The 72,089-nt window shown below is 39.0% G+C and overlaps 1 long non-coding RNA gene and 1 other non-coding gene across 5 annotated transcripts; both read right to left on the bottom strand.

Moving 5' to 3' along the window:
* Positions 1-45,445: 45,445 nt before the first annotated feature.
* LOC112779800 (uncharacterized) lies at positions 45,446-48,217 on the bottom strand. 4 transcript variants are annotated; one of them, XR_011877579.1, is made up of 5 exons: positions 47,769-48,217; positions 46,993-47,092; positions 46,421-46,503; positions 46,107-46,215; positions 45,446-45,829 (listed from the first exon to the last, which is right to left on the bottom strand). It is a non-coding gene; the product is annotated as an uncharacterized lncRNA (long non-coding RNA). The 4 variants fall into 4 exon arrangements; XR_011877581.1 differs by having other exon boundaries at positions 46,107-46,237; positions 47,769-48,199; XR_003190869.3 differs by lacking the exons at positions 46,993-47,092; positions 47,769-48,217 and adding an exon at positions 46,705-46,800.
* A 7,499-nt stretch (positions 48,218-55,716) lies between these two features.
* LOC112781367 (small nucleolar RNA R71) lies at positions 55,717-55,824 on the bottom strand. The gene has a single exon (XR_003192148.1). It is a non-coding gene; the product is annotated as a small nucleolar RNA R71 (small nucleolar RNA).
* Between the last annotated feature and the right edge of the window lie 16,265 nt (positions 55,825-72,089).

The raw sequence follows: 72,089 nt of genomic DNA, 5'->3' as shown, positions 1-72,089 counted from the left end.
TGTAAGGCTCCAAGACGCCGAAGGCAATCCTAGAACTTCACATCACAGACTAATATTAAAGCTTAGAACAAAATAAATAAATATATAAGAACTTAAACCATAAACCAGGGTTGTCTAAACCTAGAGAATTCTAACTAATACTGTTCACACCGCTGTATCCCACAGTCGTCGCCAATCTAACCTCTGTGCGATCTCATCGCCACCGCCTTCCTAACCTCCTCAGCACCAGACAATCACAATTTAAGTGCAAGCAAGAAAAACACAAGTAGAAGTATATAAAGCAAGTAGTTCAAGTAAGCAAATAGGCATGTTATTCATTTAGGCATAGAAATACAAGTCGGCAAAGCATACAAACAGATAGAAAATGCACATGATGAATGTCTATCCTATTAGCTCGTGATATCACTTGTCGGTCCATAAATACCAACCCGACACATCCTTTCGGATGTCGCTTTTCTACCACGCCCACGGATATAGTGCCCGGAAACACTCTAATGACCCACGGATATAGTGTCAGGCACACTCTATTCACCCACGGATATAGTGTCGGGCACACTTGCATGCATAACCCAAGGATATAGTGCCTGGTACACTCTTGCAGCAGGAAATATTATCAATCATAATTCATTCCCAGGAATATAGTGCCCTGCACACCATCATGCTTAACCCAAGGATATAGTGCCTGGCACACTCTCAACATTCATCAGGATCATTCATCCCTTTTTGAGTCTTGAACTCATCATAACCATCATTAATTCATCACTTCCATTCCAAGCACTTTAGTTTATCAATTTCCCTATTCATTGTCAACAATCACCATATGCACCACTCTTCTTTCTCTCTCAACTAACTCATCCGCAATACACCAGAAACCTAAACTTCCGTTTGCTAACTTTTCAAAAGAAAATCCAACTTAAACCCCTAGGACCTTTCCCATATTTCAATGCTCTAAAATAAACCCCAGATTTTTGAAATGGTGTTATAGAAGCTTACAACCTTGTCGAGAAGGGGAAATAGTTGAAAACAAAGTTTAAATTTATGAAACAGGGCGTGTGAATCTGTGCAGGTGCGCACGCCCAGGAAGATTTTAAAAGTGTGCGTATGCACAGGTACTAAAATTTATAAAGTTACCAAGGCACCTTGTTCGCCATCATCCTACCGTGTTGATGTTCCCTTTCGCCTTCCGCTGCGTCACTCTGATTATCGTCATTACGCATCCGAAGTTCTTCTTAAAACAATTACCAAATTTGGTAGCACTTTTTAAAACCTTTAAATCAAGTTTATTCTAAACCAGCTCATTCTTAAAACTTTCTCAAAAGAGTAAAAAATTCAGTTATTCGGAAGTCAAATACTTAAAATCACGTTTTCTTTAAATAAAAACTTTTCAATTTTAGATCCCTTTTTGACAATATAAATTTGAAACCAAGTTCACAAATTGATAAAATCCTAGAACTCTCTTTTCTTTTTAAACAATATCCTTCAAACCAAGAATTTTCCGACGTAGTTTCAAAACCGAATCCTTTAAATCAAAAGTTTCAAACCAAATTTGGAAATCATTATTAAACATAAAACTTTTTCAACATGGTTCAATGCCATACTAGTTAGAAATCAAAAACCATAATTGAAAAACTGCAAAAGCAGCCGTGTGTACCTCCCCTTCCATAACCACAAACTACATTCTAAAGAACTAAAGCTTCGCATTACTGTGCCCAAAGATCGCACGCGACATTACAACTATTCTCGAGTTTATTGAAAAGGATAAAAGACTTTGAAACAAGAAGGACAAGCAATAAGGATAATCTCCGCAAGAGTTTTTGAAAGAACTGCTAAATTTACAAGTACCTGAGGATGTACAATCGATGAAGAGTATTAGAAGAAATTCAGTTTTAGAAACTCAAGGATAACTCCCGAATCAGAGATAACTGATAGGAACACAAAAGGGATAAGCAATGCAGTAGTTTGGAACTAATCAAGCTGAGTTAACAAGTATAAAATTATAGAAGAAGGTCATTTGAAGCCAGTGATAACACTCTCAAGGTTTAAAATTTTATGATTAAGTACACCTAATACATTTGAATATAAAGAATGAAAAACAGAAAGAGGATCACCTCATGTGCTAAAAGAAAGGTATGTAACTCGCATTTCAGAAAAGGGTGACAGAAACATACACCAAAACTGCAATGTGGTTAAAAGAAAACTAAATTGCATTTTGTCTAAATAGTTTCCAAGTAAAAGACAGAAGAGGTGAGGTTTAGAAAATGAGAATTAATTTAGTTAAGGCCACACAATATTAAAAATCCTGAAAGACATTTAGTTGCTCAATCAAATAAGGTATACACTGAAATCAAGGCAAGGTTGTAAGAAATCAAAGGTTTGTCCAAGAATTCCCAAAGCTTATATTCAAACAAGCGTGTATAAGTTTTATAACAAATATGGAACTAGTTAAACTCTATTTAGAAAAGGAAACTCCAAGGTAAAAATTTGCTTATCAGTCGGTTTCAAAACTTTATTTAAAACAGTGCATGCCAACTTCAAAACAACATTGTCAATTTAAAGAATAACTATGGATGCAATTTAAGCGAGAAGAATCGATTTAGATTTCTTAAGAGAATCCAAAACTTGTTTCAAAATTTCACAGCAAAACTCTAAGAATACACTTGAAATTGCCATCACATAAGAACATTCAAGAATATTAAGATGTGATTAAAAGAAATCAGACCAAACAAGAAAGGATCTTAAATCAAAGTAGTTCAAACAAGATCCACGAAGCATGGGACATCAAACAAGCTTTCCATTGGTCCAAAAGAATGCAAAACTCGTAAGGAAGAACAAATCAATCAACAGTGAATTTACAAGAAGGAACCATTGACCAAGGAAGGACAATTAAGAGGACAAACAACACACTAGATAGAAATAACTTCAAGTTGACTCGGACGAGTATGAGATTTACAAGAGAAGAAAAACTAAGATTAGTGGTGACGGTCATAACAGTAAAAGAAAAATAAAAACAGAACCGAATATATCATTCAAAGAAGGGAAAAGCTTAAAAAAGGATTGGTCTGTTCCTAAGAGGAAGGATATGAACTCAATACTTTCAAAAGAACAACAATTGCATAGACAGTGTGTTGTACTAAACCAAATTCAATTTAAAAAAATAAATTAAGTGAAGTTTGTCAAATGAAAATTAATGGGAGAGAGGAAAAAATCTTTCTTTTGAAGAATTCCTAAGTACATAATCAAATAAAGATATTTGTAAAAACTATAATAAAGTTGTTAGAAAATCAAGTTGTATTTAAAGTAAATATATTTCCATAAACCAGTGAAGAGACAGGCGAGGTATGGGAAACAATTGGTTTTAAACTGTAAAAGAAACTTTCAAAGTTTATATAGAGAAGTGTATATCAAATCAAAAGCGATTTTGTTAAGATTTGAGGAATGGCTGTAATTATCATCAAATAAGAGGAAACTAAAGTACAATTTGTTTACAAAGGACTCGGAATAAGAGCTTAAAAAGATATAATGTATCAAAACATGTTCAAATATATATCAAAGAGTACATGACTCAAGAGGAAGTGCCTAAACAGAGAAGACAAATACACCAAGCATTTTTAAGCAAACATATGCAGTTAGGATCAAACAAGAATGCATATGAACAGAGAAATAAGGTTGGGGAAATCGAACTACTATCCAAAAGAAAAGACCCCAAGAACTTCAGGATAGGGTAGGAAAGAACAAGTCACATGATTCTAATAGAATCCAAAGCACGTAACTGAGTAACCTCAAGAAATAGTTCCTAACGTTCCCAAAACCCACGAATCACGTTACCTATTACTCGTATCTTGTCTATGACAACCCATTACCAATAAAACAAACCAATAGTTTTTCAAACTCTTTTCAACAGTTTCAAACAAATTCTCAAAATCGTTTTAAGCTTTAAAACCTTATTAACAAGAATCCAAGCCATACCGCGTAGAAATTGAAAATCTTAAGTAAAAACCGCAAAAGCGTCAACCGTTACTTCTGTTGCCACAAGTGTTAAGCCGCACCCATCAGCCGATATGCCGCAAAATCTACGAACAGGCTTTTTCGGAACATACTGAGCTCGTCGCGCATAGGCTAGGATATCCATCCTCGCTACCTCTCCGTTAACGTGATCGACCTCGTCCGTGATTTGCCATTAGGGTTCCTTTCTTCACCAAACATTCAATATCAAGGTGATCAGTCTCAATACCAAGGGTCTAGTGCTTTAATTTTCCCAAAAAGGCACTCACAAACAAGCATGCTATGAATTATCAAGTAGATAACCGAAATAGCATGAAAGAAAAATGATCCAGAGTGTGCAACGAAGCACAATCGGTCTATTCCTCAGGCTCACGAGGACGAACCGCTCTGATACCACTAAATATAACACCCCAATTACCCTAAGCCTTACCTCTAGCCATAAGGCAAAGGTTAATCAGAGATTACGACAATCCTAAGGCTTATACATATCTATATATAGAAGGAAATAATATAATCTAGATGCCTGATGAAGGAGTAAGCTTAAAAATTAGAATTTCAGAACCGCGAAACGTTCACATGAAGTTAACGCACAAGATACAAGATATAGGTGCAAGAGAATAGAACAAATGTATAGATAAAGTAATATAAACATAGGGAATTAGCCGCAGCTTGCGGAGTTTAAGCCAGCTAATTACCAATATAAAAATATGGAGTTTTCGAATTAAAACTGCTTATACAACCTAACTCTCTTCATAGTCTCTAAGGCCATAAGATAAAATACAAAAAGATGTGAGAGTAACTATAATAAGATAAATTAGAAATAAACCAAGGAGGAACCATACCCCGCTTTGTCACCATATGCACAATCTCAGCGAAGTAGATTACAACCTGCATCTGAAAAACAACAATAAAGTATGAAATGAGAACCGGGGGTTCTCAGTTTGGTAACATTGCCCAATGATGTAAGATGTAAGGCTCCAGGACGCCGAAGGCAATCCTAGAACTTCACATCACATACTAATATTAAAGCTTAGAACAAAATAAATAAATATATAAGAACTTAAACCATAAACCAGGGTTGTCTAAACCTAGGGGAATTCTAACTAATACTGTTCACACCGCTGTATCCCACAGTCATCGCCAACCTAACCTCTGTGCGAACCCATCACCACCGCCTTCCTAACCTCCTCAGCACCAGACAACCACAATTTAAATGCAAGCAAGTAAAACACAAGTAGAAGTATATAAAGCAAGTAGTTCAAGTAAGCAAATAGGCATGTTATTCATTTAGGCATAGAAATACAAGTCGGCAAAGTATACAAACAGATAGAAAATGCACATGATGAATGTCTATCCTATTAGCTCGTGATATCACTTGTTGGTCCATAAATGCCAACCCGACACATCCTTTTGGATGTCACTTTTCTACCACGCCCATGGATATAGTGCCCGGAAACACTCTAATGACCCACGGATATAGTGCCGGGCACACTTGCATGCATAACCCAAGCATAGAGGGCCTGGTACACTCTTGCAGCAGAAAAGATTATCAATCATAATTCATTCCCAGGGATATAGTGCCCTGCACACCATCACGCTTAACCCAAGGATATAGTGCCTGGCACACTCTCAACATTCATCAGGATCATTCATCCCTTTTTGAGTCTTCAACACATCATAACCATCATCAATTCATCACTTCCATTCCGAGCACTTTAGTTTATCAATTTCCCTATTCATTGTCAACAATCACCATATGCACCACTATTCTTTCTCTCTCAACTAACTCATCCGCAATACACCAGAAACCTAAACTTCCGTTTGCTAACTTTTCAAAAGAAAACCCAACTTAAACCCCTAGGACCTTTCCCATATATCAATGCTCTAAAATAAGCCCCAGACTTTTGAAATGGTGTTATAGAAGCTTACAACCTTGTCGGAAAGGGGAAATAGTTGAAAACAAAGCTTAAATTTATGAAACAGGGCGTGTGAATCTGTGCAGGTGCGCACGCCCAGGAAGATTTTGAAAGTATGCGTACGCACAGGTACTAAAATTTATAAATTCTGTTCACTCGCACAAGCTATGCGAGCACCCCTAACAAACGTCCCTTCTCGACTTGTGCGTGCGCACAGGGCTGTGCGTCTGCACAGGTCGTAATTCTTCATTGATGTGCGCGCGCACAACCTATGCTAGCGCTGCCACCAGAGCTCTTTCCCCTCCCTGGGCGTACGCACAGAATAACATTTTTACAGGGTTGTCCATGCGCACAAGGATGTGCGTGTGCACATATCAGAAAATCCTGAAATTCTGCAACTTTGCAGAATTTTAGATTTTTAACACCAACTTTGAATGATCATAGCTTCCTCTACAAAATTCCAAATTTTGTAAACTATATATCAAATCAAAGGGTTCAACAATCTTCAAATATAAACCAAATTCAATAAATTTTGAAAATCAGGGCAAAAGTGATGATCAGACCAAGGTCACAAAAAATTCATTTTTACCAAAGGCCTCAAAACTCCAATTTTTACAAAACTCACAATTCAAAACCAAACCAACCACAACCCAAACATTACGAAAACAACATAAAAGCTCATATCCTTCCATTTCCAACTCAACCATCCATAATCCCAATTAGACTACTCAATACCATCAAATTCCTTACTCATCAACATCCAAAACCATCATAAATATTCTGTAACCAACATCAAACATCAACAACTATTTCAAAATCCTCATCACTTAACCTCAACATTATCAATCATTATCCATACTCATATTACCACACTCAACATACACACTCACCAACATCAACCAACATCACAATTTGTAATTAGCACCAATAACATCAATATTCCCCATCAACCTTTATAATCATTAAATACCAACAACATCATTATTCATAATCAATCCTTAAATACCAACAACCTCATCAATAACAATAGTCATCAATACTCATTAACACCACAATTCCCAATAATCATCCTCAACCACAATAATCCAATACAACCGACAATTATCATCAATTCACATATAAATATTCATACACTAAACACATTCAATCCTATCTTAGGGTCAACTAGCCTAAGTGTCCATAAACATTACATATTACATAAAGGAAACCGAAACCATACCTTGGTCGATTTCCAAAATGTTCCAAACATAAAAATGAAGCCACCAAGCTTGCTCCAATGCCTCAATCAACTCCAACAAACCCCAAAACTCAATCTAATATCACATATATATACCAACATCAAAATCTAATATACACAAAATAACTAAACACAAGGGTTTAGAGAAACCTTACCTTACCCAACGTGATTAGGGGTAAAATCCAACATTTACCCGCTACTAGAGATCACCTAAACAAGCAAAATCACAAAATCTACATAAAAACCAAACATAAAAATGAGCAGAACCTAGGGCACGAAACTGGGAAGTGAAGAGAGAGATCTTACCAGATTTCTTTGGATAGAAAGGAAGAGCTTGACGAGAGCTTCACGTGGCCGCAAATGGCTCGTCAATCGGGGTTTCGTAGCTCAAGTTATGGCTTCCGGAAGGTGGTGATGAATAGTGTCACCCCTTTCTTCTCCCATCTCTCTCAAATCCGCGCCTCCCTCTCTTTTGGAGGTGAAAAATGAGCTAAAAGCTCATTAAACTCACTTATATATGTTGGGCCTTGGGCCCGGTTTGGGTCCGGTCCAACCTGTTAGCATTTTTAGCCCATTTGGCCCACTTTGGCTCAAAACCTTTAAGATTAGTGTCCGGTTTTCGATTCTAAAATATTTTTCTCATTTCAAAATAATAAATCAATTTTCAAAATATTATTTTCCAAAATACGCGGTACTGGACAGTCTAGAGCCGGTACTTACAGCTTAAGCACCAGTACGCATTTTTACAAAAATCTTTTCGAAAGGAATATATTTTCCAACTCAGAAAAATTCATTGAAACCAAATTTCACATTTGTACTTTCAAATTAAAATTTCTAAATTTTGAATCTATTCTGGGCACTAAAATTATTTTATTAAAATGGTTTTCCGTGAAAACACGGGTTCTTACACACATGACAATTGATAAAGCACTCTGTGACTTGGGAGCAAGCATTAATCTAATGCTTCTTGCCATGATGAAGAAGTTGATGATAGAGGAGGTTAAACCTACAAGAATGTTATTACAACTTGTTGACAGATCTCTCAATATACCCAATGGAGTAGTAGAAAATTTGTTAGTAAAAGTTGGAAAGTTCATTTTCCTGGCTAACTTTGTGATCCTAGACATGGATGAAGAAGGAAACAAATCAATCATTCTAGGAAGACCTTTCTTGGCCACTGCTAGAGCAATTATTGATGTTGAAAAGGGTGAAATGGTTCTCAAGATGCATGAGGAGCAAATGGTTATCAATGTTTTCAAGGCAATGCAATACCCTGCTGAGAAAGAAAATTGTATGAGGATTGATATGGTGGATACTTTGGTTGAAGAAGCACTTGAAGCGAATCAATATAAAGACCATGAAAGGGAAGCTCAAGACATTCAAGAGAAAGATTCAAGGGAGACACAAGCATTTAAAAATTCAAGTGTAGTCAAGGAAGAAGGAGCACCAAAGCAAGAATTGAAGCCTTTGCCTCCAGATCTGAAATATGCCTTCCATGGTGATAAAGAGACTTTTCCAGTGATCATTAACTCTACTTTGAGCGTACAAGAAGAAAGAGAGCTATTTGGTGTATTAAGAAACCACTAGGGTGCACTGGGATGGACAATTAATGATTTGAAAGGCATAAGCCCCACCATATGTATGCACAAAATACTTTTGGAGGAAGACTCTAAGCCAGTTATGCAACCTCAAAAGAGACTCAACCTCACAATGAAAGAAGTGGTTCAAAAAGAAGTGATAAAGCTATGGGATGCTGGGATTATGTATCCTATTTCTGACAGCCCTTGGGTTAGTCCAGTCCAAGTTATACCAAAGAAGGGAGGCATGACTGTCATCTCCAATGAAAAGAATGAGCTTATTCCAACAAGGATAGTGACTGGAGGGGAATGTGTATTGATTATAGAAGATTGAATGAGGCCACAAGGAAGGACAATTTTCCTCTTCCCTTCATTGATCAGATGTTAGAAAGACTTGTTGGCCATGCTTACTATTGCTTTCTGGATAGATATTCGGGCTATAATCAAATAGTGGTTGACCCTAAGGATCAAGAGAAGACCTCATTCACTTGCCCCTTTGGGATTTTTGCATACAGAAGAATGGCATTCGGGTTGTGTAATGCTCCAGCAACCTTTCAAAGATGCATGCTATCCTTTTTTTCTGACATGGTAGAAAAGTTCATTGAAGTTTTTATGGATAATTTCTCTGTTTTTAGTGATTCTTTTAATACTTGCTTGCATCATCTAACCCTAGTCTTGAAAAGATGCCAAGAAACTAATTTGGTTTTAAATTTGGAAAAATTCCATTTCATGGTACATGAGGGGATTGTTCTTGGGCATAAAATTTCAAGTAAGGGTATATAAGTTGACAAGGCAAAAGTAGAAGTCATTGAAAAACTCCCTGTACCAACAAGTGTGAAAGCTGTTAGAAGCTTCTTGGGGCATGCTGCATTTTACATGAGATTCATCAAAGATTTTTCTAAAATAGCTAAACTACTAAGAAATTTGCTAGTGGTTAGCAATCCTTTTATCTTTGATGATGAATATAAACATGCTTTTGAGATTCTGAAAACTAAACTCACTACAGCACCAATCATCACACCCCAACTTAGGGATTGCCTTTTGAACTCATGTGTGATGCAAGTGACTTTGCAATTGGTGCTGTGTTGGGACAAAGGAAGGACAAATTGCATCATGTCATTTACTATGCAAACAAAGTATTAAATGAAGCATAGAAAAATTACACCACAACAGAGAAAGAACTATTAGCTGTTGTATATGCTTTTGATAAGTTCAGGCCATATTTAATTGTATCAAAGATTGTGGTTTACACTGATCATGATGCCCTTAAGTATTTTATGTCAAAACAGGATGCTAAGCCAATACTCATTAGATGGGTACTGCTCTTACAAGAGTTTGACATTGAGATAAGGGACAGGAAAGGAAGTAAAAATTAGGTTGATGACCACTTTGTGGTACCCAAAGGGCTTATAAGTGATGGTGGGAGTCTGATGACCGGATAATTTATACGCTTTTTGGCATTGTTTTTACTTAGTTTTTAGTATAATTTAGTTGGTTTTTAGTATATTTTTGTTAGTTTTTAATTAAAAATCACATTTCTGGACTTTACTATGAGTTTGTATGTTTTTCTGTGATTTCAGGTATTTTCTGGCTGAAATTGAGGGAGCTGAGCAAAAATCTGATTCAGGCTGAAAAAGGACTGCTGATGCTGTTGGATTCTTACCTCCCTGCACTCAAAGTGGATTTTCTGGAGCTACAGAACTCCAAATGGCGCGCTCTCAATTGCGTTGGAAGGTAGACATCTAGGGCTTTTCAGCAATATATAATAGTCCACACTTTGCTCAAGGATAGAGGATGTAAACTGGCGTTCAACACCAGTTCCATGTTGCAGTCTGGCGTCCAGCGCCAGAAACAAGTTACAAGTTGGAGTTCAACGCCAGAAACAGGTTACAACCTGGCGTTGAACGTCCAAAACAGCCCAGGCATATGCGAAGCTTAAGTCTCAGCCCCAGCACATACCAAGTGGGCCCCAGAAGTGGATTTCTGCACTATCTATCATAGTTTACTCATTTTCTGTAAACCTAGGTTACTAGTTTAGTATTTAAACAACTTTTAGAGATTTATTTGGTACCTCATGACATTTTTAGATCTAAACTTTGTACTCTTTGACGGCACGAGTCTCTAAACTCCATTGTTGGGGGTGAGGAGCTCTGCAGCGTCTTGATGAATTAATGCAATTATCTCTGTTTTCCATTGAAACACGCTTGTTCCTATCTAAGATGTTCATTCACGTTTCACTATGAAGAAGGTGATGATCCGTGATACTCATCACCTTCCTCAATCCATGAACGTGTGCCTGACAACCACCTCCGTTCTACATCAGATTGAATGAGTATCTCTTAGATTTCTTAATCAGAATCTTCGTGGTATAAGCTAGAATTGATGGCGGCATTCATGAGAATCCGGAAAGTCTAAACCTTGTCTGTGGTATTCTGAGTAGGATTCAATGATTGAATGTTTGTGACGAGCTTCAAACTCGCGATTGTTGGGCGTAGTGACAGACGCAAAAGAATCAAGGGATTCTATTCCGACATGATCGAGAACCAACAGATGATTAGCTGTGCTGTGACAGAGCATTTGGACCATTTTCACTGAGAGGACGGGAAGTAGCCATTGACAACGGTGACACCTTACATACAGCTTGCCATGGAAGGAGCCTTGCGTGTGTGAAGAGGAGTACAAGAGAAAAACTGAAATAAAGAAGACAAAGCATCTCCAAAACCCCAACATATTCTCCATTATTGAGTAACAAGTATTTGTTTCATGCCCTTTTATTCCTTGCAATCAAATTTGATAAGTGATTTGTTTTATTGTTTTCCTGACTAAGAGTTACAAGGTAACCATAGATTGCTTCAAGCCAATAATCTCCGTGGGATCGACCCTTACTCACGTAAGGTATTACTTGGACGACCCAGTGCACTTGCTGGTTAGTGGTACGAGTTGTAAAAAGTGTGATTTACAATTCGTGCACCAAGTTTTTGGCGCCGTTGCTGGGGATTGTTTGAGTTTGAACAACTGACGGTGAATCTTGTTGCTTAAATTAGGAAAAATTTTTCTTTTTGGTTTAGAGTCTTCTAATATTGTTTTTGGTTAAAATTTTAGAATCCTTATTTTTTTTTCTTTCAAAAAAAATTTTCAAAAATTATATTTTTATAATTGAATTTTTTTCTTGTTTGATCTTTAGTTTTTCTTGTTTTGTGATTTTTCTTGTTTTTCTTGTGCCTTTTCAAAACATTAGTTTTCAAAAAAAAAAATTTCATTCTTAGTTATTTAAAAATACTTCTTCAAAACAAGTGTTACATTTACAACTCAGTTGGCTAGAGTGTTAGTCTGTGTTCTTGGCAATTGGGTCAGAATCTTTTATATTCTTTTCTAAATCTTCTTTTTCAAAAATAATTTTTCGATCAAATCTTGTGCCAAACTTTAAGTTTGGTGTTTTCTTGTTGATTTTTCTTTGTTCTTCGAAAATTTTATTTTGGTTTACTAAAAATTTTAAGTTTGGTGTTCTTTCTTCATGTTCTTGTGTTCTTGTGAGTCTTCAAAGTGTTCTTGAGTTTTCCTTGTGTCTTGATCTTAAAATTTTTAAGTTTGGTGTTCCTTGGTGTTTTCCCTCCAAAATTTTCGAAAACAAGGAGCATTAGATCTAAAAATTTTAAATCTTGTGCTATCTTATTGTTTTTCTCTTTCCTCTTTAAATTCAAAAATATCTTTTCTCTCTATTTTAAAATAAATTTTCGAAATTTATTTTTAAAATTCAGATTTTTATTTCAAAATTTAAAATCTTTTTCAAATCATATCTTTTTCAAAACTCCCTAACCATTTTTTTTTCTTTTTTTTCTTTTCACTCTCTCCATTTTTTGAAAATCTTCACCCATTTTTATTTATTTTATTTTAAATTATTTTATTTTTGAAATAAATAATAATTAAATAAATAAAAATAATTTTTTTTATTTTACATCATCTCCCTTTCTCCATCATGGATCTAAGTGGAAATAAACAGTCCAGAAGGACTCTGGGGTCATATGCTAACCCCTCTACTGCTTCATATGGGAGTAGTATCAGTATACCCTCCATTGGAGTCAGTAACTTTGAGTTGAATCTTCAGCTCATTATCATGGTGCAGCAAAGTTGCCAGTATTCCGGTCTTCCACAGGAAGAACCTACAGAGTTTCTGGCACATTTTTTACAAATTGCTGACACAGTACATGATAAGGAAGTAGATCAGGATGTCTACAGATTATTACTATTTTCATTTGCTGTAAAAGACCAAGCCAAGAGGTGGTTAAATAACCAACCTAAGGCTAGCCTAAAGACATGGAAACAGCTGACAGAGAAATTTCTGAATCAATACTTTCCTCCAAAACGGATGACATAGCTATGGCTGGACATCCAAGGATTTAAACAAGAAGATAATGAACCTCTTTATGATGCCTGGGAGAGATACAGAGAGATGCTAAGAAAATGCCCCTCTGAGATGTTTTCAGAGTGGGTTCAGCTAGACATCTTCTATTTTGGGCTTACAGAAAGAGCTCAGATGTCTCTAGACTACTCAACTGGTGGATCTATCCACATGAGGAAGACAATTGAAGAAGCTCAAGAGCTCATTGATACAGTTGCCAGAAATCAGCATCTGTACTTAAGCAGCGAACCTTCCATGAAAGAAGAGGCTAAAACAGTGACTACTGAACTCAGTCCTGCTGAACAAGCTACTGAATTCAGTCAGCAATTGGATTTTCTAACAAAACAGTTAGCCGAATTCAAGGAGAGACTACAAGAGACAAGGATGGCTAATATAAATATGGAAGAACAATTAAAGCAAACAAAGCAGCAGTTGTCAAAACAAATAACAGAAGAATGCCAAGCAGTTCAATTAAGAAGTGGGAAAACATTAAATACCCTACCTTAAGGCAGCAGGAAGCCAAGAAATGAGCAAACTGCCCAAATTCCATCTGAGGACAGTAAGAGCCCAGGGAAAAATAATTCTGGCGCTAAAACGCCAGAAATTGGGTGGAAGGCTGGCGTTGAACGCCCAAACCATGCTCAGGACTGGCGTTCAACGCCAGAAACAAGCAAGGAACTGGCGTTGAACGCCCAAAGGAAGCACAGTTTTGGCGTTCAGATGCCAGGAACAGATGAGGAGTTTGCGTCTAACGCCACTCCAGCTTCCAACCTTGGCTTTCAAATGCCAGTGAGGGATCAGACACCTGCAAGTGCTGATAATAAATCCCTCAAGAAGGCTTCTCAACCTACCTCTGTAGGAAATAAACCTGCAGCAACTAAGGTTGAGGAATACAAAGCCAAGATGCCTTATCCTCAAAAACTCCGCAAAGAGGAGCAGGATAAGCAATTTGCCCGCTTTGCAGACTATCTCAGGACTCTTGAAATAAAGATTCTGTTTGCAGAGGCACTTGAGCAAGTACCCTCTTATGCCACGTTCATGAAAGATATCTTGAGTCATAAGAAGGATTGGAGAGAAACTGAAAGGGTTCTCCTCACTGAAGAATGCAGTGCAGTCATCCTGAAAAGCTTCCCAGAAAAGCTTAAAGATCTCGGAAGCTTTGTGATACCATGCATATTAGAGGGTAACTGCACCAAGACAGCTCTATGTGATCTTGGGGCAAGCATCAACCTAATCCCTGCATCCACTATCAAAAAGCTTGGCTTGACTGAAGAGGTCAAACCAACCCGGATCTGTCTTCAACTTGCTGATGGCTCCATTAAATACCCATCAGGCATAATTGAGGACATGATTGTCAAGGTTGGGCCATTTGCCTTCCCTACTGACTTTGTAGTGCTGGAAATGGAGGAGCACAAGAGTGCAACTCTCATTCTAGGAAGACCATTCCTAGCAACTGGATGAACCCTCATTGATGTCCAAAAAGGGGAGATAACCCTGAGAGTCAATGAGGATGAGTTTAAGTTGAATGTTGTCAAAGCTATGCAACATCCAAACACATCAGATGACTGCTTGGGCGTTGATATTATTGACACCCTGGTGGAAGAGGTCCATATGACTGAAAGTATCGAATCAGAGCTAGAGGACATTTTAAAAGATGTTCAGCTGGATCTGGAGGAACCAGAGGAAATAAAAGAACCTCTGAAAACTCCTCAGGAAGAGGAGAAACCTCCTAAACCCGAGCTCAAACCACTACCACCATCCCTGAAATATGCATTTCTGGGAGAAGGTGACACTTTTCCTGTAATCATAAGCTCTGCTTTAGGGCCACAGGAAGAGAAAGCACTAATTCAAGTGCTAAGGACACACAAGACAGCTCTTGGGTGGTCCATAAGTGATCTTAAGGGCATTAGCCCAGCCAGATGCATGCACAAGATCCTATTGGAGGATGATGCTAAGCCAATGGTTCAACGACAGAGGCGGCTAAATCCCGCCATGAAGGAGGTGGTGCAGAAAGAGGTCACTAAGTTACTAGAGGCTGGGATTATCTATCCTATTTCTGATAGCCCCTGGGTGAGCCCTGTCCATGTTGTCCCTAAGAAGGGAGGAATGACAGTGGTTCATAATGAAAAGAATGAACTGGTTCCTACAAGAACAGTTACAGGGTGGCATATGTGTATTGACTACAGAAGGCTCAATACAGCCACCAGGAAGGATCATTTTCCTTTACCATTCATGGACCAGATGCTAGAGAGACTAGCAGGTCATGAATATTACTGCTTTTTGGATGGCTATTCCGGTTACAACCAAATTGTAGTAGATCCTCAGGACCAAGAGAAAGCAGCATTCACATGTCCTTCTAGAGTGTTTGCCTACAGAAGGATGCCTTTTGGTCTGTGTAATGCACCTGCAACCTTTCAGAGGTGCATGCTCTCTATCTTCTCTGATATGGTAGAGAAGTTTCTGGAAGTCTTCATGGATGACTTTTCAGTATTTGGAGACTCATTCAGCTCCTGCCTTAACCATTTAGCACTTGTTCTGAAAAGATGCCAAGAGACCAACCTAGTTTTAAACTGGGAAAAATGTCACTTTATGGTGACTGAAGGGATTGTCCTTGGGCATAAAATTTCAAACAAGGGAATAGAGGTGGATCAAGCTAAAGTTGACGTAATTGAAAAATTACCACCACCTGCCAATGTTAAGGCAATTAGAAGCTTTCTGGGGCATGCAGGATTCTATAGGAGGTTTATAAAGGATTTTTCAAAAATTGCAAAACCTCTGAGCAATCTGCTAGCTGCTGATACGCCATTTGTGTTTGACACAAAGTGTCTGCAGGCGTTTGAGACCCTGAAAGCTAAGCTGGTCACATCACAAGTTATTTCTGCACCAGACTGGACATTACCATTCGAACTAATGTGTGATGCCAGTGACCATACCATTGGTGCAGTATTGGGACAGAGGCATAACAAGCTTCTGTATGTCATTTATTATGCTAGCAGTGTTTTAAATGATGGCCAGAAAAATTACACAACCACAGAAAAAGAATTACTTGCAGTGGTTTATGCCATTGACAAGTTTAGATCCTACTTAGTAGGATCAAAAGTGATTGTGTACACTGACCATGCTGCTCTTAAATATCTACTCACAAAGCAGGATTCAAAGCCCAGGCTCATAAGACGGGTGTTGCTTCTGCAAGAGTTTGATATAGAAATAAGAGACAGAAAAGGGACAGAGAATCAAGTAGCTGATCACCTGTCCCGGATAGAACCAGTAGCAGGAGCATCCCTCCCTCCTACTGAGATCTCTGAAACCTTTTCGGATGAGCAATTGTTTGCTATTCAGGAAGCTCTGTGGTTTGAAGACATTGCAAACTATAAGACACAAGGTTCTTCTTCTGTAACCATGGAGAGGAAGCATGAAAAGCTTCTCTCACTGCAGAGTCAACCAAAGCCCCCACAGTCAAACTCTAAGTTTGGTGTTGGGAGGCCACAACCAAACTCTAAGTTTGGTGTTGGAAGGTCCCAACCTTGCTCTGATTATCTGTGAGGCTCCATGAGAGCTCACTGTCAAGCTATTGACATTAAAGAAGCGCTTGTTGGGAGGCAACCCAATGTTATTTAATTATATCTATTTATTTTCCATTGCTATTTTATGTTTTCTTTAGGTTGATGATCATGTGAAGTCACAAAAACAAATGGAAAATCAAAAACAGAATGAAAAACAGCATGAAAAATAGCACACCCCGGAGGAAGATCATTCTGGCGTTTAAACGCCAGAAACAAGCATCTGTCTGGTGTTTAACGCCAGAAACAAGCACCAAGCTGGCGTTTAACGCCAGAAACAAGCATCAGTCTGGCATTAAACGCCAGAAACAGGCTACATTTGGGCGTTTAACACCAGAAACAGGCAGCAGTCTGGCGTTAAACGCCAGGATTGCACAGTAAGGGCATTTTGTATGCCTAATTGGATCAGGGATGCTAAATCCTTGACCCCACTGGATCTGTGGACCCCACAGGATCCCCACCTACCTCACCATTCAAATTCAAACCATTTCCCTCCCAAACCCACCCTTTCACACACTTCCATCTCCTCCATCTTCTCCACTTCTTTGTTCTTTTGCTCGAGAACGAGCAAACCTTTTAAGTTTGGTGTGGTAGAGCAATTGACTGCAGATCAAAGAGCTATGAGGAAAGAGCAACAAAGGCAAGGAACAGACATAGAGGAGCTCAAGAGCACCATTGGTTCTTCAAGAAGAGGAAGACGCCACTCTCATTAAGGTGGACCCATTCCTTAATCTCCTTATTCTTATTTTCCTGTTTTTTGTTTTCTATGCTTCATGTTTAATTATGTTTGTGTCTTTACTATATGATCACTAGTATCTAAGTGTCTATGTCTTAAAGATATGAATGTCCTATGAATCCATCACCTTTCTTAAATGAAAATTGTTTTCTGAAAAAGAAAAAGAAGTACATGAATTTCGAATTTTAAAATAGTTTAATTATTTTGATGTGGTGGCAATACTTTTCGTTTTCTGAATGAATGCTTGAACAGTGCATATGTCTTTTGAATTTGTTGCTTATGAATGTTAAAATTGTTGGCTCTTGAAAGAATGATGAAAAAGGAGAAATGTTATTTGATAATCTGAAAAATCATAAAAATGATTCTTGAAGCAAGAAAAAGCAGTGAAGAACAAAGCTTGCAGAAAAAAATGCAAAAAAAAAAAAAGGATCCAAGGGTAAACCAAAAGGCAAGGGCAAAAAGCCAATAGCCCTTAAAACCAAAAGGCAAGGGTAATAAAAAGGATCCAAGGCTTTGAGCATCAGTGGATAGGAGGGCATAAAGGAATAAAATCCTGGCTTTAGCGGCTAAACCAAGCTGTCCATAACCATGTGCTTGTGGCGTGAAGGTGTCAAGTGAAAACTTGAGACTGAGCAGTTAAAGTCGAGGTCCAAAGCAAAAAAACAGAGTGTTCTTAAGAACCCTAGACACCTCTAATTGGGGACTTTAGCAAAGCTGAGTCACAATTTGAAAAGGTTCACCCAGTTATGTGTCTGTGGCATGTATGTATCCGGTGATAATACTGAAAAACAGAGTGCTTAGGGCCACGACCAAGACTCATAAAGTAGCTGTGTTCAAGAATCAACATACTGAACTAGGAGAATCAATAACACTATCTAAATTCTGAGTTCCTATAGATACCAATCATTCTGAACTTAAAAGGATAAAGTGAGATGCCAAAACTGTTCAGAAGCAAAAAGCTAATAGCCCCACTCATCTAATTAAGACTGATCTTCATAGATGTTTTTGGAATTCATTGTATATTCTCTTCTTTTTATCCTACTTTATTTTTAGTTGCTTGGGGACAACCAACAATTTAAGTTTGGTGTTGTGATGAGCGGATAATTTATACACTTTTTGGCATTGTTTTTACTTAGTTTTTAGTATGATTTAGTTTGTTTTTAGTATATTTTTATTATTTTTTAATTAAAAATCATATTTCTGGACTTTACAATGAGTTTGTGTGTTTTTCTGTGATTTCAGGTATTTTCTGGCTGAAATTGAGGGAGCTGAGCAAAAATCTGATTCAGGCTGAAAAAGAACTGCTGATGTTGTTGGATTCTGACCTCCCTGCACTCAAAGTGGATTTTCTGGAGCTACAGAACTCCAAATGGCGCGCTCTCAATTGCGTTAGAAAGTCGACATCCAGGGCTTTCCAGCAATATATAATAGTCCATACTTTGCTCAAGGATAGATGACGTAAACTGGCGTTCAACGCCAGTTCCATGTTGCAGTCTGGCGTCCAGCGCCAGAAACAAGTTACAAGTTGGAGTTCAACGCCAGAAATAGGAAGTGGGCCCCAGAAGTGGATTTCTGCACTATCTATCATAGTTTACTCATTTTCTGTAAACCTAAGTTACTAGTTTAGTATTTAAACAACTTTTAGAGATTTATTTGGTACCTCATGACATTTTTAGATCTGAACTTGGTACTCTTTGACGGCATGAGTCTCTAAACTCCATTGTTGGGGGTGAGGAGCTCTGAAGCGTCTAGATGAATTAATGCAATTATCTCTATTTTCCATTCAAACATGCTTGTTCCTATCTAAGATGTTCATTCGCGCTTCACTATGAAGAAGGTGATGATCCGTGACACTCATCACCTTCCTCAATCCATGAATGTGTGCCTGACAACCACCTCCGTTCTACATCAGATTGAATGAGTATCTCTTAGATTTCTTAATCAGAATCTTTGTGGTATAAGCTAGAATTGATGGCAGCATTCATGAGAATCCGAAAAGTCTAAACCTTGTCTGTGGTATTCCGAGTAGGATTTAACGATTGAATGGTTGTGACGAGCTTCAAACTCGCGATTGTTGGGCGTAGTGACAGACGCAAAAGAATCAAGGGATTCTATTCCGACATGATCGAGAACCAACAGATGATTAACCGTGCTGTGACAGAGCATTTGGACCATTTTCACTGAGAGGACGGGAAGTAGCCATTGACAACGGTGACACCTTACATATAGCTTGCCATGGAAGGAGCCTTGCGTGTGTGAAGAGGAGTACAAGAGACAAACTGAAATAAAGAAGACAAAGCATCTCCAAAACCCCAACATATTCTCCATTATTGAGTAACAAGTATTTTTTTCATGCCCTTTTATTCCTTGCAATCAAATTTGATAAGTGAATTGTTTTATTGTTTTTCCTGACTAAGAGTTACAAGGTAACCATAGATTGCTTCAAGCCAACAATATCCGTGGGATCGACCCTTACTCACGTAAGGTATTACTTGCACGACCCAGTGCACTTGCTGGTTAGTGGTACGAGTTGTAAAAAGTGTGATTTACAATTCGTGCACCAGAGTCACTTTGTGGGTCATGAATGTTTGTATGTTTGTATGTTTGGGGTTGAAATGTTGATTTAGCTAAGGCCTAGTACCTTAGAAATGGAAGAAAAATTTTTGAAAAACAGGGCAGCTGTTCGTCCGCACACACCTGTGCATGTGCACAAACCCTTTATATTTCACGACCTGTGCGTGCGCACACGCCTGTACGCGCGCACACTCTTGGTCATGCCCTCTGTTCGCAGCGCTAGCACAGCATGTGCGTGGGCGCTCCCCTGTTTTTCGCGCCCTGTGCATGCGAACCTCCTCGTGCGTACGCACACATGCCTTTTTTCACACTCTCTGTGCGTGCACACAGACCTGTGCGTCCGCCCGCAAACTTACACCCACTCTGGTGGGAGCGTTGGCATAGCTTGTGCCCATGAACCCACCTCTTTTTGCTTATGTGTGTAACGACCCAACTCCCAGTATGCCATGGTCATACAAGAAGCTAAGTGTTACCAACTTGTTCTTCCTAATTATTAACTATTACTTAATATATGAGCCTGTTCCTTGTTAGAACGTTGCCAATTTTACGAGTAACTTTTTTTTATTCGCTGCGGATGATAATGTAAAATAAACAAGCATACATTGGGAGCAATAAAAGCAAGTGTAGAGAAATATAGAAATATAGCAGATAACATACATCATGTACACTATAACAAAACATGTAGCGTTTACACAAGATCAAGTCAGTTTACATCCTCGTCAACCTACGTAGCTAGTATATACACGACACTCCCAGGGCCTGGCCTATACAAAAAGCCACTAAACTGGCGCCCAGGCTAGCCTAAGCACTATATAGCTCCTAGCTCTCTGGTGTACTAACACAAGTGAGAGACTAACTGATAGATTATGTCAGACTAGAGTGTCATCAAAAGAATGCCCCTACTGCTGTTAAACTATATCTACACGTGGCCGTTCGGAAGATCGTCATGAGGCTCATCCATCTCCTCATCCTGCTCTATCTCTATCTCAGGATCCTCCTCCTCCTCATCGTCCGCAGCTACAGTTATACCCTCAGATCCACCAGAAACTCTGCTGTCACTATGTACAAAACCATTCGTGAGTACAGGTCCGTTCGCGTAAATAGGAGCTACCCCATCATCTGGTAGTGCCGGTTCATCAGGCTGTGGAAAGTCTGGGATCGGCTCAGGGGAAAAGTCCCACTCTGGTGGAATCATAGGTACGTAGTCACCAGCTAACTCGAGCTCATCAGGAATGTTACGCTCAGGTGCCGCCTCGTTTAAGGGTTGAACTAGTATAGGGTGTCCGGGACCATCGGGAAAAGGATGTCCAGGTGTGTCAGGGTGTAACCAGGATAAAGGAAAGTCGTAGGGAGCATGGGGGTCAAAATGCGGGCTAGACAGAGGATATTGGAAGGGACGGTTTTGTAACGCGTAACGTCTCTGATAAACCACTATTTTATGGTTTATATTGTGTTTAATTGTGTGGTTTTATCATGATCCTTACCCACTTATTCATTAATTTAGCATGCATTTATATTTCCTTCCTGAAATTATTACATGATTGAAAACTGCTTCCTAGAGACTTCTAATTATGCATTTTAATTCTCCTTTATTGCATTCGATGCCGTGATCTGTGTGTTAAGCGTTTCAGGCATTATAGGGCATGAATGAGTTGGAGATTAGAAAGGAAGCTAGCAAAATGGAAGGAACACAAGAAATTGAGGAGATAACCAGCAAGAATTGATGCGGCCGCATGGCTCACGCGACCGCACAAAAGAGGAGAAATCGCAGTGACGTGGCCGCATGACTCATGTGACCCCGCGGATTGGAAAAGCACAAGCGACGCGGAGGCGTGGACGACACGAACGCGTGGCAGGGAAAAAGAGGAATGATGCGTCCGCATGGATGACGTGATCACGTGACATGCGCGATCTGCATAATCTGCAGAATTCGCTGGGGGCGATTTTGGACCATATTTTGACCCAGTTTTCCGCCCAGAACAGCAGACTAGAGCCAGAGAACATGCAGAAACCAAAGACAACATTCATTCTACAGAGTTTTAGTTTGGAGATCTAGTTTTTACTCCTCCCCTAGGTTTTCTGTCTAGACATTCATAGTTCTTAGGATTTACTTTTCAATTGCTCTTTGCATTGGGACACTGAGAAGAGTTATTACCTCATCAAGACTTCGTCATTCTAGTTCGTTTTCTTTACTTGGCTTACTCTTCCATGTTCTTTTCTTTGTTTAATTTTTCCATTGGAATATCTTTTTGGATTATTTAATATAAGGATTATCTTTATTTTTAATTAATTATTTTAATTTTTATTTACAATGTCTTTCTTTAATTCCTTTTCATATTCTATGAATTTTACATTCACAATGAGCGAGTAGTTCCCTAAAAGAAAGATTGTAATTGGGTTTATGGTTGGATTGCCTTCTAGTCACTAACACCAATCTCTTTTAATTAAGTGGATTGCAACTTGTGAACAGACATAGCATTCCAACTTGTTTGACTTTCCCTTACCTAGTAAAGGATAACTAAACAGGGGAACTTTTAATTGCCAATTAATCTTGAGAGTATTCCAACAATAATAGGGATTCCAACTAATCAACTCCCAATCAAGGCTTTTATTTACATTATTCAAATTCTCCAATTTAATTTCCTGCTTACTCAACTCAAACCTTTTTGAGAACCTCTGATTAATAAAATAGCACACTTTTCTGCAACTCGTTGGGAGACGACCTGGGATTTATACTCCCAGTATTTTAATTTTAAATTTCTGTGACACCTTTCTAAATTGATAAGTGGATTTCTGGCGAGTTAAGAACTATACATGCAACGTATATATTTTAAAAATTTTTAATTCGCCAATTTCTGCTATCATCAATTTTTGGCGCCGTTGCCGGGGAGTTGTAACAGAGTGCTAAAATTATTAATTAGAATTTATTTATTTGTATTTTATTTTATTTTGCTACTATGAGCTGCATGTTTCTTTCGTCAAATGACGCGTTCACTTCCTGATCCAAGCTTGCCAATATTCGATCCTGAAATTGAAAGGACTATTTAACGAATAAGGCGAGCTCAGCGTCGGTTAGTCCTCTCTGAGGGCGGATCTGAAACGTCAGTTGAAGAAGAAACCAGCCCCCGTTCTACTGATTCGGTTGATTCACATGCAGACGACATGGCAGAACCTAGGAGAATTACTATCCAGGAGGAAGGAGCCCCTGATTTTACAATGCAACCGTTTCAAGCGCATTACCCAGCAGTGGCTACAGAATTTGAAATAAAGACTGCACTACTTAATTTGATGCCCAAATTTCATGGCTTACCTGCTCAAGAGCCTATCAAGCACCTGAGAGATTTCCAAGTAGTCTGTTCTACTGTCAGGCGTGATGGTGCAGATGAAACTTCAATTTTGCTGAAAGCTTTCCCGTTTTCTCTTGAGGGAAAAGCAAGAGAGTGGTACTACACTCAACCCCTAGCAAATGTATCCAACTGGGATACACTCAGAAAATAATTTTTGGAAAAATTCTTTCCATCTGAAGTTACTGATAAACTGAGGAAAGACATTTCCACGATTGTTCAAGATGACAACGAGACTCTCTTTGAATACTGGGAACGCTTCAATAATCTTCTGGAAGCATGCCCCCACCACATGATTGACAAGATAGTGTTACTCAGCTATATCACACAGGGCATGAGGCCCCAAGATAAGACCACATTGGAAAGTGCTAGCAATGGGTCTATGAAGAAGTACAAGACCACTGATGAGGCATGGCAATTGATCAGCGACTTAGCTGAACCTACTAGGGACCACAGGCAGAAACAAGGCCGTTCAAAAACCGTCGCAGAAGTATCCTCTAGCCGAGAGACTGCTGCTCTAGCTCAGAGTATCTGTGAAATGACCAACTTGCTGAAACAGATGCAATTGAATCAACAACAAGTTCAGCAAGCTCAACCTCCTCCACCACAGCAAAGCCAACAGTTAGTCCCACAGAGAGTTTACGGAATTTGTGCTAATTATAGCCATTATACTGATGAATGCCCGCAGCTCTAACAGGAAGACAACATGGTGGCATCCACTCATAACTTCTATGACCTCCCCAACCAAGGGTACAATCAAGGTGGAAATCATAACCATGGATGATAGGACAATTCTAACTAGAATTGGAAGGACAACAATAACAGAGGAGGCAGAGACAATCAGGGAAATCAGAGGTGGAATAATAACAACAATAGGCAGCAGAACCAACCTTATAGAGCACCTCACCTGAGGCAATCCCAAGGACCACAGAATACCCAATAGCAAACCTCTCAAATTACTTATCCTTCTTCATCTCCTAATGATGAGTTACCCACTCTAAATGGTCTGACCTCTGCTGTACAAGCTCTCGCCTCACAGATTGGATCAATGAATAACCCCAGTAATCAACCTTTGAGCTCCATTGGAATTCCCTCTCAACCATTACCCAATCCAAAGGGAGGCATTAATGCCATCACCCTAAGGTCTGGAACCACACTGCAGGAGAGGAATCAGGAGGAGCCAAGCCCACCAGAACACGCCTCATCTGAAGAGGTAGTAGAAATAGAAGATGTTGAAGAGGAAGAGGACATACAGGACATAGCTGAAAAAGAAGAAGCCCAACCACAAGGGGAAGCACCAAAAGGCGCAGACACTGCAGAAAACACCTTTCCCATTCCATATCCACAACTTGCAAGGAAGCCCAATAAGCAGCCGGAACCCGATCCTAAAATGGTAGAGATATTCAAAAAGGTTGAGGTAACTGTTCCTCTTTTTGATGTTATTAAAGAGGTACCTAAATATGCAAAGTTTCTAAAAGATTTATGTATACATAAAGACAAAATTAATGAATTAGAAACTATTCCTTTAGGTAGTTCCATATCTGCTTTAATGGAGGACTACCTGAAAAGTGTAGTGACCCAGGTCCTTGTATAGTTAGTTTTACTATTAGTGGTGTAGTAATTTATGATTGCATGTGTGATTTAGGAGCATGTGTTAGTATAATGCCTTTGTCTATATATGATATTTTGAGGCTCCCTCCCTTAAAAAGGTCGGCAGCTTGTTTTGTGTTAGCAGATAAAAGCATTATTACAGTGGCTGGAGTTGTTGAAGATGTTTTGGTGAACATTAAAGGGCTTACATTTCCCGCTGATTTTTATATCTTGGAGATACCCCATAATGACTCAGATAATCCATCATCAATCCTACTTGGAAGACCATTCCTAAAGACATCAAAATTCAAATTGGATGCTTTTTCAGGAACATACTCTTTTGAAATAGATGGCCGAATAGTAATCTTCAATCTGAATGGAGTCATAAACAACCCTCCAGAAGATCATTCTATCTTCCAGTGTGATGTCATAGATGAAATTGTAGCTGAAGTTCACAAGGAAGAGTTAGAAGAGAGGCACACTGGATAAGGTCCAAGTGTGAGGACCCTCTTAACTGACAATGAGGGCACTTCGGCATTTTCACAAGCTCTAGACAATCCAGAGCCTGCCCACGATCAGAAGTTGGAATTAAAACCTCTTCCTCCACATCTCAAATATGCTTATCTTGAAGATGAGCAGAAGTTTCCAGTTATCGTTGCAAGGGAACTCACTTCTCAACAAGAAGAGCAGTTACTTGATGTACTGAGGAGGCATAAGGAGGCAATTGGGTGGAGTTTGGCACATATAGTAGGCAACAACCCTCAAGTATGTGAGCACAGAATATTTTTAGAAGAGGGAGCGAGACCTGTCCGTCAACCCCAAAGAAGATTGAATCCCACTATCCTGGAAGTCGTCAAAAAGGAAGTGACCAGACTGTTGGAAGAAGGTATCATCTATCCCATTTTAGATAGTGAATGGGTTAGCCCAGTATAAGTGGTGCCCAAGAAGTCTGGAGTCATTACAGTGAAGAATGAGCATGGAGAGCTCATAGCAACTAGAGTTCAGAACGCTTGGAGAGTCTGCATTGATTACAGGCGTCTCAACCAAGCCACCAGTAAGGATCACTACCCACTTCCATTCATCGATCAAATGCTGGATCGCCTATCAGGTAAATCACATTATTGCTTTTTAGATGGTTACACAGGTTATTTCCAGATTCATATAGCTCCTGAGGATCAGGAAAAGACCACTTTTACATGTCCTTTTGGGACTTATGCTTACCAGAGAATGCCCTTTGGCTTGTGCAATGCACCAGCTACTTTCCAAAGGTGCATGATGAGTCTTTTCTCTGATCTTATTGAAGTCTGTATGGAGGTTTCTATGGACGATTTTAGCGTTTACGGTGATTCTTTTACCCTTTTCTTAGATGGATTATCTAGAGTATTAGATAGATGTGTTAATACAAACCTTGTATTAAATTTTGAAAAATGTCACTTTATGTTAAAACAAGGGATTGTACTAGGACATGTGGTATCTAATAATGGAATTTCTGTAGACCCAGCAAAGGTGAATGTTATTTTGAGTTTACCTTACCCCTCCTCTGTGAGGGAGGTCCGTTCGTTCCTTGGCCATGCAGGTTTTTACAGGAGATTCATAAAGGACTTCAGTAAGGTAGCACTCCCCTTGTCCAGATTACTGCAGAAAGATATTGAGTTCGAGTTCAGTGAGGATTACAAACAAGCGTTTGATAAGCTGAAGACCGTCCTGACTCAAGCTCCAATTGTGAGAGGACCAGACTGGAGCCAGCCGTTTGAAATCATGTGCGATGCTTACAACCATGCAGTGGGAACAGCGCTAGCTCAGCGTGAAGGTAAGGATCCTTTTGTTATAGCTTATTCGTCTAAGACTTTAGACGCTGCCCAGTCCAATTATACTACTACTGAGAAAGAGCTTCTTGCTATTATTTTTGCTCTGGATAAATTCTGAGCTTATTTACTTGGTACTAGAGTAGTAGTGTATTTGGACCATACAGCTTTAAAGTATCTATTAGCTAAAAAGGAGTCCAAACCAAGGCTTATACGTTGGATACTGCTATTACAAGAATTTGATTTAGAAATAAAGGATAGATGTGGTAACCAGAATTTAGTGGTAGACCACTTGAGTCGCCTTGAGCACATTAAGGATGACTCTACTCCTATAGATGATAATTTTCCATTTGATAACCTGCAAGCAGTATCTGAGGTAGTCCCTTGGTATGCACCTGTAGCTAATTATCTAGTTAGCCGCACATTTCCTCCAAACTTTTCTAAGCATCAAAGAGACAAGCTGAAAAGCGAGTCTAAATATTATATATGGGATGACCCATATTTATGGAGATGTGGCGATGATCAGGTAATTAGATGGTATGTGCCTCAGTCAGAATTCTAGTCTATTTTAGAGGCCTGTCACTCATCTGAGAGTGGAGGACATTTTGGCCCTCAAAGAACAGCAAGAAAGATCTTAGACTGTGGATTCTGGTTGGTGCACGAATTGTGAATCACACTTTTCACAACTCGTACCACTGACCAGCAAGTGCACTGGGTCGTCCAAGTAATACCTCACGTGAGTAAGGGTCGAATCCCACGGAGATTGTTGGTTTGAAGCAATCTATGGTTATCTTGTAAATCTTAGTCAGGAAGTCAATTATGTTTATCAGTTGAATTGCAAATAAACAAGAGAGCATGGATTAAAGGTTACTTGTTATGCAGTAATGGAGAATATGTTAGAGTTTTGGAGATGCTTTGTCTTCTGAATCTCTGCTTTTCTCTGTCTTCTTGTTCACGCACGCACGTCCTCCTATGGCAAGCTGTGTGTTGGTGGATCACCGTTGTCAATGGCTACCTTCCATCCTTCCAGTGAAAACTACGCTCACGCGCTCTGTCACAGCACGGCTAATCACCGGTTGGTTCTCGATCCGGTTGGAATAGAATCCCTTGATTCCTTTGCGTTTGTCACTAACGCCCAGCCTTCAGGAGTTTGAAGCTCGTCACAGTCATTCAATCCTTGAATCCTACTCGGAATACCCCAGACAAGGTTTAGACTTTTCGGATTCTCATGAATGCCGCCATCAATTCTAGCTTATACCACGAAGACTCTGATTAAGAGATCTAAGAGATACTCATTCAATCTGATATAGAACGGAGGTGGTTGTCAGGCACACGTTCATGGGTTGAGAATGGTGATGAGTGTCACGAATCATCACCTTCATCACAGTTAAGCCCGAATGAACATCTTAGATAGGAACAAGCGTGTTTGAATAGAAAACAGAAATACGTGCATTAATTCATCGAGACACAGCAGAGCTCCTCACCCCCAACAATGGAGTTTAGAGACTCATGCCGTCAAAGAGTACAAAGTTCAGCTCTAAAAATGTCATGAGATGCAAAATAAGTCTCTAAGTTGTTTAAATACTAAACTAGTAGCCTAGGTTTACAAAAAATGAGTAAACTATGATGGATGATGCAGAGATCCACTTCTGGGGCCCACTTGGTGTGTGCTGGGGCTGGGATTTAAGCAATTCTAGTGCAGAGGCCATTTGTGGAGTTGAACGCCAGTTTTTGTGCCAGTTTGGGCGTTCAACTCCAGCTTTTGATCCTTTTCTGGAGCTGGACGCCAGAATTGGACAGAGAACTGGCGTTGAACGCCAGTTTACGTCGTCTATACTTGTGCAAAGGATGGACTATTATACATTGCTGGAAAGCCCTGGATGTCTACTTTCCAACGCAATTAGAAGCATGCCATTTAGAGTTCTTTAGCTCCAGAAAATCCACTTTGAGTGCAGGGAGGTCAGAATCCAACAGCATCAGCAGTCCTTTTTCAGCCTGAATCAGATTTTTGCTCAGCTCCTTCAATTTCAGCCAGAAAAATACCTGAAATTTCAAAAAAACACACAACTCATAGTAAAGTCCAGAAATATGAATTTTTCCTAAAAACTAATGAAAATAGACTAAAAACTAACTAGAACATACTCAAAACTATATGAAATTAACCCCAAGAAGCGTATAAAATATCCGCTCATCACAACACCCAACTTAAACTATTGCTTGTCCTCAAGCAACTAGACAAATAAAATAGAAGACTAATAAGTTGAGAAGCAATAATATCTCAGAGTTTTTGAGTGAAGCTCAGATTCTAATTAGATAAGCGGGACTAGTAGCTTTTTGCTTCTGAACAGTTTTGGCATCTCACTTTATCCATTGAAGCTCAGAGTGATTGGCATCTATAGGAACTTAGAATTCAGATAGTGTTATTGATTCTCCTATTTCAGTGTGATGATTCTTGAATACAGCTATTTTATGAGTCTTGGCCGTGGCCCTAAGCAATTTGTTTTCCAGTATTACCACCGGATACATAAATGCCACAGACACATAATTGGGTGAACCTTTTCAGATTGTGGCTCAGCTTTGCTAAAGCCCCCAATTAGAGGTGTCCAGGGTTCTTAAGCACACTCTTCTTTTTGCTTTGGACCTTGACTTTAACCGCTCAGTCTCAAGTTCTCACTTGACACCTACACGCCACAAGCACAAGGTTAGGGACAGCTTGGTTTAGCCGCTTAGACCAGGATTTTATTCCTTTAAGCCCTCCTATCCACTGATGCTCAAAGTCTTGGGATCCTTTTTATTTGCCCTTGCCTTTTGGTTTTAAGGGTTATTGGCTTTTTGCTCTTGCCTCTTGGTTTTAAGAGCTTTTGGCTTTTTCTGCTTGCTTTTTCTTTTTCTTTCTATAATTTTTTTTCGCCTATTTTATTATATATATTTTTTTTTCTGCAAGCTTTGTTCTTTGCTGCTTTTTCTTGCTTCAAGAATCATTTTTATGATTTTTCAGATTATCAATAACATGTCTCATGTTCGTCATTCTTTCAAGAACCAACATATTTAACAGTCTTAAACAACAAATTCAAAAGACATATGCACTGTTCAAGGATTCATTCAGAAGACAGAAAGCATTGCCACCACATGTTACTAATTAGAATTTTTCTAATTAAAAACTCGAAATTTTATTGCCTCTTATTCAAAAGATCTACTATTTTATTCATGTTTGCTGATGATGAGAAAAATAGACTATAACTTAATTGGGGATAAAATCAAAATAGACACTAATTACTACTAATGATCATGTAATGAAGACACAAACATAGAAAAAACGAAAAACAGAGAAAGTAAGAACAAGGAACGAGTCCACCTTTGTGATGATGGCATTTCCTTCTTGAGGCACCAATGATGTTCTTGAGCTCTTTTATGTCTCTTCCTTGCCTTTGTGGCTTGATTCCTAGTGATTTTTGGTATTTCTATCCTCAGTTGCTTCCAATAATTATGTGGAGGGAAATGCATCCCCTGAGGTATCTCAGGGATCTCTTGATTTGCAGCCACATGTTCTACCACTGAGCTATAGATCCTTCACATAATTGTTTTACCACACCAAACTTAGAATGTTGCTCGCCCTCGAGCAAAAGAAAAAGGAATAGATAAAGAAGAAGATGTGGGAAAAAAAAACTAGGATTATGAGGAGGGAAGGTGGGGATCCTGTGGGGTCCACAGATCTTGAAATGATCCTGTGAGGTCCACAGATCTTGAGGTGTCAAGGCATTTACATCCCTGCACCAATTTAGGCATGCAAAATGCCCTTGCACACAACTCTGGGCGTTCAGCGCCAGGTTGGTGCCCATTTTGGGCGTTCAACGCCCATTTACTAGCCATTTCTGGCGTTGAACGCCAGAACCATGCTTGTTCTGGGCGTTCAGTGCCAGAACCATGCTCTGTTCTGGCGTTGAACGCCAGACAGGTGCTTCCTCCAGGGTGTGATTTTTCTTCTGCTGTTTTTGATTCCGTTTTCAATTTTTAATATTTATTTTGTGACTCCACATGATGATGAACCTAATAAAACATGAAAAACCATGAAAATAAATAAAAATTGGGTTGCCTCCCAACAAGCGCTTCTTTAATGTCCTTAGCTGGACCTTGCTAAGCTTTTAATCTAGCTTCAACCTTGAGCACTCTTGCTCAACATTGCCTTCAAGATAGTGCTTGATTCTCTGTCCATTAACAATGAACTTCTTGTCAGAGTCAATATCTTGAAGCTCTACATAACCATATGGTGATACGCTTGTAATCACGTATGGTCCCCTCCACCGGGATTTCAATTTCCCGAGGAATAGCCTGAGTCTAGAGTTGAACAGCAGAACCTTCTGTCCTGGTTCAAAGATTCTAGATGACAGCTTTCTGTCATGCCACTTTTTTTATTTCTCTTTATAAAGCTTGGCATTTTCGAAAGCTGTGAATCTGAACTCCTCTAGCTCATTTAGCTGGAGCAATCTTTTTTCTCCTGCTAATTTGGCATCAAAGTTTAGGAATCTGGTTGCCCAGTAGGCCTTATGTTCCAGTTCCACGGGCAAGTGACATGCCTTACCCACCATACACCAGTTGGTATGGAGAGGTCCCTATAGGGGTCTTGAATGCTGTTCTGTAAGCCCACAGAGCATCATCCAAGCTCTGTGCCCAATCCTTTCTACGGGTATTTACTGTCCGTTCTAGGATTCTCTTTAATTCTCTGTTAGAGACTTCAGCTTGCCCATTAGTTTGTGGATGATATGGAGTAGCCACCTTGTGACGAATTCCATACCGAACCATGGCAGAGTAAAGCTGTTTATTGCAGAAGTGACTGCCCCCATCACTGATTAGTACTCTAGGGACACCAAATCTGCTAAAGATATGTTTCTGGAGGAACTTCAGCACTATCTTAGTATCATTGGTGGGTGTGGCAATGGCCTCAACCCATTTTGATACATAGTCAACTGCCACCAGAATATAAGTGTTTGAGTATGATGGTGGGAAAGGTCCCATGAAGTCAATTCCCCATACGTCAAACAACTCAATTTCCAAGATTCCTTGTTGAGGCATGGCGTAACCATGAGGCAGATTACCAGCTCTTTGGCAACTGTCACAGTTACGTACAACCTCTCGGGAATCTTCTCTAGGCACACACCTACGGATTATTCCGTCTGCACATCTCTTAAAGAGATAGGGTTCATCCCATAAGTAGTACTTTGCATCGGTAATTAATTTCTTCTTTTGTATCCTGTTGTACTCCTTGGGTATGAACCTTGCAGCTTTATAGTTTGCAATATCGGCAAACCATGGTGCTTCTTGAATGGCAAATAAATGCTCATCCGGAAACGTCTCAGAGATCTCAAGAGAGGGGAGGGACGTCCCTTCTACTGGCTCTATCCGGGACAGATGATCAGCCACTTGGTTCTCTGTCCCTTTTCTGTCTCTTATTTCTATATCAAACTCTTGCAGAAGCAACACCCATCTGATGAGCCTGGGTTTTGAATCCTGCTTTGTGAGTAGATATTTAAGAGCAGCATGATCAGTATACACAATCACTTTTGATCCTACTAAGTATGATCTGAACTTGTCAATGGCGTAAACCACTGCAAGTAATTCTTTTTCTGTGGTTGTGTAGTTTTTCTGGGCATCATTTAAAACGCGACTAGCATAATAAATGACATGCAGAAGCTTGTCATGCCTCTGTCCCAATACTGCACCAATGGCGTGATCACTGGCATCACACATTAGCTCAAATGGTAACATCCATTCTGGTGCAGAAATGACTGGTGCTGTGACCAGCTTAGCTTTCAGCGTTTCGAACGCCTGCAGGCACTCTGTGTCAAACACAAATGGCGTGTCAGCAGCTAGCAGATTGCTTAGAGGTTTTGCGATTTTTGAAAAATCCTTTATAAACCTCCTATAGAATCCTGCGTGCCCCAGAAAGCTTCTGATTGCCTTAACATTGGCAGGTGGTGGTAATTTTTCAATTACCTCAAATTTTTCTTGATCCACCTCTATTCCCTTGTTTGAAATTTTATACCCAAGAACAATCCCTTCAGTCACCATGAAGTGACATTTTTCCCAGTTTAAAACTAGGTTGGTTTCTTGGCATCTTTTCAGAACAAGTTTCAGGTGATCAAGACAGGAGCTAAATGAGTCTCCATATACTGAGAAGTCATCCATGAAGACTTCTAGAAATTTTTCCACCATATCAGAGAAAATAGAGAGAATGCATCTCTAGAAGGTTGCAGGCGCATTACACAGCCCAAATGGCATCCTTCTATAAGCAAACACTCCAGATGGACATGTGAATGCTGTTTTCTCTTGATCCTGGGGATCTACTGCAATCTGGTTATAGCCTGAGTAGCCATCCAGAAAGCAGTAATAATCATGACCTGTTAGTCTTTCTAGCATCTGGTTTATGAATGGTAAAGGAAAATGATCCTTTCTGGTGGCTGTATTGAGCCTTCTATAGTAAATACACATGCGCCACCCTGTAACTGTTCTTGTAGGAACCAGTTCATTTTTTTCATTACTATCATGCCTCCCTTTTTTGGGACGACTTGGACAGGGCTCACCTAGGGGCTATCAGAAATAGGATAAATAATCCCAGCCTCTAGTAATTTGGTGACCTCTTTCTGCACCACTTCTTTCATGGCTGGATTTAGCCGCCTCTGTGGTTGAACCACTGGTTTAGCATTATCCTCCAATAAGATTTTGTGCATGCATCTAGCTGGGCTTATGCCCTTAAGGTCACCTATGGACCACCCAAGAGCTGTCTTGTGTGTCCTTAGCACTTGAATAAGTGCCTCCTCTTCCTGTGAATTTAAAGCAGAGCTTATGATCACTGGAAAAGTGTCACCTTCTCCCAGAAATGCGTATTTCAAGGATGATGGTAATGGCTTGAGCTCCGGTTTAGGAGGTTTTTCCTCTTCCAGAGGAAATTTCAGAGGCTCTTTCATGTCCCTTGAATCCTCTAAATCAGGCTGAACATCTTTAAAGATGTTTTCCAACTCTGATTCAAGACTCTCAGCCATGTTGATCTCTTCTACCAAAGAGTCAATAAGATCAACTTTCATGCAGTCTTTTGATGTGTCTGGATGCTGCATGGCTTTGACAGCGTTCAACTTGAATTCATCATCATTGACTCTCAGGGTTATTTCCCCCTGTTGGACGTCAATGAGGGATCGTCCAGTTGCTAGGAAGGGTCTTCCTAGAATGAGGGTAGCACTCTTGTGCTCCTCCATTTCCAGCACAACAAAGTCAGTGGGAAAGGCGAATGGCCCAACTCTGACAAATCATCTCTTCAATCACGCCTGATGGGTATTTAGTGGAACCATCAGCAAGTTGGAGACGTATCCGGGTTGGTTTAACTTCTTCAGTTAAGCCAAGCTTTCTGATAGTGGATGCAGGTATTAGGTTGATGCTTGCCCCAAGATCGCATAAAGCTGTCTTGGTGCAATTACCTTCTAATATGCATGGTATCGGAAAACTCCCAGGGTCTTTAAGCTTCTCAGGAAAGCTTTTCAGAATAACTGCACTGCATTCTTCAGTGAGGAGAACTCTTTCTGTTTCTCTCTAATCCTTTTTATGACTCAAGATCTCTTTCATGAACTTGGCATAAGAAGGTATTTGCTCAAGTGCTTCTGCAAATGGAATCTTTATTTCAAGAGTCATGAGGTAATCTGCAAAGCGAGCAAATTGCTTATCCTGCTCCTCTTTCCGGAGTTTTTGAGGATAAAGTATCTTGGCTTTATACTCTTCAACCTTAGTTGTTGTAGGTTTATTGCCTCCAGAAGTGGTTGAAAAAGCCTTTTTAGAGGGGTTGTTATCAGCATTTGTGTGTGTCTGATCCCTCACTGGCAATTGAGTGCCAGAGTTAGAAACTGGAGTGACGTTAGACGCCAACTGCTTGTCTGTTCCTGGCGTCTGAACGCCAGAACTGTGCCCATTTTGGGCGTTCAGCGCCAGATCTTGCCCAATTTGGGTGTTCAACGCCAGATCCTTGCCCATTTCTGGCGTTGAATGCCAACCCTGCCTTGTTTCTGGCGTTGAACGCCAGTTTTGGGCATGGTCTGGGCATTCAGCGCCAGCCTTCCACCAATTTTCTGGCGTTTTAGTGCCAGAATTATTTTTCCCTGGGCTCTTACTATCCGCAGGTGAATTTTGGGTGGTTTGCTCATTCCTTAGTTTTTTGCTGCCTTGAGGTGGGGTATTTAATGTTTTCCCACTTCTTAATTGAACTGCTTGGCATTCTTTTGTTATTTGTCTTGATAGCTGCTGCTTTGTTTGCCTAAACTGTTCTTCCATATGTATATTAGCCATTCTTGTCTCTTGTAGCCTGTCTTTAAATTCGGCTAGCTGCTTTGTTAGAAAGTCTAATTGCTGATTGAATTCAGCAGCTTGTTTTACAGGACTGAGTTCAGCAGTTACTGTTTTAACCTCTTCATTCATGGAAGGGTTGCTGCTTAGGTACAAATGCTGATTCCTGGCAACTGTATCAATGAGCTCTTGAGCCTCATCAATTGTCTTTCTCATGTGGATAGATCCACCAGCTGAGTAATCTAGAGACATCTGAGCTCCTTCTGCAAGCCCATAATAGAAGATGTCTAACTGAACCCACTCTGAAAACATTTCAGAGGGGCATTTTCGTAGCATCTCTCTGTATCTCTCCCAAGCATCATAAAAAGATTCCTTATCTCCTTGTTTAAAGCCTTGGATGTCCAGCCTTAGCTGTGTCATCCGTTTTGGGGGAAAGTATTGATTCAGGAATTTTTCTATCAGCTGTTTCCATGTCCTTATGCTGGCCTTAGGTTGGTTATTTAACCACCTCTTAGCTTGATCTTTTACAGCAAATGGAAACAGTAATAGTCTATAGACATCCTGATCTATTTCCTTATCATGTACTGTGTCAGCAATTTGTAAAAATTGTGCCAGAAACTCTGTAGGTTCTTCCTGTGGAAGACCGGAATACTGGCAACTTTGCTGCACCATGATAATGAGATGAGGATTCAACTCAAAGCTACTGACTCCAATGGAGGGTATGCAGATACTACTCCCATATGAAGCAGTAGAGGGGTTAGAATATGACCCCAGAGTCCTCTTGGACTGTTCATTTCCGCTTAGGTCCATGATGGAGAAAGGGAGATGATGTAAAATAGAGAAAATATTTATTTATTTATTTATTTATTTATTTCGAAAATAAAATAAATTAATAAAATAAATAAGAATAGGTGAAGATTTTTGAAAAAATGAGGGAAGAGAAAGTAGTAAGGAAGTTTTGAAAAAGATATGATTTGGAAAAGATTTTAAATTTTGAAAAAAAAAATCTGAAATTTTTTTTTTTAAAAAAAAAATAGTTTTCGAAAATTTGTTTTAAAATTAGAGAGAAAAGATATTTTTGAATTTAGTGAGGAGAGAGAAAAACAATAAAATAGCACAAGATTTAAAATTTTTAGATCTAATGCTCCTTGTTTTCGAAAAATTTGGAAAGAAAACACCAAGGAACACCAAACTTAAAAATTTTAAGATCAAGACACAAGGAAAACTCAAGAACACTTTAAAGACTCACAAGAACAGCAAGAACATGAAGAAGAAACACCAAACTTAAAACTTTTAGAAAACCAAGCTAAAATTTTCGAAAAACAAAGAAAAATCAACAAGAAAACACCAAACTTAAAGTTTGGTACAAGATTTAAAAAAAAATTATTTTTGAAAAAAAAGATTTTTTAAACAAAAAGGATAGCCAATTACCAAGAACATAAGCACCACGCTCTAACTAATTGAGCTATAAATTTAAAGTGTTTTAACAAGGTATAAATAAATTTTTTTTTTTCGAAAACTAAAATTTTGAAAAAGAAAATAAGGGTTCTAAAATTTTTAACCAAAAACAATAATAAGAGACTCTAAACCAAAAAGAAAAATTTTTCCTAATCTAAGCAACAAAATAAACCGTCAGTTGTTCAAACACGAACAATCCCCGGCAACTGCGCCAAAAACTTGGTGCACGTGTAGTCCCTTGGTATGCACCTGTAGCTAATTATCTAGTTAGCCGCACATTTCCTCCAAACTTTTCTAAGCATCAAAGAGACAAGCTGAAAAGCGAGTCTAAATATTATATATGGGATGACCCATATTTATGGAGATGTGACGATGATCAGGTAATTAGATGGTATGTGCCTCAGTCAGAATTCTAGTCTATTTTAGAGGCCTGTCACTCATCTGAGAGTGGAGGACATTTTGGCCCTCAAAGAACAGCAAGAAAGATCTTAGACTGTGGATTCTGGTTGGTGCACGAATTGTGAATCACACTTTTCACAACTCGTACCACTGACCAGCAAGTGCACTGGGTCGTCCAAGTAATACCTCACGTGAGTAAGGGTCGAATCCCACGGAGATTGTTGGTTTGAAGCAATCTATGGTTATCTTGTAAATCTTAGTCAGGAAGTCAATTATGTTTATCAGTTGAATTGCAAATAAACAAGAGAGCATGGATTAAAGGTTACTTGTTATGCAGTAATGGAGAATATGTTAGAGTTTTGGAGATGCTTTGTCTTCTGAATCTCTGCTTTTCTCTGTCTTCTTGTTCACGCACGCACGTCCTCCTATGGCAAGCTGTGTGTTGGTGGATCACCGTTGTCAATGGCTACCTTCCATCCTTCCAGTGAAAACTACGCTCACGCGCTCTGTCACAGCACGGCTAATCACCGGTTGGTTCTCGATCCGGTTGGAATAGAATCCCTTGATTCCTTTGCGTTTGTCACTAACGCCCAGCCTTCAGGAGTTTGAAGCTCGTCACAGTCATTCAATCCTTGAATCCTACTCGGAATACCCCAGACAAGGTTTAGACTTTTCGGATTCTCATGAATGCCGCCATCAATTCTAGCTTATACCAAGAAGATTCTGATTAAGAGATCTAAGAGATACTCATTCAATCTGATATAGAACGGAGGTGGTTGTCAGGCACACGTTCATGGGTTGAGAATGGTGATGAGTGTCACGAATCATCACCTTCATCACAGTTAAGCGCGAATGAACATCTTAGATAGGAACAAGCGTGTTTGAATAGAAAACAGAAATACTTGCATTAATTCATCGAGACACAGCAGAGCTCCTCACCCCCAACAATGGAGTTTAGAGACTCATGCCATCAAAGAGTACAAAGTTCAGCTCTAAAAATGTGATGAGATGCAAAATAAGTCTCTAAAAGTTGTTTAAATTCTAAATTAGTAGCCTAGATTTACAAAAAATGAGTAAACTATGATGGATGATGCAGAGATCCACTTCTGGGGCCCACTTGGTGTGTGCTGGGGCTGAGATTTAAGCAATTCACGTGCAGAGGCCATTTGTGGAGTTGAACGCCAGTTTTTGTGCCAGTTTGGGGGTTCAACTCCAGCTTTTGATCCTTTTCTGGCGCTAGACGCCAGAATTGGGCTGAGAACTGGCGTTGAACGGCAGTTTACGTCATCTATTCTTGTGCAAAGTATGGACTATTATATATTGCTGGAAAGCCCTGGATGTCTACCTTCCAACGCAATTGGAAGCATGCCATTTCGAGTTTTGTAGCTCCAGAAAAGCCACTTTAAGTGCTGGGAGGTCAGAATCCAACAGCATCAGCAGTCCTTTTTCAGCCTGAATCAGATTTTTGCTCAGCTCCTTCAATTTAAGCTAGAAAAATACCTGAAATTACAGAAAAACACACAACTCATAGTAAAGTCCAGAAATATGAATTTTTCATAAAAGCTAATGAAAATAGACTAAAAACTAACTAGAACATACTTAAAACTATATGAAATTAACCCCAAAAAGCGTATAAAATATCCGCTCATCAGTGGCCTACTCTTTTTAGAGACACTGCCGAGTTTTGTAAATCTTGTCTCCCATGCCGAAAATTTGGTAATATATCCAGGAGGGATGAAATGCCTCAACAAATTATGCTTTTCTATGAAATTTTTGATGTTTGGGGCGTTGACTTCATGGGTCCATTTCCAAATTCTAGTGGTTATTTTTATATATTGTTAGAAGTGGATTACGTTTCCAAATGGGTGGAAGCAATTCCTACCCGCACTGATGATGCTAACACTGTTGTTTCCTTTATGAGAAACCATATTATTTGTTGCTTTGGATCACCACGGGAAATCGTGAGCGATCAAGGCACCTATTAATGAAGAAGCATGGGATAATTCATAAGGTTGCGACAGCATACCATCCTCAGACCAATGGGCAAGCCGAGGTGTTTAACAGAGAGATAAAGCGTATCTTGCAGAAGATAGTCAAACCTCATAGAAAAAGACTGGAGCACCAGGCTACAGGATGCACTCTGGGCATATAGGACAGCATACAAAACACCCATTGGGATGAGTCCTTTCCGCTTAGTTTATAGAAAAGCTTGCCATCTCCCAGTTGAAGTAGAGCACAGAGCCTTTTGGGCAGTCAAGGAGTGCAACATGGGAATTGAGAAAGCCGGAGCTGAAAGAAGTTTTAACTACAAGAACTGGAGAGCCTTCGCCTAGAAGCTTATGAGAACTCAAGACTATACAAGGAGAAGATGAAGGCTGTACATGATCAGCACATCAAGAAAAAAAGAGTTCCAACCTGGGGATTTAGTCCTCCTTTACAAATCTCGACTGAGGCTCATGCCAGGTAAGTTGCGATCAAGATGGGAAGGTCCATACAGAGTAGAGAAGGCCAAACCGTACGGAGTTTATCACCTAAGTCATCCTTCAAGTTCTGAACTTATCAAAGTTAATGGACAACGCCTGAAGCTATACCATGGCGAGAAGATGCAGAAAAATAAGGAGCTTGAGATCTTCCTCTTGGAAGATCCCCACAGAGCAGAAGATCGAGCTAGTGGAGCGTCCAACTTACGGACGTTAAAGCAAAGTGCTAGGTGGGAGACAACCCACTATGGTATGATCGTTCTTTTCTTTATTTTTAGTTTTTCTATTCAATAACTCTTCTCTTTATCAGTACATTTCATGCATTTGCATTTGCATATTCTTATTATTTTAAAAAAAAAAGTGCCACGCGACGTGACCGCACCAGCGACGCGTCCGCGTCGCAAGGAGATGGGAGAAAATAAAAACGAACAGAGAGTCACACTGGAGCGTGGCTGGAGGCGTGCCAGTGGCACAAATCGTCCCACGCGACCGCGTCGCCGACGCGTCCGCATCATATGGGAATAATGGCCTCCCACGCGGCCACGTGGGTCACAACGAATTATTGTGCGCGAGTGGTGCTGGATTGCTGCTGAACGCTCAATTCTATTCACGCAGACGCACGGCTCACGCGTCCGCGTCGTTCCCTTCTGAAGCCCACTCACGCGATCGCATGCCCCACACGATCGCGTCACCCCAAATTTGGCAAATATATCAATTCGAACAGAGAGTTGTACAGGGGTGAAGCTGCACTCGCGCCAGAAGCACAACATGGGTCACGCGACCGCGTGACCGATGCGACTGCGTCACCTTACTTGAAGCGCAATCGCGCAAACGCGTGCCCCACGCGGCCATGTCGCCTGCGCCACACAGCTCAAACTTAATTGCCAAAATATCTTATCTTCCTCTTCTCCAATCCTAATTTCTTTTTTCCCTCCTTATTTCTTCCTTGTCCCTTCTTCCTTCTATCTCACCTTTCTCTCTCTCTCTTTCATCTCCATTAACAAGGTTTTATTTTCTTCTTCCCTCTTTCCTTTTCTATCATTCTTCTTATTTTATATGTTATTTTCTTTTCATTATCCATATTTTATTTCTTCTTCTTCCCTTTTTACATGGTGTTAGAATTTTATTCGCGTCATTATTCCTCATTATATGCTTGTGGATTGTTGCACTGGTTTGACAATTATATATTAATTTTTAAAGGATTGCTTGCTTGTTCACTTTAATACTTTCTATACCTTATCTACCATGCATGCTATGTGTTTGTGAAAAAGTCCATATGGCATTATGCACTTCTCTATGTTATTCTACTATTCAATGCTGCTTTTCATAAACTCCCTTTACTATTGTATTAATTAAAAATAATTGTCAATACAATCGTGATGGTTTGTTACGAGTGATGCTTGATCTATGCTACTCATGCCCTTTTCCGGCATGCCAATAAACATCTTGCATTCACTTGTCATTATATGCACTAGCTATTTTCCATTGATGACTTTTCACATGTACTCATGAGAATGTGTTAATGTCTTACCTCCTAATGTACATCCATCACCACCTTTTCCGTTCTCTTCCTTGCTATATATCTCTTTGAATTTAATTTACTTTCTCTTCCCTTTTCAGGATGGCCACCAAGAAAGGAAAAGAGAAAGCTACTCCCAAACCACCAGCAAGAAGAGGAACTAAAAGAGCACTAGTGGCAGAGCCTTCTTCAACTACAGTCAAGCCCTCAACAAAAAGAGTTAAGAGGATCATAAAGGTTGATGAAAAGGAGAAAGCCTTTCAAGAAAAGGACACTGCGCGATTTCCCAATCTCTACTGTGAGCAAATGTTCCCCATCCTGGCTGAAAGGAGCTACAACAACGAACACCTTCTTATCCTCCCGCCCAATATTGCTACTTTTGTTGAGCCGCAAATTGAACAAAGACAATGGGGTTTCCTACAGAGACAACCAAGGCAGGTCAATCTTTCTTGGGTAGTTGAGTTCTACTCTAACTTCTACCTACCTACCCTTTAGTCTGTCTTTGTCTGTCAGAAGCAAGTCCCCATTACAGAAGAGGCCATTCAAAAAGCGTTAGGTCTTCCCCCTATTCCAGAAGGATTGGACGCCTTTCAAGAAGTCGCACTCAAGCGCCAGATGTTCCAATTTGACTGGGAAGCTATTCTCAGAGTTATTGCACTACCTGGCAGCCGTTGGATCTACGGATACCATCTACCCTCCCTAAGGGAATATCGGCTTCAGCACTTACCTTGGTGGCTCGCGTATGGGCACAGATCATGTCCCATTACGTCTTTCCGAGCACTCACGAGTCCTCCTTCACTGCGGACATGGCCGTTCTACAATGGTGCATCTTTACAGACCAACCTCTGAATCTACCAAGACATATCCGGAATGCCATGGGACACGTCCAAATCGCGGGCAACTTACCTTTTCCCGCCTTGGTCTCAGATCTTGTCTCAGCAATCGGAGTCTCCTACAGAGCTGGGGACACCAAAGCCATGCTTCTACGGGATGATCAGTATGTCCCTAACGGGAAATACCTCAGACCTCCAGCAGCCACTACAAGCCTTCCTACTGCACCGGTTGAAGATATTCCTTCTTCAACACCATAAGCACCTACAATAGAGAAACTGCTCCAGCAGATAATCAAAAGGTTGGATCAGCAAGAACAGAAAGCGAAGTTAAGAGAGCGCCGTAACGAGTGCCGATTCAAACACCTCAAGGAACTACTCAAGGGACACTTCAAGGACTCAGACACCCCGGACTCCACTTCCTTTACCAGCACAGGGAGCCATGATGGTCCCGACTGTGGAGATGCTGCTACCAGCCCACCCCTGTTCCTGACAGATGGCACCGAGGACGGTGCAAAGCCTTAAGTGTGGGGAGGTCGGTCAGTACCTGACTTTCGGAGGTAATTTCTCTTCCCTCGCACCAATAAATTAGGATATCTTAGTTAGATTTTCTTTCTTTTATAGAATAGGATAAATTGCATAGTAATAGGTTAGTTGCATGCATGCTCTACTTGATTATAAAGACAATAAGTTTTTTCTAAGACTCTATCTTTGGAACAAAATTTCACTAATTTTTAAAAAAAATTTTATGAAAAATCTGCTTAAAGATGTATTTGGAACATGATTTTTGAGCTAAAGAACACACAACCTGTGAAGATTTGAGCCTTTATGCATGGTTACATTATTTAACCATAAATATTTTATTCTTGTGTGTTTACTTCTCTATAATTGTATTCTATATTTTGTTTCATCCTATATGTCCAATATTTATTATATTTGTATGCTTGCATATGATTGAGGCCATTATTTGTTTAAACTCACTTATCCAAATTAAGCCTACCCTTTTCAAATACCTTTGTTAACCACTTTGAGCCTTTAAATCTTGTTTGTTCTATATTTCACCACATTACTAGCCTTAAGCGGAAAAACAATTGTATATCCCAAATTGAATCTTTGGTTAGCTTAACATAGAATTGTGTGTGCTAGTTAAGTATGGGAAATTGTGGGAACAAAAGCTATTAAGGGAATGTGTCATGATAATATAATGGGAATTTGGATACCTACTCATGTGAAACTATAAGAATTAAAAATTTATGTGCATTGATAAGCTATGTTTATTTTTATGTCTATAAAAAAAATCAATAAATAAATAAGGGGACAAAATTACCCCAATGCTGAATTAAGAATTCAAAAATCAATGCACATATGATAAAATTAAAATAAAAAGTTGATACATGAGTATGGAATGTAAAAGGGAATTCTGGGTAACTAGGTATGAATTCTAAGGTTACACTAAATATATATAGGTTGGGTTAAAGCTTGGGTTAATTAAATATTCAATTTATAAGCTCACTTAACCATATATATATATCTACCCCTACCTTGTCCCTATTACAACCTTGGAAAGACCTCATGATGTTTGCATTGGTATATTAATTGTTTTTGATTGGTTAGGAGAAGAACAAAAGTTAGAGAACATGATTAGAGAAGGATAGAGTGATTACCCTATACACTAGAGAGATTAGAGCGTACATACATCATCAGTGAGGGTTCAATGCTTGAATTTCCATATTCCCTGCTTTCATGAGCTATCTTCTTGCACTTTTATCTGTCTTACTGTATAATGATAGAATTAGTGGAATTTGATTTGCAATTGTTTTGAAGAGCTTATTTACTTTTGATCAAGTGGGCAAGAATCATATAGTTGCATTCATGTATATAGGATTGCATTGCATTGCATGAGTTTCTACATGTTCATACTTATTTATTTTATCTCCTTCAATTAAGCATGAAGACATGCTAGTGTTTAAGTGTGGGGAGGTTGATAAACCACTGTTTTATGGTTTATATTGTGTTTAATTGTGTGGTTTTATCATGATCCTTACCCACTTATTCATTAATTTAGCATGCATTTATATTTCCTTCCTGAAATTATTACATGATTGAAAACTGCTTCCTAGAGACTTCTAATTATGCATTTTAATTCTCCTTTATTCCATTCGATGCCGTGATCTGTGTGTTAAGCGTTTCAGGCTTTATAGGGCATCAATGAGTTGGAGATTAGAAAGGAAGCTAGCAAAATGGAAGGAACACAAGAAATTGTGGAGATAACCAGCGAGAAGTGACGCGGCCTCATGGCTCACACGACCGCGCGAAAGAGGAAAAATTGCAGTGACGAGGACACATAACTCATGCGACTGCGCGGATTGGAAAAGCACAAGTGACGCGGAGGCGTGGACGATGCGAACGCGTGGCATGGAAAAACGCGAATGATGCGTCCGCATGGATGACGCGATCGCGTGACATGCGCGATTTGTAGTCTCATTCGAGGCTCCGCACTCAAAATGTAGTATCCATAGTAAACTGGATCCTCGTAAATGTATAGGTCTTCGACTACGTAGAATATCACGCCCGTTTCCATCTGATGGGGGAAGAGAGAGAAGGGGATAAGAACTGGGGAGTTCTTAGTAGGGTCGGAGTTATTAGTTAAGTTCATTAATTCCAGGTTGTTTAGCAGATAAATAGCAGAATACTAGGAAGCAAAAAACAGAAGAAATAGATAACTAGAGAAAACAGAGCAAACAGAAAGCAAAACACAAACAAAAGAATACAAGAAAATAAAACACAGCCACAGTGAATAGAATACAAACAAAGAAAGCATACATTCAAACAACAACCATAACAGAGTAAATGCGCAACCAAGTATGATGCATGTCTAGCCTTAATGCAGGTAATGAGCTCATTTGTCGGTTACATACCCACTCCCGACGTACCCAGGAACCTCCGTCTGGATAAGGCTTTCCTGTTGGCAATACCCACTGCAAGCAACCTTTGTCTTGCAGGGTATCCAATACAAGCAACCTTTGTCTTGCAGGGCGCACTACAACAAATAAGGGTTTTCGCAACGGTCAAAAACCGTTACCGTAGACTGAAAAACCGTTCCTAAAACTTTAGGCAATGCGTTGGCAACGGTTTTTGACCTGTGGTATATGCGGCCGTTGCCAATGCTCAAAGGCAACAGTTTTTTACCTAAGGCAACGGTAACAAAATAACCGTTGCCAAAGTTACTGGTATAGACAACGGTTTTGACAACAATTTTTAAAGAACGGTTTAGAACCGTTGCTGGATAGGCAATGGTTTAAAATCGTTCTCTTTCATGACGCAACGGTTTAAAATCATAATTGGATAGGCAACGGTTTTAAACTGTTGTAGTTTTATTATTCACAAAGCCAACGGTTTTAAAGCGTTGCCATTAGTGTCGTTTTCTGGCAACGGTTTTATTACCATTGCCATTTTATAGTTGTCTTTGACAACGGTTTTAACACCATTACCTTTTATGACTTTTGACAACGATTTTTATAATATATAATTCTTTATTTACAATAGGTTTCTCATGTTTCATTGAAATTAGTTCCAACTATTTTTTTAATTTAATGTCAATAAATAAATCAAATCACTAAAGAAAAATATACATAATAAAGAAAAGTTGTACTCATTGCTCTGCATCATTTTACAACTTAAAATACACCAAACGAAATTCAAATCCAAATTAGAATCAATTAATTCATTGTTTGCACACGCAAAAACTTCAAAGTTTAAAATCTATACATGTTGACACTAGCCAAGCCATTACCGACTAAGAACCTGATGTAGCAAGTAGCATTCTCAATCAACATGTAACTGCTAAAGTAACTAAAAGAACATTGATTAGCATCAGACATAATGCAAACTACAAGAAGCATAGAAGAGAAACATGCAACACAAAGCATATCACAACTTTGATCTTAGCAACATTGTTTGCTCTCTCTTTATCTGATGAGGAACTCCTAAGGACTTGGATCTTAGACAAGCCGCGGAATTTGTTTCCAAGTCTGCTGCCACCGAGAATGTACTCAGCTGAGTCATCAAACAAATTTAATCCCTGAAAATTACAATAATTTAAACACTCATTTTGTGAAACACTAAGACATCCATTGAGAGAATCAACTCGGAATTCTCAGCCATTTTACATGCTAACAAGATAAACCAACCAGCAATTAAAAAATAACCATTAATAATAGAAAATAAGCTTAATCCAAAACTAAATTGAATTCAAACAAAACTTCTATGCTTAACTTTTTACATAGAGAGAACATATTCAGCTAAATGACTCTTTGATTTATAATAGAAAATAAGCTTAATCCAAACACACACCGAACCTGAGCGGACCAAGTGGGGGACAACGCAGTGGACGCAAGCAGAGAGGAGAGCACGGAATAGCATTGGATGACAAAGTAGGAACCGATGACGACGCAGAACTATTTTCTCCTAACATTGCTCAGAACAAAATCTCATTAAAGAAAAAAAATTCAATCAACAAAGTAACTAATGGCAGAATAAACCAACATCATCATAGCAACAATAAACAAAATTCATAATAAAAGAAACCAATTCATAAACCAAACAAATGAAATCATGGGGTTCTTCCCAAAAGATTTTACCATAATAGAAGAATAGTCTTTATAGTTTATACCTCAAAGCAAACAGGGCAATTGTGATGCATTATTCTTTTCAAACAGTGATGACCAGCTTCCAATAATTTAGAGTAGCAGCATCCTAAAACATATAATGATTAATTTACAAGGATCAAGAAAAAAAGATATAACTATGCAGAGAAAACAGGAAAAAAAAATAAGGAACAATGAATAAACTCACCATATTTCTCACCTCAATTCACCATTCACAGCAGTATCATTAATCAATTACTCACTTAATCAAATTATAACTCAATAGCTGAATAACTAAAAAAAACTATACCTGATGCTTATTGATGCAGGCAGGCGACCCACAATCAATTTTATTTGCATTGAACAGTTCCAGCCAAAACAGAATTAATATTTTCCTATTTTGAATCAATGACAAAAACAGAGCAGTGACCAAAATAGAAAATGCATTTCCAGCCAGAGAACTAGTGATCAAAACAGAAAATGCACTTCTAGCCAGATAACCAGTGACCAAAACAGGCAGTATTATACCAAATCAATATTCAGATAAAAACAGAAACTAAATCAATTAAAATAATAGAACAAGAGACACTTGAGTTACCTAAATAGAGGTTGAGCCACAATGAGGAGGTAGAGAACCAGTGACACGACACAATTCAGAAGCAGCGACATCCAGATTGTAATGCCCCCAAAGAGAAATACTTGAAGCCAAATCAGGCATGAAACACAACCAAAAAATATAATACAGATTGAAAGCCACAATATAATGAACATAACTATTGAACTATCCACATAAACTACACATAACTTATATCCACTAAAGTGGCTACTTTTCTCAATATGTAGGGAGAAGTTAGAAATACCGGGAAATGGTTGTTTAACTTTAATGGTGCTGTTATTTCTCAATTCATTCAATTAAATGAACATATTGTATACCTAACTGCACGCCAATCAAATTCTAGCAATTCAAACAAGTCATGGTTATGTAGTAAAATAGCATCCCTTGAGTAAAAAAAGGTAGGAACAGCACAATTGCACAACATACCCTTGAACTAAACTGCAGACAACTACAGCTAACTTCAATGAACCATATTCTGATTATAATGATGTTTTTTCTAGTACCTTGTTAGGGGATTACATTCTATCAAATAATCCAACAAATCCTAACAAAAATCATAGACTATCGTTTATGTTTAGACAATAATTTGAATAATATTTGATCTAATGTCACAACACCTAATCAATTTTCCTTTTTGAATTAAAAAAAGCAGTTAGTGTAGCATGAGTAAGAAAGGGACTTGCAGAAAACACGATTACAAAGTAAAAAAAATGGACAAATGAATAACTGTACTAGAATTAGAAGAAAAAGAAACTCACTCTGTATGAAGGAAACGGGTATTCGAAAATGTAGGACAGCAGACGACGGCGTGACAGCAGAAGCAGCAAAGTAGAAGCAGAAGAGGTGACATCCCACAAACGACCACGAGAAGCATCGACGGCCAGCGCAGTAACAACGACGGCGACAACACACAACAGCAACTCCGTCTTCCTCGCGCGATACATCCCTCTCCTCGACGATGACGCAGGTGACGGCTGCAGCAGGACGCAGCGGCAAGCTGGGCGCGACGGGGTGCGGTGGCGATGCGGCTCCCTCCCCTCTTCTCCCTTCTTCTCCGTTCTCTCTTTCTTTTCTTTCTTTTGTGGGTGTGTTGCCGTGTGTATTGTGCTGTGTGTGTGAGGAGTGTGGCGGCAATGTGAGGAGGGAGGGAGGGTGAGTGTGAGTTAGAGACTTAGAGTCAGTGTCAATTAGGGTTTTGTTTTGGGGGAAAAGGGTTAGAATTAGTATAGGTATTTTTAATAAAAATAGAAATAATTTAAAAATAAAAAATTAATTTTTTTTATCTAACAATAATATTTATAAAAATATTATTTAATTGTTAATTTGTAAATTATTTTTAATTAAATACACTAATTTAATAATTAGAGATAATTAAATTAATTTTTTAAAATTATAAGTAAAATTTAAAATCTAATTATTCAAAATAAAGTATATAAAATTTTTATTATTTTTTAATTAGTAAAATTTTTATATGTATTTTTTAATTTATATAATTATTTAAATATTAAAAATTGTTACTTGATAAAAAATTGTGGTAATGGTTATAAAACCGTTCTTTAAAATAGCCTAAGAGAACGGTTTTATTTTGTTGTTATAACGTAATGAAAAATTAAATTTCAACTACAACACTATAAAAACCGTTGTTTAAGACTATCTAATAGAACGGTTTTAAAGTGTAGCAATTTAGGCAACGGTTTTTAAGCGTGTCATTTGTACAATTATTTAAACAACATTTACAAACCGTTGCTTAAAACAAATCCTTGTAACGGTTATAAAATCGTTCTTTAAAATAGTTAAAGAGAACGGTTTTATTTTGTTGATATAAAATAATAAAAATTGAACTTCAACAGCAACATTGTAAAAAATCGTTGTCTAAAATCATCTAAGAGAACGGTTTTAAGCCGTTGCAGATTTTAGCGTTGCTAAAGCCCATATTTGTTGTAGTGGCGGCACTTATTAGCCGATATACGCCCAACACACTCACTGTAAGCAACCTCTGTCTTACAGGAGCACAATGATCTCGATACCTGTGTAAACAACCTCTGTCTTACAGCAAAGCATTATAGCAAGGTATACCAGGAAAGCACTCTCAGTGGTTGTACCACCATCTATCTGACTGCCTTCACGTAGCAGATTATCACATAATCATTCTCATTACCATCATTCATTATCATTTTCATTATTCATCATCACTTTCACATTCTTATGCAGTACATCTTTCTTTCTCTGTTCAATCATACTGTACAAACTTTACATCTTTCACTTTTACAATATCCTGGCTCAAACCATTTTTCTTTATCATATTACTCTTTTCTCTTTGTATCTCTTTACTTTATTCTGGTTACTTTGTGCTCTATGTTACTTTATTCTACTCTGATTTCTCTGTTTAACATTTGTATTTAAAGCTTATGTAAATTTCGGTATGAATAGTTAGCCTGTCCCAAGTATAGGTTCATTAAGTCTATACTAAAACAGTTTAACTTTTCATATAATACATAACCCTAGTCGCAACTCAAGGACTAACTATGTTGCCCTAGTTCGTTCACTAATTTCTGTCTGTTTTTCTGTCATTAAAACTTTACAGACTTTTCCTTCGATTATTATCTTTTCTTCAACTTTTTATCTTTCTTTTATCTTTGCCTCACTAATATGTTCTTACCACTCCCTAAGTGTTTTATGAAGGTAATCATGAGATTCCGCGCTTAATGTTGTCTTTCTAAAGCTTTTATAGAAAACTGCATTTTCCGTATTATTTTATTATTTTATTAAAATATTATTTTTAATTAAATATTATTATTTAATATTTTATTATTATTTATTATTTTATCATTAAATTTTCGAAAATTAACTTTACTTTAACCTTTAACCTTTAAAATTAACTTTTTACCACCCGTAACTTTTAATATTTCTACTTTTACTACCCTAACTTTCAGAAATTACCAAATAACCCCTTAAACACCAAAAATTTTACTTCCTTACCCTTTTAAAGATCTAAAACCTGTTCTTCATTGTTCTTCATCACAATCAAAGTGTTCTTCGTGTTCTTCATAAATTCTTCAGTGTCTTTCTTTATTTTTCCCCGTTTTTCAGTCTTTTCAACAACCGATTTTTACCATAATTCAAAATAAATTTCCAGCCACTAAAACCCCATATTTTCCACATGATTTCAACACAAATTGAACATCAATTTAGGTCCTACAGTTTCGTTTTTCCAGCTGATCCAAGAACATGAACTTTAAAGCTTGAATTTCATTAAATTTCATCAAAATTTCACCAAATTTTCACCAAGAATCAGTCATATATGCAACCAATTTTTAACACAGCCAAATCATACAACATTCACACAAATCAAACACAAATAATCAAGATTAAGTTCGTTACACCCTACCTTGATTTGCTGCTCCAAATCCGGTTACTCTTTGAAGTGTTCTTAAAGCACTTTTTCCTCCTAAAATACATCAAGAACAACTTTAAAACTCTAAAACATCAACTAAACGAACTTCAATAGCATCTTAGGAAGGTTATCCTCACCTTAAACGTGCAGGAAATCAAAGATCTTTCGCCCACATGTCAAGCTAAGCAAGAGATCTAAGGAAGAACATCAAGAAAACACTTGTTTAAGCATGTTTCCTTGAAAACCAAATTCAAATGGGAAAGGGACAGCCATCTAACCTTAGTTCCAGCCTTGATAAGTTACATGGTTATGTAGAGAAAGAAGAGAGGATCATTTTGGTGAAATCGGAGTTTTGATTTGAGTTTTAGCTCAGAAGAAATCAAGCTTTGAAGGTTAAGTGTTCATGAAAGTTTCTCTCTTCTCTCTCCTGTTATTTTCGTCCAAAATGAAGAAATGACACAGCCTTGGAGTGTCTTGGGGGTGTAGGGGGAATTGTGATTGGTTGGCTTAGAGGTGGATTAAAATAATATTAAAATATCTCAGGTGTATAACTACTAAAACTAGGTGTATCGGAATACCTATAAAAACATCTCTAAAAATTATTTCTGAGCTACTAGCATAAATGACACTAGTAACATATTTATTGTGAGAATAAAACATGTATAATGAGGCTTTATCATTGCTGAAGTCATCAGAGAGTGCTGGTGCTAAACTGCACCAGTAAACTGTGAACCCGGTTAAACCGATTTTCTATTTTTAACTAAAACTGACCAGGTTATAATATCATTCAAGAAGCTTCTAATACTAATATAATAATAATATCATCCTATTATCTCTATTCTCTCATAAATCAAGTCCGGTTTGTCAAACTGAAACTATTTACAAAAACCGAATCAAAACTCCTAACCGATACGGTTCAAAAACTAGGTTCTTCGTGACCGCGTTATCGAGCTTGCCTCAGAAAAGGTTCTAGCTTAAATATAACATAATGACAATGAGGATTGAGATACTTGATGACATATCAAAGGTTTTCCCCTTACTGATCTTCCAGAGAAATCCGTACTTTTAGAAAAGATCTCGCGTACTCAAAAACTGGGGTTGTTACATTCTACCCTCCTAAAAGAAAATTTTGCCTTCAAATTTTCAGTTACCTGAGAATAGATGTGGGTAATCAGCTTTCATCTTATCTTCCAGTTCCCAAGTGTGCTCTTCTTTTCCTCTTGGTCCCCATGCTACTTTGACTAAGCGAACAGTCTTGCCTCTTAGCTGCTTATCACTTCTTTCTACGATCTGAACTGGTGATGCTTGATATGTCAAATCGTTTCGTAACTGTACTATTTCCGGTTGTAGAAAGTGACTCTCGTCAGGAATATATTTCTTAAGTTGTGAGACATGAAAAACATCATGAAGGTTTGACGGATATGGAGGAAGGGCTACTTGATAAGCTACTAGACCGACTCTTTTAAGTATTTGGAAAGGTCCTATGTATCGAGGGTTAAGCTTTTTAGTCTTAAGGGCTCTACCTATTCCAGTAGTCGGGGTTACTTTAAGAGAGACATGGTCTCCCTCTCTAAACTCTAAGGGTCTACGTCTGTTATCGGCATAGCTCTTTTGACGGCTTTGTGCTATCTGGATCTTCTGACGAATCCCCTTTATCTTCTCAGTAGTTTCTTTTACTAAGTCTGGACCTAAGACACTAGCTTCTCCGTCATCATTCAAACACAATGGTGTCTGACATCTCCTTCCATAGAGAGCTTCATAAGGTGCCATCTCGATACTTTGTTGGTAACTGTTGTTGTAGACGAACTCGACCAACGGCAAATATTTATCCCAACTGCCTTGGTTATCCATCAGACAAGATCTTAGCATGTCTTCTAATGTTTGGATTGTCCGTTCGGATTGTCCGTCTTTCTGAGGATGGTATGCTGTACTCATGTGCAATTTTGTCCCCAATGCTTTTTGAAAAGCTCCCTAGAATCTAGAGGTAAACCTCAGATCTCGATCTGAAACAATTGACGAAGGTATCCCATGCAATCGTATGATTTCTTGAATATATATCCATGCCAGCCTTTCTAAAGTATAATCAACTCGAATCCAAAGGAAGTGCATTGAATTTGTCAACCTGTCCACAATTACCCAGATGGCATCGTGTCCTGACGGCTTCTGATGTTCCACCTTCACCTTCTGGCAGGTTAAACATTTTAAGACACAATTAGCTACCTCTTTCTTTAAGCCCGGCCACCAGAACATTCGTTTCAAATCTTGATGCATCTTTGTCACTCCAGGATGCATAGAAAATCTACTTTGATGAGCTTCTACAAGAATTCTTTGCTGCAAATCTCCAGAGCTAGGCACACAAATTCTGTTCTTGTATCTCCAGAGACCACTACGATCTTGTCTCACAACTTTTGGTTCCTCTACTTTCATCCGTCTCAGCATCGTCATCATTTCTGAATTCTGAACACAGTCTTTGGTATATCTGGCTACATGAATTTGGTGATGACCGAGTCGCAAATAAATCTTTGAGAACATAGTTGCACCTTTCAACTGATCCATCAAATCATCAATCCATTGAAGTGGGTAGTTGTTCTTGATAGTGAATTTATTTAACTGTCGATAATCTACGCAAAGTTGCATTCCATCATCCTTCTTCTTTAATAGCAATACTGGAGCTCCCCAAGGTGATGCACTAGGACGAATAAATTTCTTTCCAAGTAGCTCATCCAACTGCTTCTTCAACTCTGCAAGTTCCAGTGGTGACATCCGGTACGGTGCTATGGAAATCGGTCCGGTTCCAGGTACTAGTTCAATGCTGAATTCTATCTCTCGCTGAGGAGGAAACTCAAGTATGTCGTCCGGGAAAACATCAGGAAATTCCTTCACCACTCGGATTTGTTCTAAGCTTAATTCACTGTCATTCGAGCTAGCCGCTAACAGAACGTACCCCTCACAATCACTCCCGTATAATGTAACTCTTACAGAATTTAGATATAAGGTATGAGATAGAAATTGTTTAGTATGTAGACTATCAGATGGAATAACAGCAGTTATTTCAAAACAATCATGGAAAACATGATACTTGGACAACCAATCTAATCCAAGAATAACTTCCAAACCACATAGAGGCAAACAGATTAGATCATGTATAAAAGTTATGTTCCTAATAGTGAAGGGTACTTGCAGGCACACTAAACTAGTCAAAGAATTTTGGGATGCAGGTGTGATAAACCACTATTTTATGGTTTATATTGTGCTTAATTGTATGGTTTTATCAATTCTTTACCCACTTATTCATATGATTGGCATGCATTTATATTTCCCTCCTAAATTTATTACATGATTGAATATTTGCTTCCTAAAGACTTTTAATTATGTATTTTAATTCTCCTTCATTCCATTAGATGCTGTGATCTGTGTGTTAAGTATTTCAGGCTTTATAGGGCATGAATGACTTGGAGATTGGAAAGGAAGCTTGCAAAAATGGAAGGAACACAAGAAATTGAGGAGATGACCAGCGAGAAGTGACGCGGACGCATGGCTCACGTGACCGCGCGACAAAGAGGAAATCGCAGTGACGCGGACGCATGGCTCACGCGACCGCGCGGATTGGAACTGTACAAGTGACGCGGAGGCGTGGACGACGTGCACGCGTGGCAAGGCAAAACGCCGAATGACGCGTCCGCATGAATGACACGATCGCGTGACATTCATGATCTGCAGAATCTGCAGATTTTGCTGGGGGCAATTTTGGGCCCTGTTTTGACCCAATTTTCGACCTAGAAAAGCATACTAGAGCCAAGGATCATGGAAAAACGAGAGAGAACATTCATTCCAGACAATCCTCAGTTTTAGATCTAGTTTTTACTCCTCCTCTAGGTTTTCTCTCTACACATTCATAGTTCTTAGGATTTGATTTTTATTTCTTTTTGAATTGGGATACTGAGAAGAGTTATTACCTCAGCGAGACTTCGTCATTCTAGTTTGTTTTCCTTACCTGTCTCTTACTCTTCCATGTCCTTTGTTTACTCGGAATTATTATTGGATTATTTTTAGAATTTATTAATACAAGAACTAAAAAGAAGAATTGGGATATTGAGTAGTTCCATAACTTGGATGGGAGTTGATTGAAGGGAAGACCTTGAGTTGAAATGCTTAAAAGAAAAATTGTAATTGGGTTTATTGTTTGATTGCCCTCTAGTCACTGACACCAATCCTTTTCAATTGAGCGGATTGGAACTTGTGATTAAAAATAGCTTTCCAACTTGCTTGACTTTCCCTTACCTAGTAAGGGATAACTAAACAGAAGAACCCTCAATTATCAATTAATCTTGAGAGTACTCCAACAAGAATAGGGCTTCCGACTAATCTACTCCCAGTCAAGGCTTTTATTTAAAATTACACAAATTCTCTAATTTAATTTCTTGTTATTCAACTCAACCCATTTTTTGAAAACATCTAAATAATAAAATAGCACACCTTTCTGCAACTCGTTGGGAGACGACTTAGGACTCATACTCCCAGTATTTTAATTTAAATTTTGTGACAACCCTTCTAAATTGATAAGCAGATTTCTGGTTGGTTAAGAACTGTACTTGCAACGTATCTCTTCTAATAATTTCTTAACTCGCCAATTTCTGCCACGTCAATTTTTGGCGCCATTGTCGGGGACTTGCAATAGAGTGCTAAAGTTATTAATTGGAATTTATTTATTTGCATTTTATTTTATTTTGCTACTATGAGCTTCATGTTTCTTTCTTTAAATGACGCGTTCACTTTCTAATCCAAGCTTGCCAGTATTCGATCCTGAGATTGAAAAAACTATTTCACGAATAAGGCAAGCTCGGCGTCAGTTAGTCCTCTCTGAGGGTGGATTTGAAACGTCACTTGAGGAAGAAACAGGCTCCCTTTCTGCTGATTCGGTTGATTTACGTGCAGGTGACATGGCAGCACCTAGGAGAATTACTATCCAGGAGGCTAGAGCCCCTGATTTTTTAATGCAACCGTTTCAAGCGCATCACCCAGTGGTGGCTACAGACTTTGAAATAAAGACTGCACTGCTCAATTTGATGCCTAAGTTTCATGGCTTACCTGCTCAAGAGCCTATAAAGCACCTTAGAGACTTCCAAGCAGCCTGTTCTACTGTCAGGCGTGATGGTGCAAATGAAACTTCAATTTTGTTAAAAGCCTTCCCATTCTCTCTTGAGAGAAATGCGAGAGAGTGGTACTACACTCAACCCGCAGCAATTGTATCCGACTGGGATACACTTAGAAGAGAATTTTTGGAAAAATTCTTTCCAGCTGAAGTTACTGATAAACTAAGAAAAGACATTTCCATGATTGTTCAGGACGAATCCGAGACTCTCTATGAATACTGGGAGCGCTTCAACAACCTTTTGGAAGCATGCCCCCACCATATGATTGACAGGATAGTGTTGCTCGGCTACGTAAGAAAGGGCATGAGGCCCCAAGATAAGACTACATTGGAAAGTGCTAGCAATGGGCCTATGAAAAAGTACAAGACCACTGATGAGGCATGGCAATTGATCAGCGACTTAGCTGAATCTACAAGGAATCATAGGCAGAAACAAGGCCGGTCAAAAGCTGTTGCAGAGGTATCTTCTAGCAAGGAGACTACTGCTCTGGCTTAGAGTATAAGTGAAATGACCACCTTACTGAAGCAGATGCAATTGAGTCTACAACAAGCGCATCAAAACCAACAGGTAGTCCCACAGAGAGTGTGCGGAATCTGTGCTGATTACAGCCATTATACTGATGAATGTCCGCAGCTCCAACAGGAAGACAACACCGTGGCAGCCACTCATAACTTCTATGACTGCCCCAACCAAGGGTACAATCAAGGTGGCAGTTACAACCATGGATGGCAGGACAATTCCAACCAAGGTTGGAGAGATAATTCTAACCAGACTTGGAGGGACAACAATAATAGAGGAGGCAGAGACAATCAAGGATATCAGAGGTGGAATAATAACAAAAACAGGCAGCAGAACCAGAACCAGTCTTACAGAGCACCTCACCTGAGGCAGTCCCAAGGACCACAACACAACCAGTAACAAGTTCTGCAGATTACTCAATCTAATTCGTCTCCGAGTGAAGAGGCCATTCAATCTATTGCACAAGGACACAGGAACATGGAAAGTTCACTTAATGGCCTAGCATCCGCCATACAAGCTCTCATCTCTCAGCTGGCACCACCCAATACTTCAAATACTCAACAGGCAAACTCCAGTGGAATTCCTTTTCAACCCCTGCCCAATCCGAAGGGTGGCATCAATGCCATCACCCTAAGGTCCGGAACTACACTGCAAGAGAGGAATCAGGAGGAGCCAAACCCACCAGAACACGACTCAGCTGAAGAGGTAGTGGAAGTAGAAGAGGTTGAAGAGGACATACAGGACATGGCTGGAGAACAAGAAGCTCAATCACAGGAAGAAGCACAAAAGAGCGCAGACATTGCAGAAAATGCCATTCCTATTCCATTTCCACAACTTGCAAGGAAGCCCAGGAAGCAGTTGGAACGTGATCCCAAAATGGTAGAAATATTCAAAAAGGTTGAGGTAATTGTTCCCCTTTTTGATGTTATTCAGCAGGTACCTAAATACGCAAAGTTTCTAAAAGATTTATGTATACACAAAGACAAAATTAATGAATTAGAAACTATTCCTTTAGGTAGTTCTATATCTGCTTTAATGGGAGGTTTACCTGAAAAGTGTAGTGACCCAGGTCCATGTATGGTTAATTATACTATTGGCGGTGTGATATTTTCTGACTGCATGTGTCATTTAGGAGCATGTGTTAGTATAATGCCTTTGTCTATATATGATATTTTGAGGCTCCCTCCCTTAAAAAGGTTGGCAGCTCGTTTTATGTTGGCAGATAAAAGCATTATTACAGTGGCTGGAGTTGCTAAAGATGTATTAGTGGGTATTAAGGGGCTCCCATTCCCCATCGATTTTTATATCCTGGAGATACCCCAAAATGACTCAGAAAAGCCATCATCAATCCTACTCGGAAGACCTTTCCTGAAGACCTCAAAGTTCAAATTAGTTGCTTTTTCAAGAACATACTCTTTTGAAATAGATGGCCGAGTAGTAAGCTTCAATCTGAATGGAGTTATGAAGCACCCTCCAGAAGATCATTCTATCCTCCAGTGTGACATCATAGAGGAAACCGTGGCTAATGTTCATCAGGAGGAGTTCGAAGAAAAGTACATAGGACAAGGTCCAAGTGTGGGGACACTCTCTGAGGACAATGAAAGTACTTTACCATTGCCACCAGCTCCAGATAATCCAGAGCCTAACCATGAGCAGAAGTTAGAATTGAAACCCCTCCCTCTATACCTCAAATATGCTTACCTTGATGACAAGCAGAAGTTTCCAGTTATCATTGCAAGGGAACTCACTTTTCAACAAGAAGAGCAGCTACTTAGTGTGCTGAGGAGGCATAAGAAGGCACTTGGGTGGAGTTTGGCAGACATAGTAGGCATCAACCCTCAAGTTTGTGAGCACAGAATATTTTTAGAAGAGGGAGCAAAGCCTGTCTGTCAACCCTAGAGGAGACTGAACCCCACTATCTTAGAGGTTGTCAAGAAGGAAGTGACCAGACTACTGGAGGCAGATATCATCTATCCCATCTCAGACAGTGAATGGGTAAGCCCAGTACAAGTGGTGCCCAAGAAGTCTAGAGTCACTACAGTGAAGAATGAGCATGGAGAGCTCATGGCAACCAGATTTCAGACCTCCTGGAGAGTCTGCATTGATTACAGGCGTCTCAACCAAGCCACTCGTAAGGATCACTATCCTCTTCCATTCATTGATCAAATGCTGGATCGCCTGTCAGGTAAATCACATTATTGCTTTTTAGATGGTTACACAGGTTATTTCCAGATTCATATAGCTCCTGAAGATCAGGAAAAGACTACTTTTACATGTCCTTTTGGGACTTACGCTTATAAGAGAATGCCCTTTGGCTTGTGCAATGCACCAGCTACTTTCCAAAGGTGCATGACGAGTCTTTTCTCTGATCTTATTGAGGACTGTATGGAGGTTTTTATGGATGACTTTAGTGTATATGGTGATTCCTTCAATCTTTGCTTGGATAGTTTATCTAGAGTGTTAGATAGATGTGTCAATACAAACCTTGCATTGAATTTTGAAAAATGTCACTTTATGGTTAAACAAGGGATTGTACTAGGACATTTTATGTCTAATACTGGAATTTCTATAGATCCAGCAAGGGTGGATGTTATTTCTAGTTTACCTTACCCCTCTTCTGTGAGGGAAGTCCGTTCGTTTCCTGGCCATGCAGGTTTTTACAAGAGATTCATTAAGGACTTTAGTAAGGTAGCTCTTCCCTTATCTAGACAAATGCAGAAAGATACTGAGTTCGAGTTCAGTGAGGATTGCAAACAAGCGTTTGATAAGCTGAAGACCGCTCTGACTCAAGCTCCAATTGTGAGAGGACCAGACTGGAGCCAGCCATTTGAAATAATGTGCGACTCCTCCAACCATGCAGTAGGTGCAGCACTGGCTCAGCGTGAAGGTAAGGACCCCTTTGTAATTGCTTATGCGTCTAAAACTTTAGATGCCGCTGAGTCTAATTATACTACTACTGAGAAAGAGCTTCTTGCTATTGTTTTTGCTCTGGATAAATTACGAGCCTATTTACTTGGTACGAAAGTAGTAGTGTACTCAGACCACGCAGCTCTAAACTATCTAATAGCTAAAAAGGAATCCAAACCAAGGCTTATACGTTGGATACTGCTACTACAAGAATTTGATTTAGAAATTAAGGATAGGAGTGGTAATCAGAATCTAGTGGCAGACCACTTGAGTCGCCTTGAGCACATTAAGCACGACTCCACTCCTATAGCTGATAATTTCCCATTCGATAACCTGCAAGCAGTATCTGAGGTAGTCCCTTGGTATGCACCTGTAGCTAATTATCTAGTTAACCGCACTTTTCCTCCAAACTTTACTAAGCATCAAAGAGACAAGCTGAAAAGTGAGTCTAAATATTATATATGGGATGACCCATATTTATGGAGATGTGGCGCTGACCAGGTAATTATACGGTGTGTGCCTCAATCAGAATTCCAGTCCATCTTAGAGGCCTGCCACTCATCTGAGAGTGGAGGACATTTTGGCCCTCAAAGAACAGCTAGAAAAATCTTAGATTGTGGATTCTGGTGGCCTACTCTTTTTAGAGACGCTGCTGAATTTTGTAAATCTTGTTTCCCATGCCAAAAATTTGGTAATATATCCAAGAGGGATGAGATGCCTCAACAGATTATGCTTTTCTGTGAAATTTTTTATGTTTAGGGCATTGACTTCATGGGTCCATTTCCAAATTCTAATGGTTATTTTTATATATTGTTAGCTGTGGATTACGTTTCCAAATGGGTGGAAGCAATCCCTACCCGCACTGATGATGCTAACACTATTGTTTCCATTGTTAGAAACCATATCATTTGTCGCTTTTGATCACCACGAGCAATCGTGAGCGATCAAGGCACCAATTTTTGTAAAAGGAGACTAACAGGATTAATGAAGAAGCATGGAATAATTCATAATGTTGCAACTGCCTACCATCCTCAGACTAATGGGCAAGCCGAGGTATCAAACAAAGAGATAAAACGTATATTGCAGAAGATAGTCAAACCTCATAGGCGAGATTGGAGCACCAGGCTACAAGATGCACTTTGGGCATACAGAACAGCATACAAGACACCCATTGGGATGAGCCCTTTCCGCTTAGTTTATGGAAAAGCCTGCCATCTCCCAGTTGAAGTAGAGCACAAAGCCTTTTGGGCAGTAAAGGAATGCAATATGGGATTTGAAACAGCCGGAGCTGAGAGGATGTTGCAACTGCAATAATTAGAAAGCCTTCGCCTGGAAGCTTATGAGAACTCAAGGCTGTACAAGGAGAAGATGAAGGCTATACATGATAAGCACATCAAGAGAAGAGAGTTCCAACCTGGGGACTTAGTCCTCCTTTACAAATCTCGACTGAGGCTCATGCCAGGCAAGTTGAGATCAAGATGGGAAGGTCCATATAAAGTAGAGAAGGCTGAGCCGTACGGAGTTTTTCACCTAAGTCACCGTTCACGCTCTGAACTCATCAAAGTTAATGGACATCGTTTGAAGCTCTACCATGGTGAGAAGATGAAGAAAAACAAGGAGCTCAAGATCTTCCTCTTGGAGGATCCACACATAGCTGAAGACTGAACTAGTGGAGCGTCCAACTTACGGACGTTAAAGCAAAGTGCTAGGTGGGAGACAACCCACCATGGTATGATCGTTCTTTTCTTTATTCGTAGTTTTCTTTTTTCATAACTCTTCTCCTTATTCGCACATATAGCTTGCATCTGCATTTGCATATTTTTATTTCTAAAAAAAAAAAAAAACCACGAGACACGACTGCATCAATGATGCGTCCGCGTTGCAGGTGGCTCAGAAAGAATAAGAAAGCGAACAGAAAGTCACGCAGGAGCGTGGCTGGAGGTGTGGCTTTGGCACAAATCGCCCCACACGACCGCTTGCGCCATGCGTCCGCGTCAGGGGGAAAATTTGCCTCCCACGCGACCGCGTCACTCACGCGGCCGCGTGACCTGAAAATCGACATGAAAAGGGTGCATAGCCGAAAGTTATGCTGGAGTGGTGCTAGACTAGCGCGAGGCGCACAGCCCTTACCACGCGAACGCGTGCCCCACGCGTCTGCGTCATATCCCAATATTGGCCACTCACGCGGTCGCATGACCGACGCGATAGCGTCACCCGAACAGAGAGTTGTGTCCGTGTGACCGACGCGACCGCGTCATTCCAAATAAGCGCAATTCGCGCGAACGTGTCACCCATGCGTCCGCGTCGCTTGCGCCGCACAGCTTACCCTAAATTGCCAAAATATCTTATCTTTCTTTTCCCCAAATCCTATTTTCTCTTTTCCCTCCTTATTTCTTCCTTCTTCCTTCTTCCTTCTTTTTCACTTTCTACTTTCTCACCACCATTAACAAGGTTTTTCTTCTTCCTTCCTTACTTTTCCATTATCTTTCTTATTTTTATGTTTTCTTCTTTTCTTTTCTTTTTACTTTCGTTATCCATATTTTCTCTTTCTTCCTTTTTTTTCTTTTAATTGGTGTTAGAAATTTAATTGAGTCATTATTTCTCATTATATGCTTATGGATTGTTGCAAAATTGTTTGGCAATTATATATTACTTTTTAAAGGGTTACTTGCACGTTCAAATTATTATTTTCAATAGTTTATTCATTATGCATGCTACGTGTTTGTGAAAAAGCACATATGGCATTATGCATTTTATACATTATTCTATTCTACTATTCAATGCTTGCTTTTCATAAATTCTCTTTACTATTTTAATTAATTTAATTTAATTGTCAATACAAACGTGATCGTTAGTTTGTCACGAGTGATAATGTATTTAACAAATTAAATGCCTGATCTATGCTACTCATGCCTTTGCCAGCATGCCAATAAAAACCTTGCATTTAATTGTCATCAAATGCACTTTCTATATTTCCATTGGTGAACTTTTCACATGTAGTCATGACCATGTGTTAACAACATCCCCTTTACCGTGCATTGATTATCACTTATACCATTCTCTTCCTTGCTCTGTCCCTTTGAATTCATGTTACTTTCTTTTTTCCCTTTTCAGGATGGCTACCAAGAAAGGAAAAGAGAAAGCTAATCCCAAACCACCAGCAAGAAGAGGAACAAAAAGAGCATTAGTGGCAGAGCCTTCTTCAACTGCATTCAAGCCCTCAACAAAAAGAATTAAGAGGATTATAAAGGTTGATGAAAAAGAGAAAGCCTTCCTAGCAAAGGACACTGCGCGATTTCCCAATCGCTACTGTGAGCAGATGTTCCCTATCCTGGCAGAACGGAGCTACAACAATGAGTACCTTCTTATCCTCCCGCCCAATATTGCTACCTTTGTTGAGCCACAAATTGAACGAAGACAATGAGGTTTCCTCCAGAAACAGCCACGGCAGGTTAATCTTTCTTGGGTTGTCAAGTTTTACTCCAACTTCCACCTGCCGACCCTGTAGTCTGTCTATGTACGTTAGAAGGAAGTCCCCATTACAGAAGAGGCCATTCAACAAGCTCTAGATCTTCCCCCTGCTCCAGAAGGATTGGATGCCTTTTAAGAAGCCTCACTCAAGTGCCAGATGTACCAATTTGACTGGGACGCTGTTCTCAGAGTTATCGCACTACCTGGCAGCAGATGGATCTACGGATACCATCGTTCCATTCCTAAGGGAATATCGGCTTCAACACTTACCTTGGAGGCTCACGTATGTGCACAAATCATGTCCCATTATGTTTTTCCGAGCACTCACGAATCCTCCTTCACTGCAGACATGGCCGTTCTACTATGGTGCATCCTTACAGACCAACCTCTGAACCTACCAAGACACATCCGAAATGCCATGGACACATACAGATTGCAGGCAACTTACCTTTTCCCGCCTTGGTCTCAGATCTCGTCTCGGCAGCCGGAGTCTCCTACAGAGTTGGGGACACCAAAGCCATGCTTCCACCGGATGATCAGTACGTCCCTAACGGGAAATATATTAGACTCCAAGCAGCCACTACTAGCCAGCCTACTGAACCAGCTGAGGAAATTCCTCCTTCAGCACCACAAGCACATACAACAAACCAAATGCTCCATCAGATACTCGAAAGGTTGGATCGGCAGGAACACAAAGCTAAGATGAAAGAGCGCCGTAACAAGCGCCGATTCACATACCTTAAGGAGCTGATTATGGGAAAATTCAAGGACTCAGACACCCCGGACTCCACTTCCTTTACCAGCACAGGGAGGCATGACGGTCCCGACTGTGCAGATACTGCCACCAGCCCACCTTTGTTCCTGACAGATGGCACCGAGGACGGTGCAAAGCCTCAAGTGTGGGGAGGTCGGTCAGTACCTGACTTCCGGAGGTAATTTCTCTTCCCTAACACCAATAAATTAGGATATTTAGTTAGTTTTGCTTTTGTAGAATAGGATAAATTGCACAGTAATAGGTTAGTAGCATGCATGTTCTACTTGATTGAAAAGACAATAAGTTTCTTCTAAGACCCTATTTTTAGAATAAAATTTCACTAATTTTTATCAAAACTTGTATGTTAAATTTGCTTGAAGTTGTATTTGGAACATGGTTTTTGAGCTAAAGAACACACAACCTATGAGATTTTGAGCTTATTTGCATGGTTACATTATTTAACCATAATTATTTTATTCTTGTGTGTTTACTTCTCCATGATTGTAATCTATATTTTGTTTCATCCTATATGTCCAATGTTTAATATATTTATATGCTTGCATATGATTGAGGCCATTACTTGTTTAAACTCACTTATCCAAATTAAGCCTACCCTTTCAATTACCTTTGTTAGCCACCTTGAGCCTTTAAATCCCATTTGTTCTGTATTTTACCACATTACTAGCCTTAAGTGAAAAAACAATTATATATCCCAGTTGAATCTTTGGATAGCTTAAGATAGAATTGTGTGTGTTAATTAAGTATGGGAAATTGTGGGAACAAAAGATAATGAGGGAATGTGTCATGATAATATAATGGCAATTTGGGTACCTACTCATGTGAAACTATAAGAATCAAAAATCTATGTGCATTGATAAGCTATGTTTATTTTTATATTTATGTTCAAAAAAAATAAATAAATAATAAATAAATAAACAAATAAAATTTTCAATAAATGAATAAGGGGACAAAATTAACCCAATGTTAAGTTATGAATTCAAAGATCAATGCATGTATGATAAAAATAAAATAAAAGTTGATACATGAGTATGGAATGTGAAAGAGAAATTTTGGGTAGCTAGGTGTGAATTTTAAGTTGTATAGAATATATATATGTTGGGTTAAAGCTTGGGTTAATTAAAGATTCGATTCATAAGCTTACTTATCCATATATGTATGCTTAACCTTACCTTGGCCCTATTACAACCTTGAAAAGACCTCATGATGTTTGCATTGATATATTAATTGTTATTGATTGGTTAGGTGAAGAACAAAAAATTAGAAAGCATGATTAGAGAAGGATAGAGTGGTTGCACTATACACTAGAGAGATTAGAGTGTACATACACCATCAGTGAGGGTTCAATGCTTAAAATTCTATGTTCCCTGCTTTCATGAGCTACCTTCTTGCATTTTTATCTGTTCTTACTGTATAAGAATTGAATTAGTGGAGTTTGATTTGTAATTGTCTTGAAGAACCTATTTACTTTTGATCAAGTATACAAGAATCATATAGTTACATTCATATATGTAGGTTGTATTGCATTACATGAGTTTTACATGTTCCTACTCATTTATTTTATCTCCTTCAACTAAGCATCAGGACATGTTAATGTTTAAGTGTGAGGAGGTTGATAAACCACTATTTTATGGTTTATATTGTGCTTAATTGTATGGTTTTATCAATTCTCTGCCCACTTATTCATATGATTGGCATGCATTTATATTTCCTTCCTAAAATTATTACATGATTGAATATTTGCTTCCTAAAGACTTTTAATTATGTATTTTAATTCTCCTTCATTCCATTAGATGCCGTGATCTGTGTGTTAAGTATTTCAGGCTTTATAGGGCATGAATGACTTGGAGATTGGAAAGGAAGCTTGCAAAAATGGAAGGAACACAAGAAATTGAGGAGATGACCAACGAGAAGTGACGCGGACGCATGGCTCACGCGACCGCGCGGATTGGAACTGTACAAGTGACGCGGAGGCGTGGACGACGCGCACGTGTTGCAAGGCAAAATGCCGAATGACACGACCGCATGAATGACGCGATCGTGTGACATGCGAGATCTGCAGAATTCGCTGGGGGCGATTTTGGGCCCTGTTTTGACCCAATTTTCGGCCTAGAAAAGCATACTAGAGCCAAGAAACATCGAAAAATGAGAGAGAACATTCATTCTAGACAATCCTCAGTTTTAGATCTAGTTTTTACTCCTCCTCTAGGTTTTCTCTCTACACATTCATAGTTCTTAGGATTTGATTTTATTCCTTTTTGCATTGGGATATTGAGAAGAGTTATTACCTTAGCGAGACTTCGTCATTCTAGTTTGTTTTCCTTACCTGTCTCTTACTCTTCCATGTCCTTTGTTTACTCAGAATTATTATTGGATTATTTTTAGAATTTATTAATACAAGAACTATTTTTATTTCTAATTGATCCTTTTGATTATTATTTATCATGTCTTTCTATATTTCCCTTTCCTATGTTATGAATTCTACATTTACAATGAGCTAGTAGTTCCATAACTTGGATGGGAGTTGATTGAAAGGAAGACCTTGAGTTGGAATGCTTAAAAGAAAAATTGTAATTGGGTTTATTGTTGGATTGCCTTCTAATCACTGACAGCAATCCTTTTCAATTGAGCGGATTGGAACTTGTGATTAGAAGAAATAGCTTTCCAACTTGCTTGACTTTCCCTTACCTAGTAAGGGATAACTAAACAGAACAACCCTCAATTATCAATTAATCTTGAGAGTACTCCAACAAGAATAGGGCTTCCGACTAATCTACTCCCAGTCAAGGCTTATATTTAAAATTACACAAATTCTCTAATTTAATTTCCTGTTATTCAACTCAACTCATTTTTTGAAAACATCTAATTAATAAAATAGCACACCTTTCTGCAACTCGTTGGGAGACGACCTAGGACTCATACTCCCAGTATTTTAATTTAAATTTTGTGACAACCCTTCTAATTGATAAGTGAATTTCTGGTTGGTTAAGAACTGTACTTGCAACGTATCTCTTCTAATAATTTCTTAACTCGCCAATTTTTGCCACGTCAAGGTGTATGGACAATTAGATCAAAGTTCAACTCAGAGAAATCTAGTCCTAGCTCACGAGCAATTGTTAAAGAAATAAAGGAATGCGATGCACCCGAGTCATACAGTACAGTCAGAAATCGATTTTTGACATAACACTGACCTTGGATCAGGGCGTCTGATTGCATAGCATCATCAGCAGTTATAGCAAGCACTCGATCTTGTTGTTGAGTCCTGGTTAGCTGTTGGATCATTCTCTTCTTACAATTCCTAGCCATATGTCTAGGTTCCTTCCAAATAAAGCAAGCGTTCGTTCCTTACAGCATCCAAATCTAACATAGCCATAGCCATGGAGATCATAATAGCCATGAGGATAGCTGTACCTCGCATCGATTTGTCGTTCGGAGCTCGATTAAACTATGCCTATTCGCAGTCATTAAGGTCCTATCCGCACCAAACAATCAACATTAAGGTGATCAGTCTTAATATTTCAAGTAAGGCACGAACATTTCCAAAATGAGTGCTCATAGACATTCATGCCAAATGTATCTTAAAGATACCCTATCAGCATGAAACACACAATAGAGTATGCAATGAAGCATAGTCAGTCCACTCCCCAAGCTCTATTGGGAACGAACTGCTCTGATACCAAATTGTAACGACCCAACTCCTAGTATGCCATGGTCGTATAAGAAGCTAAGTGTTACCAACTTGTTCTTCCTAATTATCAACTATTACTTAATATATGAGCCTGTTCCTTGTTAGAACGTTGCCAATTTTACGAGTAACTTTTTTTTATTCGCTGCGGATGATAATGTAAAATAAACAAGCATACATTGAGAGCAATAAAAGCAAGCATAGAGAAATATAAAAATATAGCAGATAATATACATCATGTACACTATAACAAAACATCTAGCATTTACACAAGATCAAGTCAGTTTACATCCTTGTCAACCTACGTAGCTAGTATATACACGACACTCCCAGGGCCTGGCTTATACAAAAAGCTGCTAAACTGGTGCCCAGGCTAGCCTAACCACTATATAGCTCCTAGCTCTCGGGTGTACTAACACAAGTGAGAGACTAACTAATAGATAATGTCAGACTAGAGTGTCATCAAAAGAATGCCCCTACTGCTGTTAAACTATATCTACACGTGGCCGTTCAGAAGATCGTCATGAGGCTTGCCCATCTCCTCATCCTGCTCTATCTCTATCTCAGGATCCTCATCCTCCTCATCGTCTGCAGCTACAGTTATACCCTCAGATCCACCAAAAACTCTACTGTCACTATATATAAAACCATTCGCGAGTACAGGTATGTTCGCGTAAATAGGAGCTACCCCATCGTCTGGTAGTGCCGGCTCATCAGGCTGTGGAAAGTCTGGGATCGGCTCAGGGGAAAAGTCCCACTCTAGCGGAATCACAGGTACGTAGTAACCAGCTAACTCGAGCTCATCAGGAATGTTAGGCTCAGGTGCCGCCTCGTTCAAGGGTTGAATTAGTATAGGGTGTCTGGGACCATCGGGAAAAGGATGTCTAGGTGCGTCTGGGTGTAACTAGGATAAAGGAAAGTCGTAGGGAGCATCGGGGTCAAAATGCGGGCTAGACAGAGAATGTTGGAAGGGACGGTTTTGTAACGCGTAACGTCTCATACGAGGCTCCGCACTCAAAATGTAGTAACCATAGTACACTGGATCCTCGTAAATGTATAGGTCTTCGACTTCATAGAATATCACGCCCGTTTCCATCTGATGGGGGAAGAGAGAGAAGGGGGTAAGAATTGGGGAGTTCTTAGTAGGGTCAGGGTTATTTGTTAAGTTCATTAATTTTGGGTTGTTTAGCAGATAAATAGCAGAATACTGAGAAGCACAAAATAGAAGAAAAAGATAACTAGAGAAAATAGAGAAAACAGAAAGCAAAACACAAACAAAAGAATACAAGAAAACAAAACACAGCCACAGTGAATAGAATACAAACAAAGAAAGCATACATTCAAACAACAACCATAACAGAGTAAATGCGCAACCAAGTATGATGCATGTCTAGCCTTAATGCAGGTAATGAGCTCATTTGTGGGTTACATACCCTCTCCCGACGTTACCCAGCAACCTCCGTCTGGATAAGGCTTTCCTGTTGGCAATACCCACTGCAAACAACCTTTGTCTTGCAGGGTATCCACTGCAAGCAACTTTTGTCTTGCAGGGCGGCACGTATTAGCCGATATACGCCCAACACACTCACTGTAAGCAACCTCTGTCTTACAGGAGCAGAACATATTCACTGTAAGCAACCTCTATCTTACATGAGTACAACACACTCACAGTAAGTAACCTATGTCTTACAGGAGCGCAATGATCTGGATACCTCTGTAAGCAACCTCTGTCTTACAGCAAAGCATTATAGCAAGGTATCCCAGGAAAGCACTCTCAGTGGTTGTACCACCATCTATCTGACTACCTTCACGCAGCAGATTATCACATAATCATTCTCATTACCATCATTCATTATCATTTTCATTATTCATCATCACTTTCACATTCTAATGGAGTACCTCTTTCTTTCTCTGTTCAATCATATTGTACAAACTTTACATCTTTCACTTTTACAATATCCTCGCTCAAACCATTTCTTTTTATCATATTACTCTTTTCTCTTTGTATCTCTTTACTTTACTCTGGTTACTCTGTGCTCTATGTTACTTTATTCTGCTCTGATTTCTCTGTTTAACATGTGTATTTAAAGCTTATGTAAATTTCGGTATGAAAAGTTAGCCTGTCCCAAGTATAGGTTCATTAAGTCTATACTGAAACAATTTAACTTTTCATATAATACATAACCTTAGTCGCAACTCAAGGACTAACTATGTTGCCCTAGTTCGTTCACTAATTTTTGTCTGTTTTTCTGTCATTAAAACTTTACAGACTTTTCCTTCGATTATTATCTTTTCTTCAACTTTTTATCTTTCTTTTATCTTTGCCTCACTAATATGTTCTTACCACTCCCTAAGTGTTTTATGAAGGTAATTATGAGATTCGGCGCTAAAAGTTGTCTTTCTAAAGCTTTTACAGAAAACTGCCTTTTCCGTATTATTTTATTATTTTTATTAAAATATTATTTTTAATTAAATATTATTATTTAATATTTTATTATTATTTATTATTTTATCATTAAATTTTCGAAAATTAACTTTACTTTAACCTTTAACCTTTAAAATTCACTTTTTACCACCCGTAACTTTTAATATTTCTACTTTTACCACCCTAACTTTCAGAAATTACCAAATAACCCCTTAAACACCAAAAATTTTACTTCCTTGCCCTTTCAAAGATATAAAACCTGTTCTTCATTGTTCTTCATCACAATCAAAGTGTTCTTCATGTTCTTCGTAAATTCTTCAGATTCTTTCTCTATTTTTACCCGTTTTTCAGTCTTTTCAGCAACCGATTTTTACTATAATTCAAAATAAATTTCCAGCCACTAAAACCCCATATTTTCCACATGATTTCAACATAAATTTAACCTCAATTTAGGTCCTAGGGTTTCGTTTTTTCAGCTGCTCCAAGAACATGAACTTTAAAGCTTGAATTTCATCAAATTTCATCAAAATTTTACCAAATTTTCACCAAGAATCAATCATATATGCAACCAATTTTTAGCACATCCAAATCATACAACATTCACACAACTCAAACACAAATAATCAAGATTATTTTCGTTACCTCCTACCTTGATTTGCTGCTCCAAATCCGGTTACTCTTTGAAGTGTTCTTAAAGCACTTTTTCCTGCTAAAACACATCAAGAACAACTTTAAAACTCTAAACCATCAACTAAATGAACTTCAGCAACATCTTAGGAAGGTTATCCTCACCTTAAACGTGCAGGAAATCAAAGATCTTTGGCCCACAAGTCAAGCTAAGCAAGAGATCTAAGGAAGAACATCAAGAAAACACTTGTTTAAGCATGTTTCCTTGAAAACCGAATTCAAATGGGAAAGGGACAGTCATCTAACCTTAGTTCCAGCCTTGATAAGTTACATGGTTATCTAGAGAAAGAAGAGAGGATCATTTTGGTGAAATCGGAGTTTTGATTTGAGTTTTAGTTCAGAAGAAATCAAGCTTTGAAGATTAAGTATTCATGAAAGTTTCTCTCTTTTCTCTCTTGTTATTTTCATCCAAAACGAAGAAATGAGGCAGCCTTGGAGTGTCTTGGGGGTGTAGGGTGAGTTGTGATTGGTTGGCTTGGAGGTGGATTAAAATAATATTAAAATATCTCAGGTGTATAACTACTAAAACTAGGTGTATCGGAACACTTATAAAAACATCTCTAAAAATTATTTTCTGAGCTACTAGCATAAATGACAGTAGTAACATATTTATTGTGAGAATAAAACATGTATAATGAGGCCTTAGCACTGCTAAAGTCATCAGAGAGTGCTGGTGCTAAGCTGCACCAGTAAACTGTGAACCCGGTTAAACCGATTTTCTATTTTTAACTAAAACTGACCAGGTAATCTTATAATATCATTCAAGAAGCTTCTAATACTAATATAATGATAATATCATCCTATTATCTCTCTTCTCTCATAAATCGAGTCCGGATTGTCAAACTAAGAATATTTACGAAAAACCGAATCAAAACTCCTAACCGATATGGTTCAAAACCTAGGTTCTTCGTGACCGCGTTATCGAGCTTTCCTCGGAAAAGGTTCTAGCTTAAATATAAAATAATGACAATGAGGATTGAGATACTTGATGACATATCAAAGGTTTTCCCCTTACTGATCTTTCAGAGAAATCCGTACTTTCAGAAAAGATCTCGCATACTCGAAAACCGGAGTTGTTGCACTGTGCGTGCGCTCGGACCTGTGTGCACACGCACACATGACCCCATCTCAAGAAATTAAAAAAAAATTTCGTTCTCTGGAAACGCACACAGCCTTGTGCGCCCGCACAATAGGATGCTACTCTTCTGCTGGGAGCGCTTGCACGCTGTGTGCGTTCACATCCCTCTCTTTTTTGCTTCTTGTGCACGTGCACAGTTTTTTGTGCTCATGCACAGGCCTCGACTGGGCATTAAACAGGGCAGAATCCCCTATTCATCCAGCAGATCTTTCTCTTTTCTTTTCACAGTTGCTGCTTGACCCACCTGCCCAGCCCTCTTCCGGCAACCCTGCCGCCGGCGTCCTGCCGCTGCTAGCCGCCGCCACCTCTCTCTTTCTTCTACCTTTCTTGTCTTTCCCTTTTCTTTCTCTTCCATCGGAGAGTTCCTTCACCCTTGTGGAACTCTGGTGTATCTCCGGCGAAGCCAACCGCCGTGAGCTCGCAGTGGCTATAACGAGTGCCATTGTTTCCTCTTCTCATCTTGTTTTCTTCACCCTTTGATTTTTATGTTTTTTATTTTCTTTTTATGATAATACTTTGGTATTGTTTTTATTTTCTTTCATGTTATTTAGATTGAATTTATTATTTTTTTTAGTTATCCTTGTATTGCAAGTGTTGATGTTTGAATCATTGGGTTGATTTTGATTGATTTTTGAGCTTAAATATCATGAGTTTGCACAATGCACATTAATTGTTTGATAAAATGCCTATATGAAACTTTTATTTGATTCATATGAGATGGACATCATATGCTTTCAACTTATCTCTTCTTTGGCATATTCTATGAATTGTGCAACTTCAAATATAATTGTTGATGATGAAGTTACCAATGCATTCCCTTATTTCTTGAATTTGATGTTCCAAACATCCATGTCTTCCATGATTTTTGATTCTTTTGTCCATGGGTGCTTTGTGGTGAATGCATTTGATCTTAGTTGAATTCAAATTT

This window comes from Arachis hypogaea, chromosome 19 (assembly GCF_003086295.3).
Source record: "Arachis hypogaea cultivar Tifrunner chromosome 19, arahy.Tifrunner.gnm2.J5K5, whole genome shotgun sequence".
In the NCBI taxonomy this organism is placed as follows: domain Eukaryota; kingdom Viridiplantae; phylum Streptophyta; class Magnoliopsida; order Fabales; family Fabaceae; genus Arachis; species Arachis hypogaea.
Note: the sequence above shows the minus strand (reverse complement) of the source record. Positions and strands in the feature narration are given on the sequence as shown.